The 72,089-nt window shown below is 42.2% G+C and overlaps 1 protein-coding gene and 1 pseudogene across 2 annotated transcripts; one reads left to right on the top strand and one right to left on the bottom strand.

Annotated features, from left to right (window-relative positions):
- Positions 1 to 14,706: 14,706 nt before the first annotated feature.
- Positions 14,707 to 14,823, top strand: LOC126475685 (5S ribosomal RNA; annotated as a pseudogene).
- Positions 14,824 to 26,587: 11,764 nt separating this feature from the next.
- Positions 26,588 to 37,344, bottom strand: LOC126474908 (uncharacterized). 2 transcript variants are annotated; one of them, XR_007586600.1, is made up of 3 exons: positions 35,514 to 37,089; positions 32,324 to 32,437; positions 26,588 to 26,875 (listed from the first exon to the last, which is right to left on the bottom strand). XR_007586600.1 is itself a non-coding variant. In XM_050102404.1 (3 exons), the coding sequence occupies exons 2-3, from the start codon at positions 32,435 to 32,437 to the stop codon at positions 26,681 to 26,683; spliced, it is 309 nt and encodes a 102-aa protein (XP_049958361.1). In that variant the 5' UTR covers positions 37,096 to 37,344; the 3' UTR covers positions 26,588 to 26,680. The 2 variants fall into 2 exon arrangements, 1 of the variants encoding a protein (XP_049958361.1); XM_050102404.1 differs by lacking the exon at positions 35,514 to 37,089 and adding an exon at positions 37,096 to 37,344.
- Positions 37,345 to 72,089: the final 34,745 nt, after the last annotated feature.

Below are 72,089 nucleotides of genomic sequence, written 5' to 3'. Positions count from 1 at the left end.
CAGCTTTTTATCAAAAATAAGGCCCAAGAAACGAGACTGTGCCACATCATCTAGGAACTGGTCGCCTAAATAAAGTTCTGGATCGGGCTGTACTATGGATCCACGACAGAAATGCATAACAAGTGTTTTGAAGGGAGAAAACTGGAAGCCATGGGAGATGGCCCATGCAGAGGCATGTCGGATGGCGCCTCGGAGCCACTGCTCAGCAGATGCTACCGAGTGGGAGATGCACCAGGTGCAAAAATAATCAACATACAAAGCCTGTGGTAGCCAGAGGCCTAACAGAGATTACAAGCCCATTGATAGCTATGAGGAAGAATGTGACACTTAACACAGAACCTTGTGGGATACCATTCTCCTGAATCCGAGGGGTGCTGAATGAAGAGCCAGCTCAAACTCGGAAGACCCAGTGAGATAAAAGCTCTCAGATGAAAATTGGAAGGTGGCTGCGAAAGCCCCAGTCATCAATGCTAACTAAAATGTGATGGTGCGAAGTCTTGTTGTATGCTTCATGTAGGTCAAAGAAGACTGCAACAAGGGGCTAGCAGTGAGTAAAAGTCTGTTGGATTGCAGTTTCCAATCTGAGTAAGTGGTCTGTTGGAGATCATCCTTCCTGGAAGCTATACTGAAGAAAGATTCGAGTACCCAACATAATGGGAATCTAATCATCCTCTCAAGCAGTTTACAAAGTATGTTCGTCAGGCTAATTGGGCAATAGCTGTCAAGAGATGTTGGGTTCCTCTCAGGCTTAAGGATGGGGATAATTATACTGTCTTGCCATTGCGAGAGGAAGGCACCCATGAGCCAAATGCAGTTGAAGACCCTGAGTAGATGTTGCCTCTGGGTAATGTCCAAATATTGGATCATCTAGCTGTGGATGGAATCTAGGCCTCGGGCTGCGTCATGTGAAGTAGTAAGAGCCTACAAGAATTCCCATTCAGTGAATGGTTCATCATAGGGTTCAGCTTGATGGGGCTGCAACGGGGGAGGGGGGGAGGTGTCTATTGAACTCGGTACTCCTGCCAGAGAAAGGTAGCAGGATAGGAAGAGGATGCTGATGCTGTTGAAAAGTGTGACACGAGGTGTTCGGCAAGGACCAATGGTTCAGTACATGAAGCACCTTGGAGGATAAGACCCTAAAAAGTTGAGCGTCGCTGGAGGCCCAGAAGGTTACAGAGCTTGGAAAATGGAAATTTGTGTTAAGTTCTTATGGGACCAAACTGCTGAGGTCATCGGTCCCTAAGCTTACACTATTTAATCTAACTTATGCTAAGGATGACACACACACACACACACACACACACACACACACACACACACACACACACGCCCAAGGAAGGACTCGCAGACCACGACAAGATGCCCCAGACTGCGCGGCACAGAGCTTGGAACAAACCTGTGATGAAGAGGCATACGTCCCCAGGGAGGAAACACAGCGCTCCTAAGATTCCTTTTTATCCTGCTTAATTAGATAGTGAGCCTTACCACGGAGGCACTTCAAAGCGAGAAGGTTGGCCTCTAAAGCGTGTCGTTTAGATAACTGCAACGTCCATCAGCAGTCCTGGATAGCAACTGCTATGTCCTTGGTCCACCACGATATGGGTCGACGATGACAGAAACCTGTGGATATGGGGATAGCAGTGCCAGTGGTGATAAGAAGAGCAGCAGAGACGTCTTGTGCAATTGCATCAATGCAATCTGAAAGAGAGGTGTCAAAGTGCACAGGAGACTGCCAACTGGCTCAGCAGAATGCCCAACAAGTGGGCCTGTCAGCCTAGCAGTAGCAGGGGAATGAGACAATCACCTGGAAGTGGTCATTGCCACGAAGATTATCATGGGGTGACCAATGTAGGGAAGCCACGAGAGTGGGTAAGGATATCGTGATATCAATTGCAGCGAAGGTGTTGTTAGTAGCACTGAAGTGGGTAGGGGAACCAACAATGAGGAGGCACAAATCGAAGTCTGTAATAAGTTGGTCAATTAGAAGGCCTCTACCTGTCAAAGTAGCCCACCCCCACAGATGGTGGCGTGCACTGAAGTCCTCAAGTAGGAGCTACAGTGGAGGGAGTTGCTTTAGTAAGGCAGCTAGGTCAACATAAAGAAGTGGCCTTCCAGGAGAGAGGTAGACATTGCAAAAGGTGATTGTTGGAGACATTTGCACTCTTAGCGCTATTGCTTCCAGGTGGGAAGGGGAATCCAGACACTACTGACATTGGTGCAAACCAAACTGTAGATCTCCCCCAGACACTATCCTGGGGCTGGCACAGTTCCGACAGAATGCTTGATAACCATGAAAAGTTGGAGAGTGGTCATCATGGGAGTGCATCAAGTGAAGAGCAAGACAGAATGGAGAATATGAGGAAATGAGTTGTTGATTTTCCTGTAGGTGTCAGTAATATCCGTTGCAATTCCAATGGATTACCATGTGGCTAGAGTCCAGGGTAGACATACAGAAGCTGAGGTGAGGTCATTCACCAGGTCAATGGATATTACCAATGAGGATGGGGTAACATTCACAAAAACCAGGTCCGATTCGGGATGTGGAGGAGGGGGCGAAGCCCCCTGGGAAGCTTCGTCCTTTGACTTGCACTGTTGATTCTTCTCCCTCGGAGAGAGGGAGGATATCTTGTTAGTAAGGGAATAGGTGGCAGCGATGTCAGGATTGGACAGGGAATGAGCGAATTTGGGGCCCTCGGAGAGCGAGTCCCTCATCCTATCCAAGGTTGCAGGCTGTCCTGAGAATGCTTGGGAGGAGTGTTTTGAGAGGGAACCCCATCCCAGCAGGAGCCAGAGAAGAGGATGTTTTCCCTGTCTGAGGAGGAGGAGGAGGAGGAGGAGGAGGAGGAGGAGGTGGGGCAGTTCCTTGAGAAGAAGGGATGGGAGCCACCGAGGGTGAGGAAATGGACGGGGGGCAAGATGAGGGTAAGGAGGAGAAGACATAATAGAGGCAAAGATAGAGGAGAGATTCACAGGGTGAAGTCTGTCAAACTTCTTCCGGGCCTCAAAGTAGCTGAGATTGTCAGAGATGTTTATTTCCTGAATTCTTTTTTCCTTCATATACATTGGACACACTGATGAGCAGGGAGAATGGAGACCAGAGCAGTTTACACAGTTAGGCAGTCAGGTGCAAGTGCTCCTGATATAAAGAGGGCGGCCACAGTCACCACACACGGGAGTGGCATTGCATCACGAGGACATATGGCTGAACTTGCAACAGAAGCAATGCACAAGAGGTGGAATGTATGGTATCACATCACTTCTGTAGACCATTTCCTTGACCTTCTTGGGCAGGGTAAATGCCAGGATGAAAGTGTCAGTGTCCACACGATGGCCCTTAGCATCACTCTGTCCTCACAGCTTCAATTCTGCCAGTACCATACTGATCCAGAATGCACTGATATGACTCTTCCTGGCAGATCAAAACTGTGTGCGGGACCAAGACTCAAACTCGGGACCTTTGCCTTTCGTGGGCAAGTGCTCCACCATCTGAGCTACCCAAGCACAACTCACGACCTGTCCTCACAGCTTCAATTCTCCCAGTACCTTGTCTCCTACCTTCCAAACTTCACAGAAGCTCTTCTGCGAACCTTGCAGAACTAGCACTCCTGGAAGGAAGGATATTGTGGAGACATGGCTTAGCCACAGCCTGGGGGATGTTTCCAGAATGATATTTTCACTCTGCAGTGGAGTATGAGTTGATATGAAACTTCCTGTCAGATTAAAACTGTGTGCCACACCGAGACTCGAACTCGAGCTCTCTTCCAGGAGTGCTACTTCTGCAAGGTATGCAGGAGACCTTCTGCGAAGTTTGGAAGGTAGGAGATGAGGTACTGGTGGAATTAAAGCTCAGTTGGCAGAGCACTTGCCCACAAAAGGCAAAGATCCTGAGTTGGGGTCTTGGTCTGGCACACAGTTTTAGTCTGCCAGGAAGTTTCATATCAGTGCACACTCCGCTGCAGAGTGAAAATTTCATTCTGGAAGTAATGTAATTAGTTTAGCACTTTTGAAGCTGTATTTAAATATCTTCTTGCCCATCCACAGCTCTGTATAGTACACCATGACAAAATGCCATTAAAAATAGTTTTCGAAACTATAGGCAGAGTGGTGGCCTTGCTATATTCCACCATGTCCAAGTTAAGAGTTGGCCTATCAGCATCTAGGAATTGTAATTGCTCCATCCATGTTAAAGATGCTGGATGCATGCGACATCATTCCAGATTAGCCCTAAGTTCATCATTGGACTGGAGGAGGAGGTCCCTAAGGAAATTTACACCCTGTGTCATACTGAGTGACTTGTGAGAAGCGATAGTCACAAGGCTATTTCCTAAACAATTGGAGGCACAGAGGGAGGCTGACTGACTGCCAGAAGTGGTCTTTATGAGGAGAGCCAGATCTCATCTTGCTTAATGACTCAACTTCAGCAAACTTATTCTCAATATATTCCACAAAGAAAAGGGGTTTGGTGGCAGCAAAAATCTCCCCGTCAGTCCTGGTAGAGAGCAGGAGCTGTGGAAAGGGTTTCACCCCAAACCGGTGGACCTGGCCCTCCTCCCAGGGGATGGCCGAGTAAGGCTGGCTAGGCAGAAACAGGAACTATTTCCAGGAAAAGATGTGGCCACAGAAGAGTGACCAGAGAGTTTAACACATTTCATGTCCCAAATGTCCTTCCCGGTACCACCCATTCCAAACAGTGGCTTGCCTCACGGGTGCCATCGAGCCACATCAACGGCTGCCTGGCAAGATGGTAATTGCTGGAAGCTCTGATGCCCTCAAACGATAAGCAACCACTCTTCGGTTTGCACAAAGCATTCACATTGCCGGTATCAGCAGGGTGATCCCTGTGGTGTCTGGGGACTCAGCCAGATGGGTACATAACAGCCCCACCACACAGACTGGCTACTGAGCTGGTGACCTAGGAGGAGGGGAAAGTGCTATGGCAGGGAGGGAGGGGAAGGGGGCAAAGACAGAGGGGAAGGGGGAGAAGGGAGAGGGAGAGGAGGGGGGGGGGGGGGGCAGGAATCCATGTCAAAGATGTTAGGGAGGGAGTTCTTCCCAATTTGGCTCACATTACATATTTCAAATTTAGAGATGGAGGTCAGACACCTGAGGGGGACCAAAGAAAGAAAAGTAAAAAAGGAGGAGGAAAAGCAAAGTCAGGAGGATAGCTGGTCCAACATAAGGAAGAACACCAAGAGGAGTAAAGTAAGGGCAAAGGAAAGGAGAAGGAAGGGGAAGGTAAAGCAGCCCGGAAAAGAATAAACGCTGCAGTAGCTCAGGGACCTGTGCACACCACACACTTACCCACCAAAGAGCTGTGGACCCTCTGAGGGGTCTCATGGAAAGATTTAAGTGTATCTTTTCCTGTATGCTGCTGAAGAGTGGAACAGAAGATAAATCATCTGAAGGTTCATTGAACAGATGAACCCTCTGACAGGCACTTAAGTGTGAACTGCAGAGTAGTCATGTAAATGTACATCTGAGCATAGCCTTAAGATCTCAGGATGATCATACATCTTTAATCTTTAGCATTATTCTGTAGCACAATTCTAAGCTTGTATTCTCTTCTTGTCTAGGCTGTTATTAGTTCACTTTTCACTTTTGTACAAGGTTACACCCATGAGAAATACCTTCAGAAAAGAATTCCTTAATAGGCGGTGCTAGGTGGGAATGTGGGTCACCCAAGAGGTGGGCCGAGATAGTCTGCGCAATTGCGATAAACACTGTGTACAAGTGGCACACTGGTAATAGCTGACATCAATAGTTCCTTTCCTTTCTCCCCACTCCACCTTCAAGTTACATAATATGTATCACATGCAGTGAAGGTTAACCGGTCACCAAGCAACTAAGCCCTTTTTTGTCTGTGTAAAGGACTATATCAAGTAACTTTAAACAGCAGAAATATCAGTTCTTTAACATGGATGGAGCAATTACAATTCCTAGATGCTGACAGGCCAACTCTTAACTTGGACATGGTGGAATATAGCAAGGCCACCACTCTGCCTATAGTTTCGAAAACTATTTTTAATGGCATTTTGTCATGGTGTACTATACAGAGCTGTGGATGGGCAAGAAGATATTTAAATACAGCTTCAAAAGTGCTAAACTAATTACATTACTTCCAGAATGAAATTTTCACTCTGCAGCGGAGTGTGCACTGATATGAAACTTCCTGGCAGACTAAAACTGTGTGCCAGACCAAGACCCCAACTCAGGACCTTTGCCTTTTGTGGGCAAGTGCTCTGCCAACTGAGCTTTAATTCCACCAGTACCTCATCTCCTACCTTCCAAACTTCGCAGAAGGTCTCCTGCATACCTTGCAGATGTAGCACTCCTGGAAGAGAGCTCGAGTTCGAGTCTCGGTGTGGCACACAGTTTTAATCTGACGGGAAGTTTCATATCAACTCATACTCCACTGCAGAGTGAAAATATCATTCTGGAAACATTCCCCAGGCTGTGGCTAAGCCATGTCTCCACAATATCCTTCCTTCCAGGAGTGCTAGTTCTGCAAGGTTCGCAGAAGAGCTTCTGTGAAGTTTGGAAGGTAGGAGACAAGGTACTGGGAGAATTGAAGCTGTGAGGACAGGTCGTGAGTTGTGTTTGGGTAGCTCAGATGGTGGAGCACTTGCCCACGAAAGGCAAAGGTCCCGAGTTTGAGTCTTGGTCCCACACACAGTTTTAATCTGCCAGGAAGTTTCATATCAGTGCACACTCTGCTGCAGAGTGAAAATCTCATTCTGGATCAGTATGAATTCCTCCGCACCCCAGTTATACAGGGTGATCAAGCCAATACATTGGAAGTTTGTTCCACCAAAGCTCCAGGCCAATTCATGCACCAGCTCTTAACAGCCCATCAGTCAGAGCCCGGTCAGAAGCCACTGCAGCTGGAAGCACGAATTTCCGGCGATATCCTGAGACGTACCTGTCGGCCAATACTCCAAACACTCAACTTCCGTCATCAGGGATTATCAGTGGCATAGTCTTCATGTCCCACTACATTTATTCACTGTGTGCCCCAGGCGTATGCCAGTTAGCATCTGAGAAGTTAATCATTTTTATTGAGAAGACTTTTTCCTTTGTTATTAAATCTCTCTACTGTGGTCATATTACACAAGTGTGTGTGGATTTTCGTCATGCCATACAAAGTTATTTCTACTATTGAACTTGTCCTCTCAATAAAAATGGCCCAATCAGTAAACAACATGAAAGCAGGAAAATTGGGGCCTTCTGTACATTGCTGTAGGAACAAAATTGCAACCACCATGTGAAATGGAAAGTCCGCTGGCTGCAAAGACTGCACCTTCTGCGGATGATATGGGTGCACTTGTTGTTCAAGTAAGACTCTCAAAACAGGTGACTGGCTTTTGTTCAGTGGTGATGCAATGCCCTAACTACTAGAGACAGGACTGCCATCAATCACATGTAATACATTCTTTTTCTTGTCAGGTGTTCTAGCACACCTCACACACTCAGTACCTTCTATCTCAACGTGGAAGAAACCAGTTTCTCATAGGCGACTATGTACAGATGCAAACGTACTGCGATGTGGTTGCTGTTGGTGTGGAAACAGCTCAGCATAGCACTGTCGTGCCATTGTTCCACTGCATTAACTGGACCCATTGACAAGGTTCATACCATCCAACTCTTCAAAGTGATTCAGAGTACTGCTGTGCATCACTGTTAACTCACAACTAGCAATGCCAGAAAACAAAATCCTAGACGGAATCGAGCAGCACTGAACACGTACTTGAGGGAGAGCCAAGGACGGCATTATTGTTGTCAACAGGAGATACCATGAGTGAACGAAAATAAGATGCAGCATAGCATATACTGTCAACATTTGCAATGTTGTACACTATTTTAAGTGCAATACAGATACAAAGCTAATGGGGCCAAGTAATCAGATGAAATACAATAACTCTACCGCAAGCCTCTGGTATTCCTGAATATCTGAAAGTTTGTCGGTTAAACTCTGGTTCACCCTGTGTGTCATTCCTGGTCTGATGTGAGAATACAGCCTGAAAACCCTGATCTGGGTAATTTAAATAGAAAAACCAGATACCAATGCATCATTGGACTTTAGCTGGAGAAATAACAATGAACTTTGCAACAGCAGTTACATTTACGGATAAAAACAAATACGGTGTTCTGCAGTCCAGTGATGGTGTTAAAGACAGTGTATATGGTCCAGACCTTGCAAACGACAATGCGCTGAAAACGAATAATCACTCTGAGAAAAATGAAGATAAACGGGGAACATCAGGTCAAAAGAACAGTGTGCTTCTTCTGACAGACAGCCATGGCAGGAATATATCTAGTATGTTTCGAGAAATAAATCAAGACATAGCAGTAACCAGTGTTGTCAAACCTGGAGCAGGAACTAAACACGTTTTAGGCACTTGCATTCAAACAAAATCCAAGCAAGAAAATGACTGTCATATGCATGATGGGATCAAATGATGTTGCGAAAAATGAAGCGGATGTTTGCGTAAAAGTGCTTCAAAACTTTCTAGAAAAAAATAAATCAAAGAATACAGTTGTTGCTACAGTGCTTCATAGGCAAGATCTAATCTACAGTTCTGCGTTAATAAAGAAATTCGAAGAACAAATATTAAAATAAAGAAACTGTGCTCTGAATACACAAATTGTGCTGTGGTCAATATAAATAAACTGCAGCGTAACCTTCACACCAGACATGGGCATCACCTAAACTATGAAGGGAAAAAGTTTGTGTGAGAACGTGTCAACCAAATAATTAAAGACAGACTCACATGGGATAAAACAATCTACAAAAGTAGTGGTTTGAGTAATACTTGGAATGTACATCATTTTTTAGTATAAAAGTCAGTGGATCGGCAGGTAATAAACCTCCTGTACTTGAACTAGGTGCTAAAAGCAACATTTGAATGAGAGAGTGTTCACAAACAATAAACAGAAATCTGTTACCGTGATGCAAACGAACATTCGCTGCATTAGGAACAAAGTATTACAATTAGAACATTTTTGCAGTATTGAAAACATTGATGTTGTTTGTGTCTCAGAACATTTGCTGACAGAAGTCCAAGCACAATATTTTGTTCCTCAAGGGTACGCTGTTGAAAACATTATGTGTAGAAGTGAAAGAAAGAATAGAGGTGTTCTAATATTTGTTAAAGATACTATAATGTTTACCAAAATAGAGGTTCACTCTTACTGTGCACAGCTAGATGGAGAATTTAGCTGTATAAGACTAAATGCATAGAATACTATAATTGTTAGCTTATATAGATCACCAGGTGGAGATGCAAATACATTTTTTGAAAGATTTGAGCTGCTTTTGAGGAAAGTACTAAAATCTAAAACAAAACTAATTATCCGTGGCGATTTCAACATTGAAATGGCCAACAGTGATGAATATGTTACTAGAACATTTTTTAATATCTTAAGATCACTAAATTTCCAATGTACAAATTACATACCAACACAGGATAATGTGTGCTTAGATAATATTATAGTAAATTTTTCTAGAGATATGAATGACGTCAGGATTGCCAGTGGAGCCATAGCTGATCATGAACTGTCGATTTTAACATTCTGCTGTGACCAGTTGCCTAAATCAGACACACCAGTTAGAATTAAGTCTAAAGGCACATGGATAAGAGGGCAGAAAGATGAATGTATTAATTTATTTATTGACAGATTATCTGATGTTAACTGGGACTTTGTATACAACGCACAACCTGGGAAGGGGCTGGTGAAATGGTGTTTAACAACTTCCTGAAAATACTCACACAGAGTTATGGTACTTCTGGTCAACATTAATCAAAAGTAGCCCTGAGCATAAACAGAAAAACAAACAGCTAAAATGGTATACAGATGAGCTAGCTCTCACTAGGGAGGAGATGCTCAGACTGTACAGAATATATAAAAATTCTTGTAAACAAGGACCTGAGCTAGATAATACTTCTTATAGAGCTTATTTAAAATAAGTTTATTTAAAATGCAAAAAAAACCTACAAAGACAAACTGTCCTTGGCCAAAAAACATGCGTGTGAACATTACATTGAAAGTGCTTCCAACAAACGTAAAGCAGCATGGGACATCATCAACCAATATAATTCACAAACCCACACACAAGATGCAATGATGGTCCCAGAAGAAGTAAATAATTACTTCCTAAACTCACTCCAGATGACATTGTAAAAGCTGTGGGAAGGTTCACCAACTTCAAAAGTATGGACTGTTATTGGTTCTCTTACTATGTAATGAAAAAATAATAATGCACTTTATCTGTCAACCTCTCTCTCTCATTTTAATGTGTGTTTAGAATCTGAAGTTTTCCCAGATGCATTCAAAACTGCTAAAGTGATACCAGCCATTAAAAAGGGAGACAAGCATCTGTCCCAGAACTATCGACCAGTTTCCATTGTCTCAATTTTCTCTAAAGTTTTAGAATATCTAATGTACAGCCAACTAAACAACTATTTTGAAAAGCATGATCTCCTCTCCAACAGACAGTTTGCATATCAACATGGTAAAAATACCACTACTACTGTCACTGAAGTTGTTAACCAGGTGTTAACTGCATTCGAAAATAAGGATCTAGTATCAGTTGTACTTTGTGATCTTAGCAAAGCCTTCGACTGCATACCATTTAACACACTACTTGCAAAACTGGAATTTTATGGCATACACAAACCATCTTTAGATGTAATCGAATCGTACTTAAGTAACAGGAGACAGTTTGTATCAATTAAAAATAAATGCTCTTCGCTGAAGGAAGTTCTGACTGGAGTGCCTCAGGACTCAGTCCTTTTCTGTTCATCATTGCAATTAATGACTTACCTTACTATGTAGGAGCAAATTCAATTGTGATTCATGCAGATGACACAACACTGCTCAATTAACACCATGACACAACAGAACTGCATCAGGCAACAGGAAAAACTAGAACTAGTAATGAATTGGTTTTCTTCTAATGAGCTCCTACGTAATCCTGATAAAACAGAAGAACTAATACTGGGTTTAACTACAACTGTTGAAAGCAAATTAGTAAAATTGTTAGGATTCCACAGTGATTCAAAACTAAACTGGGAGGAACATATTAGCCATATCTGCAAGAGAATAGCAAGAGTGTGTTATCTCATCTGGAGACTGACAGATGTAGTCACTGATGAGTATCTAAAGGTGGTATATTTTGGCCTGTTTCAATCGCACATTGCCTATGGCATATTGTTATGGGGACATTCTTGCTTTGTCAGTGAAATTCTGAAAATTCAAAAAAAAAAAAAAAAGTAATCAGAATAATGAAAAAAGTTAAGTCTAAGGAACACTGCCACCCCCTCTTTATCAAGCATGTAATATTAACTGTTGTGAATCTATACACCTACAGACCACTGCTTTATGTCAAAAGCAACTTAAATGACTTCGGGACCAGAGAGAATATACATCCCCACAACGCCAGAGGCAAACTGGACATACCACGACACAGACTCACAAAGACTGCAAACTCACACAAAATAATGAGTTTAAAACTCTTCAATAAACTTCCAGCATCTACTCGGTCACTGACCAGTAATATTTTCAAATGTAAGATTTATGACTGGTTACTCAAACACCCATTTTATAAGAAACAGAATATTTTGAAATAATCATTGACATTAGTATATAAGAACGTTGCTAAAAGAAGTGGAATTAAATTGTAAAAACTTTACTGTAAAGTTATTTTTAATTGTATATTTAATGTTCAGACCAATTCCGTTGTAAGTGGTCAATGGTGAATGAACTGAAACTGAATTGGGAGTGGGTAAATTCTCAACGAACTTAAAACAACCACTAGTAAAACCAGTACAACATTGATCAACTCTGTAATAGAGCTGAAGCAGCATAGACTGATGTACCAGTATATGTCACTGATTCTTCATTCACCCAATGCCCAGCCATTGTTGCTGTCAGATGTGGCAGCTTTGTGTACAAAATTTTGGACAGATCAAATCATCTAAAAACTGAATCATGTACACCGAGGTGACAAATGTCATGGGATACCTCCTAATATCATGGTGTACTTTCTTTCGCTGCTCGGTGCTGCAGCAACTCAAAGTGGCATGGACTCAACAAGTTGTTGGAAATTCCCTGCAGAAGTACTGAGCTGTGCTGCCTCTATAGCCATCCATAATTGCAAAAGTGCTGCCAGTGCAGAATTTTGTGCATGAACTGACCTCTCGATTACATCCCACAAACGTTCGATGGGGTTCATGTCAGGTGATCTGTGCAGCTAAATCATTTGCTCGAATTGTCCAGAATGTTCCTCAAACCATCCACGAACAATTTTGGCCCAGTGACATGGTGCCTTTTCATCCATAAAAGTGCCATTGTTGTTTGGAAACATGAATGGCTGCAAATGGTTTCTAAGTAGTCAAATATAACCATTTCTGGTCAATGGTCAGTTCAGTTGGGCCAGAGTACACAGTCCATTCCATGTAAACACAGCTTGCATTATTATGGAGCCACCACCAGCTTGCACAGTATCTTGTTGACAACTTGGGTCCATGGCTTTATGGTGTCTGTGTCACATTCTTACCCTGCCATCAGCTCTTACCAACTGAAATTGGGACTCATCTGACCAGGACACAGTTTTCCAGTCATCTAGGGTTCAAATGCTATGGCCACAAGCACACGAGCTACAGGTAATGTATTGTTAGCAAAGACACTCCCATTGGCAGCCTGCTGACATAGCCCATTAACACCAAATTTGGCCACACTGTCCTAACAGATACGTTCATTCTATGTAGCACATTGATTTCTGTGGTTATTTCACATAGTATTGCTTTTCTGTTAGCACTGGCACCTCTACACAAATGCTGCTGTTCTCTGTTATTAAGTAAAGGCTGTTGGCCACTGCATTCTCTGTGGTGAGAGGTAATGGCTGAAATTTTGTATTTTCGGCACTCTCTTGACCCTATGGCTCTCACAATATTCAATTCTCTAATTATTTCCAAAATGGGACGTCCAATGTGTGTAACTCCAACTAGCATTCTGCATTCAAAGTCCATTGATTCCCGTCATGCAGCCTTAATCACATCAGAAACCTTTCCACATGAATCATTTGAGTTAAATGAAAGCTCTGCCAAAGCACTGCCATTTTATACCGGTTGTTATGTGTGCATATTGCTATCCCATGGCTTTTGTCACCTTAGTTTATTGGCCCTACTCAGTGGTGGTTGCTGTGTAAGAGCAAGTGAACACCCTAACTTTCGACACCTTGAAGATTTATTCATTATTTTTCTTTGAATGCTGTTAAATGTAACAGCTGCTGCAATCTGAAAGATACAACACGTAGATTTACTGCGCTACTGCGCTTCTAAGCCTGTGTGAAATTTGGCATCAGGGTTGCGAGCACTTCCTCAGCTGTGCATGTTTTAAGAAGCTTTTGCGCAACTGGGTCACGTAACTGCCTTATGGGCCAAATACATACGGATTTGATAAACAAATTTCACAGTTCACGATGTGCACAGCTAGCCCTTACCACTCATATGCAAGTTTACATCAGTGCTACCAGGTGGTAGCACACTGCAGCAAACTTTTATCCCCATTCGCTTGGCATAAATCCCACCAGATGATAGCACACTCCTCAGATATGCCAATTCACTCACTATATAGTAAAATTAGATTGGATGTCAGTATATGTTAAAGTTGTACTGAGAGAAAAATCTATTTTGTGGGTTTCTGAATGATTTATATTATATTAAGTTTTGAATTTTATCATATAGTAATCCATTTGAGGTCCGCCCCTCGCGGTAGCGTTCTCGCTTCCCGAGCACGTGGTCCCAGGTTCAACTCCCGGCGGGGTCAGGGATTTTTCCTGCCTCGAGATGACTGGGTGTTGTTGTGTCGTCTTCATCATCATCATCATTCATCCCCATTACGGTCGGAGGAAGGCAACGGCAAACCACCTCCATTAGGACCTTGCCTAGCAAAGTGGTGCGGGTCTCCCGCATTGTTCCCCTACGCTCTGTAAAGAAGCATGGGACTTCATTTCCATTTTCCAATCCATTTGAGGCACTGACAATTGTAAGGGCCTAAAACACATCATTGTTGATTGTGAGATTGTAACATTTATTCGTGCTTCTGGAATCTGTTGATCATATTGTGGGTCAGGTTCATCTGTGCTGTAGGACATTATGGATCTCAGTGCCTCATTTGTATTCTAGTCAAGCGACCATGTTGGTAGACATTACTACTTGAACTGATCATTTCCACAGACAGCAGTTTGTGTCTGCAGTTGGTTGTTTACTGTGTGGGTATTGGCTTTTGGGTGCAGTGTAAATGTGAACTGTGTTGAATCTATTTTAAATGCTATCAGGAAAGTAAAGCTGTGAGTCATGCTTGGGCAGCTCAGTCAGTAGAGCACTTGCCCACGGAAGGCAAGGGTCCTGAGTTCAAGTCTAGATCTCGCACACAGTTTTAATCTGCCAGGAAGTTTCATATCAGTGCAGAGTGAAAATCTCATTCTGGAAACAGGAAAGTAAATTATCAACAAATGTTAGCCACAAAGGAACTATGGCCTCCGAGACCACATCCATTCATTGAGAGAGTGACAAAATCACGTAAGTGTGATTACAAGCAAACATTTAGCAAGAAAGTGTACAATTAGTGCAAGTTGTGTGGGTGCAACGTAAGAATGTCTGATTTTCAGCCTGGAAGTAAATTCGTGGACTAATACATATGTTAGACAACGGCCTTGCCGCAGTGGATACACCGGTTCCCATGAGATCACTGAAGTTAAGCGCTGTTGGGCGTGGCTGGCACTTGAATGGGTGACCATCCAGCCGCCATGTGCTGTTGCCATTTTTCGGGGTGCACTCAGCCTCATGATGCCAATTGAGGAGCTACTCGATCGAATAGTAGCGGCTTCGGTCAAAGAAAACCGTCATAACAACCGGGAGAGCGGTGTGCTGACCACATGCCCCTCCTATCCGCATCCTCAACTGAGGATGACACGGCGGTCGGATGGTCCCGATGGGCCACTTGTGGCCTGAAGATGTAGTGCTAATACATATGTTAGGGATCTTGTACATTTGTCTGCAAAATGGAAAAGCATGAAAACTCCCACTTACACAAAAATGCGATACAGAGAGTTGCAAAAACTTATACATTATTTCAATCTTGCCCTAGACTCTACTGAATTATGCACAAAAACAACAAAATTCCATATATTTTCTTTTGTGAGATAAGTTATCCATATTATTATTATTGGCTGTGACTGTAGTTGTATAAACTTGTTGACAAGCATTACTCTCATACATCAGATGCTATTAACCTCATACTCTCAAATTTATCTAAATGTATGAACATCCAGAATGTATACTCATGAACCGCCAGTGGTCCTGTGTACTGTATACACACAACAAAAATTTAATTATTTTTTGTGCTCTCTGGCATTGCAATTTTAATAGGAAGCAAAACATTAGAGGAAGGCAAGAGAAGATTGCAGTGGCATTATTAAGGTAACCACTGTTACTGTGATGATAAAAAATAATTAATGCATTAAACATTGTAACAAAACTGACAAATGTAAAGTAAATGACTATCATTTGTCTGTCTTTCGAAGGATTTCTTTGTTGTGGCACTGATTAGTTGACAACAATTATCTGTTAATGGGAAGATTAATTAACTACAATGCCAAGTGAATTGTTTAAATGAAATGTTTTGAAAGAGGGATTTATGGGGTTATTTTTTATTTGCAAAAACTAATAATTTATTGAGAAAGGTTTGAGGCCAATAGTAACAATGACATTGACATAAACAAAGAAGTTGAATTTTAACATCCTCACTGTATATCACAAGTCTTTTACTGTGACAATGAGTCAGTTGTTTTGACAGAATAATTATGAAACGTTTTATTGAGAAAAATTAGCGTTTCCAAAAAGTCCTCTATCTTCTATACGTAACAACACAATTGTATCTGTAAGAAAAGAATAAAGTATTATTTATAGTAAAGCTGGTATCTGTGTCTGACGGGAATTGCTTTTCACTAGTATATGTCTTTTTTTTCCTTTCCTTTTTTTCAGTCATATCTATGAAGTCCAATGTGTCAACAGACATCGAATCTTTGATACTGGATTACACATAATGTATGTGGATAAAAGAAGTCAATTTTTCATTACAAGCAAATGGAAAACAAAATCTAGAGGTGCTGTTGTATTGGTGGGTATTATTAACGTGCTATCTGGTAATAGTTGTGGACTTTAAATACTTTTTCCACTGTGAAAATATTGTTATCTACAAAAAAATGAAATTCACATTTTTGAGACACTGCTGTATTTGGATTTGATTTGAACAGCAGCAGTCCTAGCCCACTACTACCTGCACCAAAACAAGGTTTATTGTGTGGTTTAATTTCCTGTGGTTCTAGTAATGCTGACCAGTATCCTTGAACAGTAGTACAAGGCCCTTTACTAGTTGCTTATAGACACTCCTTCTGGACTTCATGACCTAAATGTTCTGTGTCGTTTGATCTCCAACACTTCACACTGAAAGGTGTGGTGTGGTTTCATCATCCTCACCACACAGCCTAGAAGTAGGGCTTCTTTCTTTATATCCATCATGTGTAGGTGTTTCCTAAAGTTTCCATGGCCTGTCATGAGTCATACACAAGTGTAGTCTGTCTCCTGTTCAAGCCCAGGATTGAAGAACTTTTACAAAATGCCTTTGGCATCATTAGCTTGCCATGTTTTTGTGTCTGGAGCATACTCTAATCTTATACATGCTGCCTTCTGATCTAGTTTCTGACTTTTTATTTAACCATTGCCTTCATGATGATTAGGACGGTTCTGGTCCAACAGAGTTGCCTCACCTGTCCTGGCTACCCTGTCAGCTTGTTCACTGCCACTGATTCCTGGGTGACCAGGAACCCACACCAGGTTTACCCTGCTTTTTTCCCCCGTAGTTTTAGAAGGACTTTATGGCATTCTGAAATAATCTTATATCTTGTTGCAGGCTTTGATAGAGACTTCAGAGCTGCTTGTAGATGCTACATCTATATACCACTTACACAACTCCTCCTCCACACATACTCTGATATCCACCTGGAATACTGTGGCCAGCTTCCCTAGAGAGATGGCACACTTTACTCTAGGTTGTACACAAGATATTCTGACCCCACTGTCTTCATATGTTTTTGACCTGTCAGTAAACCAGACTATTCTCATGCACAGTGTCATGGTTCAGTCTTCCACTGCTCCCTACTTCTGATTGTTACATGGAAAGGTTTACTGAAGCAGCTAAGAGTTTTTGTATGACAGCAGGTATTTCCCTGACCATTTCTATCTTCACCACATTCCCTTTATTGGTGTGAGATTCAGGATATTCTAAAGGTATCCAGTTTTTAGCCTGTATGCACCTGCCTCCATTTCAACCCACAGGTATGATGGGGGCATGTCCAGTGTGGTCTCCAGCCTGGCAATAAATGTGCTGCTACATCCACCAGTTATGGCTAATCAGGCCAGTCTCTGCACCTTGCAGAGCTCCTCGGCGGCCACCATCTGTTCTACTTCATTCCAGCATACTGTAGCACCATAAACTATCATAAGTCTTAGTACAGAGGTAAATATCCAGCACACACTCTTGGTGTTTAGACCCCATTTGCTACAGGCTTTTCTACTGCTCAAAGACTACCTTTCACTTTTGAACATATATTTTTCATGTGAGGGGTCCATGATATTTTTGCTTCCAGATACTTCACTACCACCTCTCAAGGTAGAGTTTCATTGAGAAATTCACAGTTTCAGTATGTGTGCTGGATATGTTTCCTTGTAAATGGTGCTACAACAGTTTTCTTGCAGCTGAACCTTAAATGCTGTTTTCTGCATCAGTTTTGCACCATATTCAACCCACATTGTGCCACAGTACTAACAGTACACTGGTGTCCAAAATCAAAGCAACAAAGTGCTATTTCCCAGTCCTGTGTCTAATTCACAATATAATCAAACAAACTGTCAACAGATGTCAGTACAATCGTGTTCTGCGTGGAATATGACATTCCGATCCAGGGTGGTCTCACATTCACTATCGCTGTGTACACAGTCACTGACGGCACGGTGAAGGCACTCATCAGACTATGCGGTGGAGGGTCATAAGAGGAATGGAAGCAGGACAGTCCCAAACTGATGTGGCCCAATGACTTAATATGAATAACTCTGTTGTTTCTCGGATATGGTAACAGTTCATAGAAACCAAAACTGTATCCCAAAGATCAGGGCAGCACCAACCAGTGTGACAACAGAAGGAGAGGACTGTTAATTGGCTGTAAGGGCATGATGGTATCACCTTAGTATTGCATGACAGCTGGCATCTGATCTCGCAGCATCCAATGGACAAGTTGTATCGAGGTAAAAGGTGTACAGAAGGCTTCGACTGATGAAACTGTGTTCATGAATTACTGCACTGATGGCAGTTGAAGGCTTTAGTCTGAAATGGAATATATCTTCTCCAAATTTCAGAGTCTTCTGTTTTCTTCTCCATACTGAATTACCCGGTCTGAATGTAAATATTCTCATTCCTCAGACGCTCTCGTCAAGAGCCACATAAGTTCAAATGGCTCCGAGAACTATGGGACTTAACATCTGAGGTCATCAGTCCCCTAGAACTTTGAACTACTTACACCTAACTAACCTTAGGACATCACACACATCCATGCCCAAGGCAGGATTCGAACCTGCGACTGCAGCAGTCGCGTGGTTCCGGACTGAAGCGCCTAGAACCGCTCGGTCACCGCGGCCGGCAGTCACATAGGGATAACTTCTAGTGGCATTATATTTGGTAAATGTTCAGCACACCGTGTTCTTTCACCCACAGCACTGCATGCTACTGACATTTTGAAAGCTGGCCAAGTTCTTGTTTGTGTACATGTTGATGAAGTCAATGCCGCAATACAATGAGAGACAACAAGAGCAATGCTCCGTGACAACACAACAAACAGTAACTTTGTTAAAATATCATAATATTGGATACATCCAATCTTATCATTTACTGGACAGATTTATACATGCTAGATATTGACCAACTGCTATTTTATGGCAGCAGTTAAACAACGCTGGATTTATGATCTATGATTACCTGGAAAATATTGCTCAAATTAAAATTTTTTGCTTTGCTATGAATTTCGTATCAGACAGAGATGGCCTTACAAACTACGCAGTTAATATTCTAAATACGATAAAATGCTCTGTCACAGACACACACTGATCATCATCCTCTTAGTTGTACTTAAATTGTATGGTAAGCCATATGAATCATGTCGCTGGTGGTCAAACTTAAAATAAGAGGATGTAAAATGATTGGATTTACCTGAGGGAACTACCCATTATGACAACCAAATTTTAATTACTATTGGAAATTAACAATTATTGATCTTGGCTATCATGGCACCCCTGGTAACATGCTGTTTAAGAAGACTGCTGCAACTGCACCTAATAAACCAAAATGGCTTTACTGTTACGTGTGCTGCTTTTGGCAGCTAATGACATTTGTCTGAATGCTATGCTGACTAGTGCAAGAGAATGCACAAAGTCGTGGTCCAATAGCCATTCTCAAGGAATTGCTCTGAGCTTTTGTGGCTGATTAACCCATACCATTTACTACATATGCATGGGATCTGCATCTCCACCTGCTATATGAGCAGAGACACAAAGTCACTAGTGGTCATATCCTCAGGAGACTCTGACACCCAGTTCCGTAACATACCTCATCAGCTAATCATCTTTCCATGCAAATATTTCTTATGATAATGTTTGGTCTTTAGGTGAATGGCCATTTGTACTAATATCTCCATATGGAACAATGGCTACTGTGATATTCTTAAGATTGCAAGAGAGTGGTGACAGCTAAGTAAGCATAGTAACTGCATCCACCTGACCTGGAATTGGTGGCAATTAGTTACACTTTTCTCCAGAGTTAATTCTATGCTTCAACAACATACTTTAACTACATTTAAAATCATGCTAATTGGAAGCTATTCTATTAATTGGGTTCATGAAAAAAACTAAAAAATGCTTTGTTCATTCTGACAACAAAACAAAGATTTTGACTGCCACTGTGGCATCTCTTGAATGGTCTTAGTTTGGGCTGAATTTATCTACACACCCACCACCACAATTTATTATTATTATGGCTCAGACTACACTCAGATGTTGATTGACTCGATCGGTGGAGTGCCTCGTGGGATGCTTGATGGAGCTTCTCAATGGCACCAGGGAAGCATTGGATAGGACATTCACTCACAATGTGGCTCATTGTTTGGGTGTCACCATATTCACACACACTGTCACTCGAAAAGCCCCACTTGTGCATGTTGTATTTGCACCTACCCTCTTCAGTCCGATATCTGTTTAACTGCACCCACACCTCCCCTGGTTGGTGGAAGCCTGGAACTGGAACTGTTGGGTTATCTACAACTTTGTGGTTTCGGGTTCTTGTAGCTTGCCACTCACGTTTCCACTCTGCGTCCTGGTTGAATCCTGTGGATAGCATTTGGACTCCCATTTCATATGCTGGTCTTCTAAATCTGAGGCGTTTCCTGGGCAGTGATAGAAAATCGTCATGAAGAGGGATCGAGTTGTTTTCAGAAACTTGCTGACAGAGACTGTAAAGAGCAGCCTTTCGACAGAGGTTTGGTGGACAGATGATTCAAAGCACTGGTAGCCAGAGGCGATTTAAAGATAATTCCAACAGCGATTACGAAATTAACAACAATATGAAAACCTATACAAATGGCACTGTTCAGAGCCAACCTGGAAACGTGCTCATAATATCTCAACTGAATGTTGAGGGACTGTCCAGAAATAAGGGCGAAATACTATCTAAAATTTTGAGAGAGAATAGGGCAGACGTCTTAGCGCTGCAAGAGACTCATACTGAAGATGACAACGCTCTGTGGAAGCGAGGGAGCATCCCAGGCTATAAATTAGTGTCCTGAATTAACCACCCTCAATATGGAGTTGCCAGCTTTGTCCGCAACAACTTAAAGGATGTCTCAGTTATTCTTGAGGAGAAATCAGACAAAGAAAACGTGATGGTAGCAGTGATTCAGATCGGAAATATAAAAATAGCAAATATCTACAAACCACTGAATAGCACTTGGCGCAAACAACTCCCAGTGCTAGAATGTCCTGCAATATATGTAGGTGATTTTAACAGCCATAGTTATGAGTGGGGCTATGCTGAAGAGGATGAAAATGGTAGATGTCTGGCAGAATGGATGGAAGCAAACAATTTAAAGCTCCATTATGATGCAAAGGGAAAAGCCACATTCAGGTCTGGAAGATGGGGTACAGAGAGCACACCTGACCTCTGCCTGTCAACTATGGACCCTTCGGAGAGTAGTAGCGGAACTATCATCAGAAAGGTCCTGCATGACTTTTCCAGAAGCCAACACCGCCCCATTCTCATTTCCTATGGGCTACACATTCCCGCAGTGCGATCTGCTCCTGTATCCCGCTGGAACTTTCAAAAAGCAGATTGGGATAAATTTTCTAAATTGCTGGACGAGTCAATAACACAGGTCCCTGCACTTCCAAAATCATACTCAAAGTTTTTAAAGATCATAATATCTACTGCCAAAAAGAGCATACCCACAGGATGCCGGAAAGAATATGTTCCTGGCTGGAATTAAGAGATACCAGCTGTTTAACCAATTCAAGGAAATTGGAGGCCAAGAAACAGCTACGAACCTTATGAATTCCTTAAATGAACAAAAGAGAGAAAAATGGCATAAAGAAACAAGGGACCTCGATTTCACACACTCCAGTAGAAAAGCATGGACGCTGATGCACAAACTTGGAGAAGACCCTACCCACAACAAAGAAAACTCAACCGTCTCATGCGACTCAATTGCCAGTCACTTAGTGAGAGTTTACAAGGTCCCAACAGATAAAGCAGATCTTCGGCAAGTAAAGAGAGAGCTTACGGAAGTCAAGAAATCTCTGCAACATAACCCGGAATTCTCTTCTTCATTTACAATCACTGAACTGGAGACAGCCCTTAAGCATGCGAAATGTAGATAAGCTGTAGGTGCAGATGGGCTTTACCTTGAATTTTTGGTGCACAGTGGACCGGTAACGGGAAATTGGCTAGTTAAGTCTTTTTAACAAAATTCTTCGTACAACGACATTACCCAAAAAATTATCGCTATAAAAAAGCCAGGGAAAGAGGGTGTAGTGTAACGACGTACTAATTTTGTATAAATGATTTTCTTTTGACATATGACCACGTGCAGACTTCGTCACCTACGTCAGTTACAACACACTTCAAAATCATTTAAATTCTTTTTAAAATTGTCTCTGAATGGTTCTTGAACGAAACTGTAATTAAAACATCATCATTTGAGTCGTATGCGCAGAATTACGTCACCCAGTCCAATTGGTTTGTGCAAATTTTTTTCAATTTAGATGTCGTTTGTTTCTTCTCAGAAATTATATTAATGCAAGTTATCTGCTTTAATAAATATTAGAACCACATTGAATAAACTTTCATGACTCAAACTCGCGATGAACGTTGTCAAAATTAATAATCTTGTCAAATAAATTAGTAATTCATTAACATAACTCTTCATAAATAAATTCTCGGAACACGTATTTAAACTTTAGTAGCATCCACTAGTTTATTATCTTCCTACATATAGACGTGAACCTGAGCCTTGACAAGATAGGACTGAACATTTACAACATGATTAAACTTTCTATGACGTCATTGTTGTAGAAACATTACAAATTCTTATTTTTTCAGTTTTTAGAAGCACAACGCAACAACTCGGTTTCAGGATCTTCTGTTGCTCTTTGGCTGTCGACCCGCGACGTATAGTGGCCAGCAATTTTCTCTCTGGTCTCGGCAGTGAAGATGCTGTCTCCGTTCGTTGCGCCGCCCTCTCCGTACATGAAACATAAAAATAAATACAAACTTTAGACAATTCACAACCATTACAAATATTACAAAATACATAAACAAAACACTAAATTAAACTTATATTCACCTGCAAACTGGGCTGACACTGGTGGATGGGTGACGCTTCAATTTCGCGTCCCACTACAAGGGAACAACTGCAGAACACTTCCACCCAATATCTCTACTTAGCTGTGCTTACAAGCTATTGCAAAGAATGATTCTAAACCGAATCCAAGATCAAATTAATGCTATGATACCACATGAACAAGTTGGATTCAGACCTTATAGAAGCTGCTGTGAACAAGTGCTCTCCTTGACTACTCACATAGAATCTGGATACCAAAAGAAACTTAAAACTGGAGTAGTGTTCGTTGACCTGTCAGCAGCTTATGACACAGTGTGGCGCGAGGGCATATTACTGAAATTTTTGAGAGCAATACCTTGCAAAACTCTAGGCAATAGGCAGTTTTAAGTACCACCACAATTGAAGTATCTTAAGAAATACACGAAAAAGTAAAAGCTTATTAGTCTTAGGAGAGGCATCCATTGCATATCCAACATGCTTGTTGCGAATTAATATATAAGAAAATAATGTGTAGTGAAACTGAATTTTGCGGTATGCTTCTCTTCCTGCTGGCCCAGCTGGTTTTGCTCGCGAAGGCCTGGTGCGTAAGAGCCTCACAAGAGGGCACATTTGATGGCATATGGACAGTACACGCATCACTCCAAGCTTCTCTACCTCAACGCTATTTGGCAGTGGACAGTCTTCTGTACGGAGAAATGCTGTCAACATCATCTTGAGGTCACCGCAGTGGCCATTGGAAATGGGTGACAGTCCTGCGTTGTGTCATTGGGGAATAGGCATTGGCATGACGGCTGTGGTTATATGTCGGTGGGCTGGCCTTGGATGTGCTGGTCAGCAGTAAGGAGCAGACACACAACACCAACTTGAGCCAGTGCCAGATGCCCAGTGAGGATTGACTTCATGGGGCTGTGTTGGGGTACTGTTTTGGTTTTGGCGTTGCTACTCCAAATAGTTGCTGCAGGCTGCAGTTCGTTGGTGCCCTGCAAGGAACATGGAAACAGGAAAAGTCTGGAAGTTGAGTGCTGTGGGGTCGGACAGGGTGTGAAGAGTTACAACGGTCAATGCAGGACATGGCCAAGCTGTATGTGGATGTTGCCCACTTGGAGAATGGACAGGATCTTTTTTCGGTGTCCAGAAGAAGATGGCAGCCACAGACAGACACAAGGAATAGTGGAGGCTAGCTACTGCGGTACTGTGCAAAGCACTAAGTGTTATTCATTAATGACCCATATCTACTGATGGGCAGCTGATGTGTTGTCAGAGGGAAATTACTGAGCAGCAGGTGCTGAGATCAGGGGAGATAGCCAGTGGCTGTTAACGTGTTTGCAAACAGAGATTAACCGTTACAAGTTGTAATACCTATCCTGAACGGCATGACCATGACAGCATGAGAGAGTGATTTCTATAGTGTGTATTGTATTCACACTGGGAGGAGGGGGGGGGGGGGGGGGGTGTTTTTATCATTGTACATAGTCACAAGTTTTCTGTGTTCTGCTGCTTTCTGTTGTCTGTATATTGGCTAGATCTGTGTAGTCTGTAGTGTTAATGAGTGGTTGGTGGACGTTCTTGGTAGTGGAGCGTAGCTCTTGTTATGGCTTTATTCATTTAACATGCTGTGTTATTATGGTTGATCATTTAGAAGTTACAGTTGTCTGATACTCTGATTTCTGTTCGTTTGTTCCGGATCGATGCCTGTTTTATGTCACCTGGGCTGAATAAGATTATTGCTTTCAAATATTGTATCTGCTTAGAGTAAGTTTATTAATTATCATTATTATCTGTACTGTGCCCATTTCAAGTAAGAAGTATTTCTCGGCAGAATACCATATACTTTTATATAAACCACCACGCATTGCTATTGATGTTATATGGGTTTTAAAAGAATATATGCCATTGTAAAATAAGTCCACTATTGCACTACCCCCAGCCCAAAACCCACTCCACTCAGATATTTAAGTCTGTCACCAAGTGTATGTATTTTACCATCCTGCATTTTATGAGCTAAAATTCATAAAAAAGTAGAACGGAAGGAGTTGTCAAGAAGATACATACAGTTTACCTTTCTAAATGTGAAATAGCTACCCATTAGGCATTTCATGTATTTTAGCAAGTTTTCAAAAGATTTATTGTAGCCAAACTTCATTTCATTCCACCCCCCCCCCCCCGGCAAAAAAAAAAAAAAAAAACCAAATTTTAGAAGGAATAATTACTGATGTTTTTATTTTTTTAGTCAATAAACCATACTCCCTAAACAATGAATCCTCCATAATGTACTTTTTTTTCTTTTGGTATTTTTCTGCAAAATAATCTTTCTATTTTACTTAACTCTCTTCAAATACAGGTTGTACATAAAGTCCAGGAACACTTTCAATTATTTATTGCACAAGAACTAAACAATGTACAAATGTCATACATATTGCATTTTGAAGAGACACACAGAATTTTTTTTTTTTACAAACATTCAAGATGCGAACCATGAGTGACTCAGCAGACATCAATACGGCAATCGAATTCTTGCCATACCTGTCCCGGCATGGCATTGTCGACTGTGGCAGTCGCTTCCCATATTCTCTCCCGGAGCTCTGCTACAAAACTTGGTAGAGGCGGTACATACACCAGATTCTCACAGGAAAAAGTCACACAGAGTGAGATCTGGTGATCAGGGAGGCCATTTCATGAAACAGCTCTCCCGGCACCTGAACTCACGATGTTTGCAACTGGCGCTGACTACCAGCAAATTGCCAAACTATGCTGTGGTGTTATACATGAAAAAAACTTTTATGATTTCTCTTCAAAATGATGTATGGATGACATCTTTACAATGTTTGGTTCTTGTGCAATAAATAATTGAAGTGTTCCTGGACTTTACACCCTGTACTTGTAACAGCATGTGTCTGTACAACTCATAGAATCCTATTACTTCAATTTTCCCTTTGCAGGGAGGGGGGGGGGGGGGGGTGGCATTAAATCCCTGATCATCAATCTTTGTGCCAATTTCTAACTTCTCCACACTGTCTCCAGAAGTGAGAGCATGCAACACTGTTGATGGTGATCCATCTGTCGGACAGAGACTTTAAACTCAGCAACCCTCTTGGTGCTGCATATCGTTTCGCCCTCTCCCTTCTATCATCAAAAAACACACACACACACACACACACACACACACACACACACACACACACACACACACACAGACACACTGATAAGGGCGGGGAGGGGGCAACAGGGAAGAGTGGGGGGGACAGGGAAGAGTGGAAGCGGGGGCGGGGGAGCCGAGGTAATGGGAGGGAGAGGGAGGGGGAGATGGAGGGAGGGAGGGAGGGAGGGAGGGGGGGGAGAGAGAGAGAGAGAGAGAGAGAGAGAGAGAGAGAGAGAGAGAGAGAGAGAGAGAGAGAGCTAAGGGGAGGAAGAGGGATATGTGCAGGGGGGAAGAGGGCTACGAGGAGGGGCTGAAGATGGCTACAGGGAGGGTTTGAAGAGGACTACACGGGTGTGGGGTATGAGCGATAGTTATTGACAGAGGCATCAAAAGTACATGTAAAATATAGTAGTGATAAGGAGAATTAAAAAATAAATAAAAACAACAGCTCACTCTAAAATAGAAATTTCTATTCATTAGCATGATCAACAACAGTCATAAAAACATTTATTCACCAGACACAAAAGATAACACAAAAAAGTTCAGAGCTTCATTGCACAAACTTTTTCTGTTGCTTCTGTAGTTTCCACTGGTGCCTTCTGTAGACTGACAGAAGGCAGAGGCCTTTTCTCCTCTGTCTTCTGAGCTGCAGTTTTTGAGGGCTGTGTCAGCTGTGTATGTAGTTCTACCAGCTGATTATCAATGTCTTTTATCATTTTGCGATTTATTTCACTTATCTGAAACAAAAAGTCAAGCATAAAACAACACTCAGAAACAATCGCTTGTAAATGAATACACACCGACGAGCCAAGATGTTACTGCCAGTTAATAGTGTGTTGGTCCACCTCTGGAATGGAATACAACAGGGATTATGCGTGACACGGATTTGACAAGACTTTGTTAGAATTCCAGGCGTACATGGCACCACATGTCTATGTACAGGCTACACTATTCCTGTACATTATGGGTGCAGAGCTGGCACGTGATAGTGTCCCACATATATTCCATCGGGTTCCGATCAGGCAAATTTTGTTGCCACCACAACATAACATCTGGATCATCAAATCAACCATGTTTGACACAATTGATGCGTGCATTACACGTTTCAGTAAATGGACTAGACTGGTCTACCTGCCCCCCACCCCCGACTTAAATCCCACTTGGATGCACTGGGCAGATATATTGCAGCATGTTCACATGTACCAACGAACCTCCAGCAGCTGTCAACTGCTTTGGTAGATGAATAGAATGCCCTCTTATAACAGCTCCTTACCAATGATATGACCTGCATGAGAGCACATTAGAGAGCGTGCAATGCTGTCCATGGTGGTCACAAACCCTACTCAGAATGACATTCCGCAGTCTGTGATGACCAAGGGACTCATGAATTTCTGTGAGTTCGGTGTATTTACTGCTTCAGACTAAAAGTGTAATTATCTTTGTGTATTTATTTCAGTTACCTCCTATACCATACTGTAGCAATTCTTCCTACATAAGTTTCATCGAGATATGTTTCTTGGCAGTGATATGTCACACGAAAGTTGCTTTCTCCTTAAATTCCCACTAGTGTATTTTGCTTAACAGTGTTAGTTTTATTTAGGGAAAAAATGGTGCACAGAGTTTCATCTATGAAAGTCAAATTCAAATTAAGTGAGATATATAGAAGTACTACTATTACCTCTTCTTCTTCTTGGGTAGCTCATACAACAGAAGTTTTGCCTGTCAAAGAAACAGAACAGGAATGAGTTCTCATCTGGCACTTAATTTTATTCTGCCATGAACAGGGTGCATACGTGGACAAGGAAAAAAAATTTCCAGATTTTTCCAGGATCTCCCGGTTAAAAATACACTTTCTCCCAGGTGAAAATACACTTTTTCCTCGTTAAGTGACAGTATACTTTCCCTCGGAACTGTAAAATTTGTCAATCATTTGAATGGTTATGGTTTTTTACAGCAGCTTATAATTTCCCGGCACTTTACAAAACGAAACACAGGGGAAAAAACATGTTTTGGAATGTTCTTTGATGTGCAGCAACATGTAAGCTGCATATTTTTGTTTTACGAAAGTATAAATTCACATTCCACCGAAGACCGCATGTTACTTTCCGAAGCACTGAAATCAAGATTGCGATGCGCTTTTGTAAGCCTGTCGTAGCTCATATCACGTGATCTCGACAGTGGATATTCAGAGCATAGGACACGTGATGTAGTCAGCCAATTGCAACATCACTGTTAAGTAGTGTAAACACACGAACAGGAAAAGTTAATGGTTTAAATTAATATACATAGTGTTGCTTCAAAAAGCAAAGCTTTCATATATAATATTTAAGATTAATAACCTACAAGAGAAGCTAAGCTTTCACATATAATGTTGATCTTTTTTTTCGCGTTTTACACTTTAAGATACATCATACAAGTGTGCCAGTAAAATGTTTAATACTGACATAACTCTCTAATCTTCTGGGCTCGAAATTCTTCTGAATGGCTTGCCATCAAAGAGTTGACTTTTAAATGAGAGTCAAATGCTCTGTGATTTAAGAAATTCATCGTACATTCTCGCACATAGTTCATCTTGCGTAAAAGGAAATTTACTTACAAACTAACGCTTTTCAAACCACTATTCGTAATATTTTCCCGCAATCTATTAGAAATAGATTTGTTCCAGCAGTTGTCAGAGCGTGAGATAAGAGGTGTCACTGCGATTGTGCAGCTACGATGACTTAGGATGCCTGTATGTTCCTATGTTTAAAACATTAAAAGATCTAAAATTATGTCATAAAAGAAACAAGACATCAGAGGATACTCCAAGAGCATTGCAATTTTTTGAACCATACTGAAATGAATAACTCGCCTTAAAGTGCACATTTGTATACCCAGATTCCCAACAATATAAGCCTCAACCTGATATTAAGCTTTTCAGTGTAGTTTTTGGGATGTAAATTATCTTGGAGTACCAGTACTACCGTATTATCTCATATTTGGTTCTTTATTATGGCATAATGCCATACATGCTAGAAGATGAAAATGTGCACCTGAAATGCAGTGAACAGTTGAAACTAGTCAGTAGTGTGAAATTAAACACTTCATTTCAAATAAATTGGCTGCCTCAATGGAAAAGATAAATAAAAGTCGGATTTCTTTAGCAATGCGACAAAAATAACTTCATTGTTCTGCAAGGCGATTAATGCTTGACTGTCAGAAAGGCAGAAATAAAATAAAATCTGAAACTAATAACATATTTTAGCCCTCTGTAATTATGTGAATGTATGTGTATTCACTTGATAGCTCCCAGCCACAGAGACCACTTTTTTTTTTTTTTTATTTGACGTGAGAGCTATAACCAAAGAGGAAACAGCAAAATCACTAACTGTAGACACAGACCACAAGGAAACCCCCCCCCTCCCCCAAAACTCAGACTGCTCTGCGCATCAGCCCCAGATCTACGATATTTCGAACCAGGGCAATACTATATGGTGATGTCCCCTCCGCCCGTCTCCCTAGAGTGTTTGAGATAGGACGTCAAAAAAATAAATAAATAAATAAATAAAAATAAATACTTTTCAAAAATATGTTCATTTTGTAGCGCACGTCTTTCTGAAGAGTCTGATCCATATAACATCTAACTTCGAGGAAATGTAAGAAGTGTTATTTGGTCTTAAGTGTGCCAAAGTGCAGTGCCACGCCTCTTCACACAGCATTCTTCTGCCGCACGTCACTGTATTTGGCACTGTGGAATTCAAATGGGTATATTTTGTAATGGATGCCATCAAACTATATTCAGGATAGTGGAAATTAAAACGTCCTGTAGTGCCTCTCCTACTCCCAGTCAGCCAATGAGACTGTTTTGGTAATGTGATTCTTCAGTTTCTCCCGGTGTATTTGTTGCTCGAACGGTCCATGGGAATACTGCCGGTTCATAGTGCCCGTTGGACACTATGAACCGGCTGTTTTGGTAATAATTGTCATTTTCATACTACGAGAGAATATAATTCGTGAAGTACCAATATGAAATGCCTATTTAGCCTACTACAAGCAAAATGGTTTATATTAGGAAATAGTTTCACATTTCATTCATATGCTCCAGTTTCTCACGCATGAGATCGAAAAGTAGTAGTACGAAATTTTCGTATAAATTTGGTATCGTCTTATTTGTCCATAATTTGTGTGATGTCACAATCTTCTCATCACTAATTCTGTAACTATTCCTACCACTGACAAAACTCATTCTCCAGTTAACTCTACTAACCCTGACAGAATCACCGATTTAGTTATCCAGCGATTATTCTCTGGTCGGGCATTATTACGTGTTCGTATAACGCGTTTTCCACGCTACTTCCAGAATAGAACATAAGCGGCTGCTAGCCGGGGACTGTAGAACTTGCCCTTTATAGGTAGCAATCTGGCCAAAAATTTTCTGTCAAAATTTTCTTGCATACACCGAGAAGATGACATGCAATATTTCTTAGCTACTTGTTATTCCTGTTAGTAGTTTATTTCCACTCTGGTAGTCTGAATCTACGGACTTCGCTAGTAATTATAACAACGCTGATCATTTGCATACCCAATCAATCACATAAGCAAACAGCAGTTGGCACTCACCTGTTCAGCTTTATTCCGTTCAGCTCGTATAGCCCCGTCCCCGTTTGTCTGCAGGAAAGTTTATTTCTAGATGGTTTCCCCTGGCAGGGACATCATGTACACTATGTATGCATTCAAATATTCATTCAGAAATCAACTTGGAATGTGTTCAAAAACCAATAAGGATGCATTTCGAAATCAACTAAATAATCGATAGACCAATGTGCACTAGATGCTTTGTGAAACAAGGTTTTTTTCTTCCTCAAGAATATGAAACTATGGGTTGACAGTTTGTCCTGCAGGAACAAATTCTTTATGCACAATACCCCTACAGTCAAAAAAGCAAATCAGCATTGTTTTCATCTTTAATTTGCTCATTTGAGCAGTTTTTGGTCGAGATGTCTCAGTGTGCCACTCCTCTATTTGCTGCTTTGTATCAGGATTGTACTCAAAAATTGAGGCTTCATCACCTGTGATCACATGGCTGAACCATTCATGGTCCTTGATAATCCTTCACTCTCGGTCCTTGGCAATCCTCTCAAGAGGATCAATGCTCATGTTTCCTCAAATGTCAGTCATATGCTTTTTGGGCACAATTTTGACACAAACCTCTTACATGTGCAAATCTTTGGTCAAAATTTGATGTACAATGGAAGTGTTAAAATTTAACAGGTCAACCATCATCCTTATTGTTAAATGTCAGTCTGATCTCACAACAACACCCACATGTTTGATGTTTTCATCAGTTTTTGAAGTTCAAGGTCTCTCTGGGTGAAGGTTCATCTTCAAAATTTTCTCAGTCTTCCAAAAATAATTTGTGCCAGAAAAAAATTAAGGTACTGATAAGAAATGTTCCCCGTAGGCCTCTTTCAATTTCTCAAAGGTTAAGTCCACAGATGCCCCAAGTTTAACACGAAAGATGATTGCATAAATTTGCTATAAATTTAACCGTTCCATTTTCTTACCACACAAGAAAAACACATCATCACTGATAGCGCTCTAAAAAAACCATGTGATAGTTGTACGTAGCTGGAACTCATACTGAGCATCTGGAAGGGATAAGGACACTGGTCTAAACAAGTGGAACAACATAGCATTGCCAGATAACTTGCAGTGTTGTCAGTCCCATCTCTGGCACACCTTGTATTAATTATTTTACAGCAATTTTTATGGACATTCCTCTACTAGACAATATGCAAAATAAGGTAAAGGCAACCACTCACCTATAGTGGATGGATGTATAGAGCATAGAAATACGTTACAGAAAAATGTATTCACAGAAGCTTTCAAGCTATCACTGTTTTTCTTGTAAAAGTACAGGCATTCTCTCTCTCTCTCTCTCTCTCTCTCTCTCTCTCTCTCTCACACACACACACACACACACACACACACACACACACACCATATGGACACCCAAATGTACATTGTGCGTGCGTGTGTGTGTGTGTGTGTGTGTGTGTGTGTGTGTGTGTGTGTGTGTGCGCGCGTCATGTTTCTATGCACCACACACCAATCTCCTATAGATAAATGGTCGCCTTTGCCTTTCTTTAATCATTTTTGAGCAACAGATGTATGTACTGTTTTATAATTCAATAAATTAAACCTACCTTTTTCAACTGAGTGTTCACTGGTTTAGCCTTATTTTTCACTTTTAAGCTCTTTGCACCAGCAACCTTAAAGACACTGTTTTTACTCTTTTTGTTATGTTTTTCCTTCCCCATCTAAAAAAAAACACACACACATGTAACATTAACTGTCTCATTTAAAGGTCAATAGCACAACATGATTTAAAATACGAACAACTTAAATAAAGCAATATGCCCAACATCAATTACAAAGTAGTTCACACACAAATACTGTTGTAAAACTGTGCAATAAAAAGCGTAAATCCAGTTAGAGTGAAGGGCACAGCTGTCAACTAAAAATTTTGTGGAACTATCAGAAAGAGTTGTAGATCTTTAGCTCCACACTTTTTGTATCAAAGCACTAAGCACGATGTCTGAACGTGAAGTTCTGAATCTAAAACCTGGAGAAGTAGTGGCACCAAGGATTTGGCAGAAAACTAACAATCAGACAACTGGCCTTCCTGTTATGACAAACTTTTTCGAAAATGAACAATTGCTGTGGAATTTTTGTGCAATACAACTAATGGAGTAAAAACACGCACATGTTTCTGTAATGTATGAAAGATGAGAGAGTGAGAGAGAGAGAGAGAGAGAGAGAGAGAGAGAGAGAGAGAGGGGGGGGGGGGTCTTCAGTGATGGCTCTGTTGCCCAGTATAATAATTTTAAGAACTTTTCAGATTTATGTAATCATTTTGCAAATTTTGGGATTTATTTGGGCTGCGTGTAATTATTTAGACTTGCCATGGGTGATCCTTTTGTGATGGTATTGGCACAGCAGCAAAGTGATCGCAGGTTTGTACTCTTCAGAAGATAATCAAATTCTTACACAATTTGACTTACAAAAACTTTGTGATGGTCATTTACAATATAATGTTTGTATTTATTGAACAATAAGAAATTTAACAAGCTTAAACAACTCTGCTTCCACCTTTGCTGACACAAGAGGAAACCATAGGTCCACTCCTCCTCATTTACAGAGGATACAGGTCAATAGCATTTCAGATGACTCAAGTCAACTTTCAGTAAAGCGCTACGATGTCAGTGCTGAACTAACATATGATGCAGCTGCGACAGCCAGAGCAGTGCGTTGCTTGCCTTACAATGACGAATAACAGGCTGGAAATGCTAGATTCCAGCTGAGCAGCATGATGCACTGATAAAGTTTGTGCATCCTTGTTGGCCCTCACACTCTTTCCACTGGCCATTGAGAAAAACAATGTAACAGTCAGTTCCTTTTTTGTGTTGCTGTCAAACAGGTTGTGGAACCAATAAGACTGCATTCCCAGTGGCACTGACAACAGTCACCAGCTGCTGTTGCCAGAGGTCACCTCATCACGTTGGTTGAAAGCTTGGTCACACTGTGTTCGATCGCCTTTGTCAGTTTTTGGCAGAGTGAAAGGGTTAGGTTAGAATCTATTCTATGCACAAACTAGGTTAGATTTAGAACCCTGAGAGTGGGATGGATACCACGGCAACTCTGTGCTTAGAGAAGAGTCCTGCAGTCCAGTCTTTGCAATTAAAAAGATGTCAAATGCACTTAAATGAGCTATATCTGTCCCAAATAGAACATGATAGTTACTGTACACTTTGTCTTCAATTATTAGAATAACAAACAAGTCTTACAAATATATGAGATGGAGAGAGAAACATTCAGTTTCACAATGCAAATTACAAGCATCAACTTACTATTATGATTCCACTCATCTGCTCTGACCCACAACGTACCTGTGTTGGTATATATCATTGAGGTGCGATGTGCTTGAAATATATTGTGTTTGCAGAGAGCATATTGGAGTAAGCAGTGGCGCACTGTAGTGTGGGATATTTGTTTCTAAATTGTTTGTGAGTGATGTTAGTGCAGTATGGGACTTAGTGCTGAGTGTTATTCTATATTTTGGAAGTTGGGTTTTTGTTGACTTGGCAGCAAGTTATTTTGATGTCATTAGTTATTGGTTGCTAACTTGTTTTCAGTTTTGAAACTGTTAGTCACGTTGTTAATGGCTTGAAAGTCTCTTTCTGGTGTTTTGTTTGGTACTGTGTATTTATCTCACAACAAACTTAACTAGTCATTGGTTGTTGGCTGCTATGGTTGACAATATGGTGTCTACAATGAAATTCCTCCAGTTATATGGCCTCTTGGTAGAGTGTGTGAAGTGTCAGCAGTGTGCAGAGTTTATGAAATTGATCAAAGTCCATGCTTCTCAAACCAAGGATGAATATGTGGTGGTATTTTCAGAGGGGTTTCAGCTATGGTTATTTTGATGTGTGTGTGTGTGTGTGTGTGTGTGTGTGTGTGTGTGTGAGAGAGAGAGAGAGAGAGAGAGAGAGAGAGAGAGAGAGAGAGAGAGACTGGGGTTTGTGGTGTCCGGTATCACTATATTCGTTTCAGCTTTCAGATTTGTTTGTTTTGGAATGGGGACCGTCTTGTTGTATATTCAGCTCTTCACCATCCTATTTTATTGCTGCGATGAAATATTTCACAGTGTTTATATCTTTGTTCACATATGTATTTAGTGATGTTATGGAAGTCATATTGTATATGCTGGAAATAGGGGTGTGTTCATCATCATGATGACTTGACGGATCAAAGCAGGTGGGTAGAATTGGAATTTTTGGTATTGCCAAATGCAAAAGAGAAAGTCTACCTAAAATGTGAACTTTCATGTAATATGTTGAAGATGTGTACATAGAAGATCAACAGTTCCTATCAATTTCTGTACTGTAGACCCTACAGTAGTCCCCTACAAATTAAATGGCATAGGCGAACAACACTGGCTGATGATACATTCGACATGACAACTTGCTGGAAGTCTATGGAAATAAAGAGCATGTTTATCAATAGTCATACATAATAAAATAAAACTTTGTACAGATAGGTGTGGAATATTATAAGCACAAAAAAGGATGTCAAAACTAAACTAAAAGCACCGCTCTCAGTTGCATACTATTAACTTACGTATGAAAACTGTTGCAATTCCAAAATTATAATGAAATCTGTAACTGAACATAATCAAACTAGGAAATGTACAAGGAGACAAAATTTAAACAAGTTTTTATATCTTTTATCCCACGAGTGCAAGCGAATGCACTTTCCCGTGTTCATGAAGAAAGTTACTGCTCTGACAACTAGTTCCCTAGCCAGATAATAAAATTAGTAATTTGAATGTCTCACCATCAGAGTCTGGTCGTCGTCGTTTCATGGATGGTTCTCCATCTTGACACAAGTCTCTAGACTGATTGTTAACTAGAATTTCTTTCGTAAGCTTAAATGTAACACGCATCATATCTTTGTTCACTGCAACATTTCTAATGTTGTAGACTTCTACAAGATTCTGTGAAATTTTATGGCCCAAGTTCTCTTCCACCAAACTGATAGCTGCATTATCTGAAGTGTCACCTTTGCAAAAGCAGTAAACATGAACAACTGGTTCAATGAACGTATCAGGTGGCACATTGTCACCCTGTTCAAATAGTCCACTGAACACCTTCAGAAACGTTACTGCCAATGCTGGCAAGTTCATTGTAATGTGCATTGTACTACCATCACATTTTCCATTCTTCCAGCGTTCAAGCATATCTTTCTTAACGTCATTTATTATGAAATCTGTTCCATCCTTATTGAATGTTGTCAAATATTCTGTCACCTTGTTTCGCTGCCCATTACGTACAAGCCACTTGTGCGCCTCAGGATTCAAATCATTTGCCAAAACAAAACATTTACGTTTGCACGCAGGTATTGCGAATGGACCGATCCCTGCGAACACATCATACAATACGTCACGTGGCTTTAGCTTAGTTATTATTCTCTCATGCTCTGTAGACAAGCGAGGATTCCAATAAACTGTGGCGAAGTCAAGCTCAAATGTACAGTGATTCTCTCTTACTTGAGTAATCAGATTGTTCTCCCCACACAGAATTTCCATTTTGAAGTTCCTGTAGGTGTTGTCAATGATGTCAGTCTTATTAACAACTGTTTTAGCGTTCTTAATTTTTTCCAACAATATTTCTCCAATGATAATCTTAAATGGGAAGAGATGTTCTCGTATATTCACATGGATAATGTGCCCAATAATCGAGTATGAAGTGAGTGGCTCCAAGTCTAAAGGCAACACAGACTTCAGCAACACCTCTGCTTTCCAATTGTCAAAATTCAACATTATATTCGTGAAACAAAGAGAATTTTCGGTAATGTTTTGTTTCAACAATTGTATTTTTTCTTCTTCTGAGAAGTCATTAAAAGAAGTTATAATTGTAGGATTTAACAGAAATCTCCGCATTACACTTTTCGCATCATCATTAGCAGCTTCTGCATTTCCGATAACTTGCAATGGTTTCAAGTTTTCCATTCTTAATAAATATTTATGCACGGTTTTCCTTAGTTCCTGTAATTTCACAGATGTGACATTAAACTCTATACAAGGGACCACAACATTTTTCGAAAAAGCTACTTTGTCTAATTTTGTTAGCCCACGAACAGTAGCTGGTGGGTGGAGAGCTGTCTCTCTGGCTTCACTGTCGTCAATCTGTAAACTATCACCCATTTTAAATTTGTTATGAGAAGTGTAAGACCTAGAGCCAAATTTCTTCAGCTGTTTGGGATGCACTATAGTGTCAAAACAGACACTCCGGAAGCATTTCTGGTACAAGTGAATACTTCTCATCGGGTAACTTAAACAAGAACAGAAGTTTAACGTAAAACGAACACAGCGAGAAACATATTCCCAACAAAACAAACACTTTTGAGAACAAAATACCTTATTCCGCAAAAGCACAATAATTATGTCTGCGCAGTTTCCAATACACACGCAATCAAGTTTCACATAACCTCAAGTCCCTACACACGCTACTATTCACATTTCACAACCACATGTATTTTTGTGTACAATATCAAAGATCTCGGCGTATTTTCGCGGTACTATCTGTTCGCGCAGCTAGATCACCACATGCCAATAAGGTGACGCCAAAGCTAGTCGCATACTGCAGTGGCGCCGGTGGGCTACTGTTCACAAAGGACTCTACATTTCGTATGTTATTAGCCAGTTTTGACTATGGTGTCAGCTGAAATCATATGGACGGTATTAACGTTGAAGTACAGGTTTTGACATTAGAGTTGCGCCAAAAGCTAAATAAAAGGAAAAGATAACGCAACACGGGATCTGAGAATGGTTTTTGCGCATAAGTAAAATAGGACCAACAAACACACTTATGAAAGAAATAACATTCTAAGACGAAAATTCATACATAAACTATTTCCGAAGTACTAAAACAAATCCTGATACTGTGTCGTAATAGAGCTCAATTCAAAAATCAGATGCAATCCCAGCTCTAGCAAAATTCTCCCCATGTTTCGGGAATTTGTCCGTCATTGCAAACTATAATTGTCTTGTAAATACCATCTGCGGACGCAACCTTCTTTCAAAGACTTAGAAATATATTGCATTGATTAATGTCTGCATTTTTAATCCTTCTAGTTTTTGATTTCGTACCTATCACAACCCACTAGAGGGTTGTCTCTCACATAAAATTCACAAGTTATAGTGATTTTTAGCATCTCAAGCCATGATGATTGTTACGACTCGTCATTTTGGTTCCATAAGCAAGGTAGCTCCTTGTGTCCTTCAAGTAATTATACCTCCAGGCCAGACGTTTGTTTTGGGTAGGAAAATGAAAGCACAATGACACCGAAATTATTTCACGAAAACTGGGACAGAATGCTAAGTTTTCAGAATGCTAATGTTCCGGAATACAATGACCAGGGATCAGTCGAATGATGCCATTTAATAGTGGGGGGAAACTATTTGGCTCAATAAGTAAAACGACTTTAATTTTTAGTGGCACAACAGAAAGTGGTATCAAAGCAGTGGCACCACTGAAACCTGGGTGCCATTGCAGTATGCCATGAGCTGGGGAGTCACTTTAATTGCGTGCTTGAATGCGTAGTGAACAATAGTGGCGCAATGAGTTATCATTTCCACAGGCTGTAGTGGCAAAATTTTCAGAAAGGTGTCAACTGGGACGACGTGATCGAGCATTATTACAATTATACTAAGGACTCAATAAATAGACAGAAATCACAAATATTGATTCACAATGCGAAAAATGCATGTGTGCTTCAAATACATAGAATAACACAAAAAATTAATTAGTTATCCCTTAACACAAATTAAGCTGTCATGCTTTATGCACGTTAAAATGGGATACATTTTAAGTTTGTCATTAAATTCCCAGTAACAGCAAGATCCTAATGAAAGCATTCTCTTGTAATATCAGTTTTCAGATTTATCAGTGCATTTGTAACAAGATTATGCTGTAATTACCATAGTCTGAAAGCACAGCCGTAATGAATGAGAGTGTTTAATCGTACAGACCTTTACTTTTGAGTTCGAATCTACTAAAAGTAGTAATTTCTGCTTGGATCTGCAATTGGAAGCCTGTATTTGTGAATGAGTGCTACCAGAAAAGGCATTTCCAACAGTACAGGACGAAGACATTCACTGGGACACTTTCAAATACTCTTAGAACAAAATGAGTCATTGTTATGACCACCTAACAGGAATAAGAAATCAGATGATAATTTTGCATCAATAACTGGCAGTAAGTACTGGGAGATGAAGAAGCTTGCACAGGATAGAGTAGCATGGAGAGCTGCATCAAACCAGTCTCAGGACTGAAGACTACAACAACAAACAACAAGCAGTACCCGGAGGGGCCAAAGTACAAACACATTGGGTGGTTATTGTCTCAGACTGTGCAGGGAATACCTGATTCAGCATCTAGCCAAAAGTGTAGAGCAGACACAACACTCTTCTGTAACAGGGTTACGCGACATAACTACACCTACAGACGATGCACAAACGCCTTTCAGGCTGCAAACTTTGCATAAAGAAACGCCCTGAAGTTCCTAAATTAAACATCAGGCTAGAAAATAGCGCTGACAGGCTTGGAAATTGGGAGGTCACCAGCACAGGGGCATAACATCATTGACTACTGTAAAACTCTCGCAGTTGGATGATTCTTGGGCATCCGTCTGTTGTGATTTATGCATCACTAGTCAATGTTAAGCTCTAGAGCATTTCAGCCCTGACTCATGCACATTTAAGAATCTATATTATTCACACATATTGTTATACATATTAAATAATCAACAGCTGAAAACTGAACTATTATTTGCTGAAACAGGGAAACTGAAATTGGTACCTAGTTATACTTGTATAAAGAAACCACGCAGTACAAATGAAATGTAGATAGCTTCATTATAATTAAAAAGGAATTAATATTTACTAATACTTATTATTAATATTTCCGGATGTGTAAAACTTGTGATGGTATATTTGAAGCTTTGGTGCACTTGAGAGGGATAAGTGTGTCACTTCCGACATTTTTATGGGTCAAGTTCCACGGTGTCAGATACCTTGAGTTGTAGCATTAGAGTGAATAAATCGAATGGACATAAAATTGTCCTGTTCTTTAAAGAGTCAGTCAGTCTCTTCCAGTTCACTGATGTCGATGTCTGTTTCCTCAACAATTTCCATAAAATCTACTTTTTCTTCACTTTTTTACATAACAATTCTGAAATATTTCCACAGTTGACTCCACTGTACTTCTGGCACGTGGAATAACATCTCAAACCTGGTTTTCTGCAGGAACACACTCCACCAAAGCCCAGCTTACATGAGCAGAAACAATATGAAAAACTGATTCAGGTTCTGTATCTTGGCTCATTAGAACAGTCTGTGGTTACTGTGAGACCAGCTCCATTTCTCAGCAGATTTTCAGTTTCCCAGACAACTTTGAACTTTCTGGTAACTCCTTAATGAATGCCATTTCAGAGCATCTTTGTGGGTGACAACCTTGCAAGATTCAATTTGCTTTATGTAGCAGACTTGGAGACTAGCTGGTAATGCAGATCATCTAGCATTTGGGGACTGCTGACATCTCCACAATACAATGTGGTAATGAATTGTCTACAGCTGTTAATACAATGCCTTAATGAACTGTTCTCCAGCTGTTATTGTTTCTTCACAGGAAGTGTTGCACATGCTAAGTGCTGAGCTTACACATTCATGTTGCTTAATAATGTTGCTAAACTTCATTTTCCTGGAACGTAAAAAAGGGAAATTGTATTATATCTACTAATGGTGTGAGTGAACAGAAAATGTTTGCTGTAGAATTTGTAGGGGCTGAAGTGCATAGCCACTTATCTCTGCTCTTCCTCGTCCTGGCTCAGAAAAAATAAGTTTTCGATGCCTTTTCCTAAATCAGTTATGTGTACAAGGAGATCAACATTTTCTCCTACTATGACCACAGTTCCAAAACAGTCAATTCATGAATTTGCAGATTTTTGCAAACATAAATTCAGCATATTCTTGTGCCTGGTCCATCTCAAAGCTACACTGTCAAAATTCCTTTGTAATGTGTATGATCAAGCGATTTTTGTTTCTTTTGTTGTACGAAGACTTATCCTGAGGGACTTAGGTTACTATCTCTGATTCAACTACAACTTCAACCAAAGAATGTTTTTTCTAGACCTATGAATTCTCTCAGCACCGTTTGTGCTACACTGCTATCCCTCAGATGGTTACCCATCAAATGCAGCAGCAAATTGAAATACAAAATGACATTGCTGGTAAGAAAAATAATTTTGGGCTGCTGATCTGAAGGAAACATTTCCGAGTCAAGTTACGTACTTTGTGTATAAGGTACTCGCATCAAAGACAAAAATTTATTCGTTTAAATTGAGTTCACTTTGTATGGGGTTCATTACTATTTGCTAGCGGACTTGAACAGATGTAATTTCAATGGGTTGCTCACGCACTGCCTGCGATATGGAATATATATGCTACAATAGAATCGCAAGTCAGACCAGTGTTGGCAGTAATTCGAGTTGAGTAACTCGCAGAGAGCAGTCGTGTTTTCTAGCTCGCACAGAGCACTTTGAGTTATGGAGTTCGGACAGGGCAGTGCAGCGGTTGACTTTTGTTGGGCTGGTCATGCAGAATAATGGCAGTGTCTGAGCGATGTGGTATAAGGTAAAAAAACAATATATTTTATTGTTCTTTGTTGCCGCATGCATATGTTAATTGTCACAACTGATTTAACCACAATTGTAAGGTTAAAGTCCCATGTAATTCCTTGAAGAAATGTTTCAATAATAACTTTTGTTCTGAAGTAAACTTTTGCCAATCATTTATATGAGTTTAAAGATTTTACGAATTTTTACTGTGCATACTCATGTTGATCCGGCAAAAGAAAATCAGTTGTTTTCCTACAAATGAAAATCTAGTGGCCAGCATTGCACTGGGCTATGCCAAAAATTTCTTATAGGTCCAGATATATAGATAGCGTTATCCGGCGACATCATTGTGAGGTAAGAATTTTTCAGTTTATTTAGGACGATTTCACAGGGCCATGATGCAGTGCTGCTGACGTCAAACCTTATTAATCTTGATATGGAGTCAGTCTTAAATGGAAGGTCACATTAAAACTTGAAATTTTTTTTGTGTTGGGAGGTTACACTGAATGTGAATGTTATAATTATGTTTTTCTGTTGGCAGGTTACAACATCCTTCACTGGAAAACTGCATTGAGAATGAAGATCCTGTTCCTTTTTGCAGGCCTTTTTCTAAGAATAGAGACAATGGATATGGAACAAGTTCATATTTCAGAAAGGTTTTTAATTATTCTTCACTTTGTTTCATGAGACAAAGGACCAGCAGGAGTAACTTCAGTGCTCTCACCTTTTATAATATAGGTCACAGAAAGGGGATTCAGAACCTTATCTTTTCTATGGGAATTTCCAATGGAGAAATTGACAACTATTACTTTCATACCTTTCTCCCTCTTTTCATGACACATATAATAATTAAATTCCCCACTTCAACAACATCACTGCTAGTAGACATTGTAAAATAAGATATTTTTTGAAGTGTCAAACATCTGTGATGTATATGTGCAGACTTAAATGACAGATGACAATTTGCACCAATGCTGTTCGTGTTTAGTGGCAATAACAAGTGGGCTGAGGTGTGAATGAGAATTTGGATTGAGGAGCGAGGTGTGCTAGAGTAGTGTGTGCAGTTGTGCAAAGCCACTGTGCCAAGGTGGTGTAGTGGTTAGCACATCTGCATGGTGAGCAGGAGTAAGCAGGAGACCTCGGTTCAAATCCTGTCCTTGGTACAAGTTTTCATTCATCGCTTCCGTCTGCATATAGTTATATATATTACAAAATCACTTTCACGAAAGAAAAGATGCAGTGAAAACCAATCATTGAGCTTTTGCAAGTCCATACCACGTTCATCGATGCAATGCCTTCTTGCATCTACATTCTATTCTCAGGTTACACTGCTCACTTCACATGTTTCAATTTCTTCTCAAGTGCTCTGTATTTGAATCATTCCCAAAGTACATCTTGTTAATGCACTATCTGTAGTTTCTTGACATAAAGTAAATCCTCTCATCAATGTTTGTTCTATAGTGATGTGAGAAGGAATCCCTGATCAAAACTTTTCTGATAGCTGTATAATAAAATGCCATTTGTCTGTGAACTTTTCATATTCTGATAGGTTCATTTTTTCTTGAGTCTCAGAATATCCTGTATGCAGAGATGTGCACATTTAATATACAATAAATGGCCGGTGGAATGGAGACTGGAAAGCATTCTCCAAACATTACTGAGATGAGTTTTTGTACGTCCATCCTTGTGATGGAGATTTGAGGGTCTTCAGTTGACCACTTAGGCAATGAAATGCAACATCTACAACTGTTCCTTGTAACTCCATCTACATACACAATTCATCAGTGGCCAACTACTAACTGAGTCAGTTGGCAATTGACAGTTGAAGAGCTGCGCGGGATTAGCTGAGCAGTCTAAGGTGCTGCAGTCATGGACTGTGCGGCTGGTCCTGGCGGAAGTTCGTGTCCTCCATCGGGCATGGGTGTGTGTGTTTGTCCTTAGGATACTTTAGGTTAAGTAGTGTGTAAGCCTAGGGACTGATGGCCTTAGCAGTTAAGTCCCATAAGATTTCACACACATTTGAACATTTTTTGGCAGTTGAAAACACAACATCGTTGTTACAGCTAGCCTGCAGAATCCAGTTAATAGATATTGACCACTGATGAATCGTGTATATGGATGGAGTTAACCCCCTCAGATAAGGCCTGAAGATGGTCCACTGAAGCACCAAAACTGGTAGCCATATAAAAAATGGCTGTAGGCGCTGCATTTCATTACACTATTGAGAAGACTTTTACAACTGCCTGTTCAATCTGCTTCAATAAAGTGTCTTATGAGAGTTAGCGTCTTAGTAGAGTGACCATCCTATCGTACTGAACCGATAATTTTGCTGTGGGGTCCCTTTCTTTCAGTCATATTCTAGGTATTTCCAAATATTTTTTTTTCTTGCTGAATGAAAATACTTGAGTCCCGGCCCACTGATAGTTCTGATTCATCACAAGAAGCAGCCATGTCATTCAACACAGCATGTTCATTTTCTGTTAGCTCAGTGTGATCCAACACTAGGTTGGTAAAAGCAAGGCGATGGAATAAATGCGTTGAATGCACTCGTGATGATAGTGACACTACATATATGTCGGCCATGCTGCCAAGTGACATGTTCAGTTTCACTGTATAACATAACACATAATAAGTTTTTACCATTGAAACTGAAACTGAAGTAAAAGTTGTTTGCTAATGATAGAAGCTTCACAAATGAACTAAAATTTGTGCCGTGGCCAGGACTTGAACGTGGGTCTTCTGCATGTTAGACAGATGTGCTAGATATTACACGACCATAGCACTGTGGCTACCTCAACTGCATAGACTACTTAAGTCCAGTGCCCACCCTAACACAAACTTGAATTCAGACTTTCAGCCCATTTTCCCCTTCTCACATCATCACTATTGGCACGGCTGTCCGACACTGGTATAGCGCCCCAGTTTTGTACATAATGGAGAAATCCTGCCTGTATCTCAGGCATAGGTGATCTATTGATCTTATGGAATTAAATTTACCTTATGACATTTGATTCTCAACTTTATCTTCGATCATAATAGAAGCTGAAGAAATAAAGCAGCTTCCATCTTTAACAAAGATAAAGTTGAGACTCATATGTCTTAAGATAAATTTAATTCCATCAGCTCAACAGATTGCATACACCTGAGGAACAGGCAGCATATCTCCATTACATACATAGCTGGGGTGCTACTCCAATGTCGGAGAGCCTCGGCAATAATGATGATGTGAGAAGGGAAAAATGGGCTGAATGTTTAAACTGAAGTTTGTGTTAGGGAGGTTACTGTATTTAGGCAGTCCATGCAGCCATAGTAACCACAATGCTATGGTGGTGTAATGGCTAGCACTTATGCCTAGTAAGCAGGAGCATAAGCAGGAGACCTGGGTTCAGATCCATTGTACTTAGGCAGTCCATACAGCCGTAATAGCCACAAACTTTAATTCACTTCAATTTCTGTCATTATCAAAGGTAAAGTTGAGACTCATGTGTCTCCAGGTAAAATCAAGTCCATCCAATAAAAATATGAAATAAAAGTACTCAAAACTTGGTATTTTGCCATTTTGGCCAAATTTTGAAAAATCATCACTTTTTGACGAACTGTAACGCCCTTGGTACTGGGTGCAGAAAATCTGTAGAGAATTCTGTGCTCTTTTGAGAAGGAAACAGACGCCAAAGCGCTAAGATGACAAGAAACTGACATTTTTCGAAAAAGTGAAAAAGGCCGAAGTGTTCAAAGTTGTGTTCCACTAGAAAGCTTAGCCAATATAAGTTTTGTTGGCAAAACTTGGTTTTCCAATCTTTCCAATCATACAAACGTGTTAAAAAATAAAATCTTCTACTCTCAGTTTTAAATTCAAGTGGGAACGTTTCCAGCCTTTCCGAATATGTTAGCCCACAAGTCATGAGCCATTATGCATAAGAAAATCCTCATCAGTAAGTTGAACAGCCGTTTGATCATGTCACGTTTGGTGTTTGATGTGCAGTACCTGCGCCAATTTAATTTTAGCCAGAGTGTTTAGCGTAAAATAAAAAGATACATTAAGCATGTGATGATGACAATAGAAAAGGAAGTGGAGAAAGAGTGATGGTGGTGGTTGATGAAGAGGAGGAAGAGGAAGAAGAAGAAGAAAAAGAAGAAATAGAGGAGGAAGAGACAGTTCCCTGTAGCTTATACTTCCCCAATGGCCTGCGCATTCTGAGGGTTGCCCTGTCACTTGGGCGCTCTGTAGAACAATGTAATGATACCAATGTAGAGCTTGAAAAGCTTCTTCGTATCGCGAATGATTGTCGCCGCCAAAGCTGTAAAAACAGATAATGGCACGCAAGTATGTATACTTTCCTTCCAGAGTATCAATGGGCGAGATTAAACTTTACTAAACCCTCCTTTTAGAGAACTGTTTCCCGCAGCTCTCCATATTTCTCTTTATGTAATATCCCAGTCGTTTGTGATGGTTAGTTCTTCTGTCAGACGTTACTTTGAATTCAAACAGAACATCAAATTCCATTGTCACAGCTGTTATTTCCATAGTCTGTTTACATTTGTTCTTCATGGCGACCGACTATTGTTATCCTGAATCTCTGGAAACCAGTAGCGATAGTTATCTAAATTAAACTGTGGTAACAATTTACTCAGTTTTGTGTTGAAGTTCTTAATTTACTCTATACAATTTTATGTTACTGACAGAAACATAAAGCATTCTACAATTGTGATAATTATAACATTTAACGTCTGGGCAACAATCTCTGACTATAGTAAAATTTTCTAAAGAATATCATTGTTTTACTTCAGCTAAGTGAGCCATGCCCAAACCTTTTGGCGTACCAGCCGGCTGCTGGTGGCCGAGCGGTTCTAGGCGCTTCAGTCTGGAACCGCGCGACCGCTACGGTCACAGGTTCGAATCCTGCCTTGGGCATGGATGTGTGTGATGTCCTTAGGTTAGTTAGGTTTAAGTAGTTCTAAGTTCTAGGGGACTGATGACCTGAGGTGTTAAGTCCTATAATGCTCAGAGCCATTTGAACCATTTTTTTTGGCGTGCCAAATTCTGATGGATTTGTTAAACAAGTAGGGGCTATAACTTTTTTTGTTTAAATATATTCTCTGTTATCCTTTCTCATAATCCACACTTTTTGCAGACTGTCATGCGCCTTGCTAACCTCGAACCTTTCCTTTGGTATTAGGGACCATGAAATAACCGCCAGCCACGTGCAAGGGACGATAGAGCAGCACTTACACCTTACGTGTTTGTACAATGTGCACAGTTTTCGCTAGTTTGTCAGCTGATACGTTGACGTATGTCGAGAGTGGACGACTTTACTGTGACTTCTGGTACGTCTCTATGCAAAAGACAGTGTTTCAATGTATGTAGAGTATTAAAACTCCGTCAGTAGTCACGATGTTCATACGTTGAGTGGTCAGATATATGGTGTTCATGATGAATGAAGCCGGCCGAAGTGGCCGCGCGGTTCTGGCGCTGCAGTCTGGAACCGTGAGACCGCTACGGTCGCAGGTTCGAATCCTGCCTCGGGCATGGATGTGTGTGATGTCCTTAGGTTAGTTAGGTTTAACTAGTTCTAAGTTCTAGGGGACTAATGACCTCAGCAGTTGAGTCCCATAGTGCTCAGAGCCATTTGAACCATTTTTTTTAATGAATGAACCGACCATCTTCATCCCAATACGAATCTTTTTCAGCTTGTCCCCTCTTCATTGTGGAAAAAGAAAAAGGCTATAGTGGTATAATCATTTCTCGTTAGCATTCACTAAACAGCATGTGGCGCATTGAACTTTCCGAACATGAATCGACACCTCATCTACATCTTTATCTATGCTTCACAACTAGGGTTGGCGCATCTAGCTGCGACCTCGTCGGAACACTTTGAGGTGTGGGTATAGATATGTAAAAAAAAAAATTAATATAATTACTTTTTATTTAGAACAAAATTACATGGAATTTCTTACGGCAAGAGCACTTGGTGCACCATATTTTTCGGAAGATTATTTAGAACAAAATTACATGGAATTTCTTACGGCAAGAGCACTTGGTGCACCATATTTTTCGGAAGATTTCAGCTTTTTCAGCAAGTCTGTATCTTTTTTATAGATTTACAAAACTCCATGCAAGTCAGCTTGTAGTTAAACTGGCACTGTAGTCCCTGGCAGCAGTCGATTTCTTTCATCAGATCACTGGGCCAACATCAGCTAAAGCATTCTTTCCACAGTGGCGTTGTGTGCGAGAATTGAAAACAATTACTCGCATAATTTTAGCAGTTTGGCATTTGCGTTCAGGATTTTCGGTTTCCTTAAGAAAGTCAATCCACCTTTCTTCCACGGAGTGTTTCTACTTCCATTCTTCCGATACAAGCTTGGTTTCTAAAATGCTCTTCAGACACATATATTCCTGGAAACGATTGTCGCCTGAAATCTTCACACCATTTTGTCAGGTGTATAATAGTGTTCTTATCCATCGCTCAGTCTGGGTTTTCAGATAGCGTTATCCAATCAAATACTTGATAGTTATTAAAAGAAATAGCCCGTTTCTCTAAGTAATATGGCATAGAAATCCATTGTCTCTGCCTCAAATTTCCAAATCAAATTGATTATTCCTTGGTTAGGTCTCTCATTCTTTAATTTGTTCCTCTTCAACTTGGTATGCAGACCAATAAAACTGGCAGTCTTCCTTTCATTCAAACATCATTGAGTGTCGAATACTATATTTCTTATTTCAGTTATCGAGACTTTATCCTTTCCATGCTTTTTACATTTTTTTTTTGAAACAGAGCTAAGTTTGACTGCAGAAAAATGAAGTAAATTTCACTGATCGGGCTGCAGAAAAAATCTCAAATTATTTTAGGTGGCCTGTCTTCGGCGTCAAAAACTTGTTTTAACGGGATCCAGAGCTTAAGAATTCTCTCAACTGCGGGCATTGACGACAGCCATCTTGTTTTTGAGTGAGATTGAAGATTCTGATGATTGACATTAACGTATAAGCAGAAATCTTTCAGCTTCTCTATCCTTACTGTGTATACTGAAACATACACTGATATGATGATAATGAGGTCCCATACTCCGAGGAGTGCAGGGATCGATGCGGGAGACCCGCACCGCCGACTAGGCAAGGTCGTAGCGGGTTTGCTCTGCCTTCCTCCGACAGTAATGGGGATGAATGATGATGATGAAGACAACACAACACCCAGTCATTTCGAGGCAGGAATCCCTGACCCCGCCGGGAATCGAGCCTGGGACCCCGTGCGCAGGAAGCGAGAACGCTACCGCAAGACCACCAGCTGCGGACTACACTGTTATAGGCATGCGTAATCAAATACAGGGATATGTAAACAAGCAGAATATGGCGCTGCGACCGGCAGCGCCTACATCAGACAACAAGTGTCTGGCGCAGTTGTTAGATCGGTTACTGCTGCTACAGTGGCAGGTTATCATGATTTAAGTGAGTTTGTACAAGGTGTTATAGTCGGCTCACAAGCAATGGAATACAATATCTCCGAGGCAGCGATGAAGTAGGGTTTTTCCCTTACGACCATTTCTAAAACATGTTCAAATGTGTGTGAATTCCTAAGGGATCAAACTGCTGAGGTCATCGGTCCCTAGACTTACACACTACTTAAACTAACTTATGCTAAGAACAACACACACTCATGTCCGAGGGAGGATTCGAGCCTCCGGTGGGAGGGGCCGCCAATTCGTGACATGGTGCCTCGAACCACGCGGCCACTCCGTGCGGTGACCATTTCACGAGTGTACCGTACATATCAGGAATCCGGTAAAACATCAAATCTCCGACATCGCTGCGGCCGGAAAAAAAATCCTACAAGAATGGGACCAACGACCACTGAAGAGAATCTTTCAACGTGACAGAAGTGCAGCCCTTCTGCAGATTGCTCCAGATTTCAATGCAGGGCCATCAACAAGTGTCAGCTTGCGAACCATTCAGCGAAAGATCAACGATCTGGACCTTTGGAGCCGGAGGCCCGTTCGTTTACCCTTGACGACTGCACGACACGATGCATTACGCCTCGCCTGGGCCCATCAACACCCACATTGGGCTGTTGATGACTGGAAACATGTTGCCTGGTCGGACAAGTCTCATTTCAAATTGTATCGAGCGGATGGACGTGTACGTGTATGAAGACAGGCTAATGAATCCATGGGCCCTGCATGTCAGCAGGGGACTGTTCAAGCTGGTGGAGGCTCTGTAATGGTGAGGGGCGTCTGTAGTTGGAGTGGTACGGGACCCCTGACACGTCTAGATACGACTGTGACAGGTGACACGTCCGGAAGCATCCTGTCTGATCACCTGCATCCATTCATGTCTGTTGTGCATTCCAACGGACTTGGGCAATTTCAGCAGGACAATGCGACACTCCACACGTCCAGAATTGCTACAGAGTGGCTCCAGGAGTACTCTTCTGAGTTTGAACACTTCCGCTGGCCACCAGACTCCCCAGACATGAACATTATTGACCATGCTGTTCAGACGAGATCTCTACCTCTCGTACTCTTACGGATTTATGGCCAGCCCTGCAGGATTCATGGTGTCAGTTCCCTCCAGCACTATTTTAGACACTAGTTGAGTCCATGCCACGTCACGTTGCGCACTTCTGCGTGCTCGCGGGGCCCCTTCACGATACTAGGGAGGTGTACCAGTTTTTTGGCTCATCAGTGTAGTTCAATCTTCTAGGAACGTACGCTCTCGGAAATTTAAAAGTGAACCACACTGCGAAGCAAATCACGTTTCTTGGATTGTCTGTCACTCGAGTTGCCTGAGCATCTCCGTGACCCTTTCTCGCTTGCTAACTGAACCTGTAACGAAACGTTCTGCTGTCCTTCGGATCTTCTCTATTTCCTCTATCAATTGTATCTGGTGCGAATCCCAGACTGACGAACAATATTCAAGTACTGGTCGAACGAGTGTTTCGTAAGCTACTTCCTTTGCGGATGGACTACATTTCTTGATAGTCTTTCCACTGAATCTCAGTCTGGCATCCTCCTTATTTGCGATTAGTTTTATGTGGTCGTTCTGCTTCGCTCCGTACGCATACTCGTAGATGATTTATGGATATGACTGCTTCAAGTGATTGCTTTGCAATCGTGTAATCATACAATTGTGAATCTTTCGCCTATTTTTGCGTAACACATTATTGTTGTTTATGCTGAGGTTAATTGCCAATACCGAGCGCAAGGGTCGACGCTCTCCAGGACTACCTGCATTTCGCTACAATTTTCTAGTGCTTCGACTTCTCTGTATAAAATATCTTCATCATCATCATTATAATCATCCGCAAAAAGCATCATGTAACTTCCGACGTTAAGCACTATGTCATTTACATGTATTGTGGAAAGAAAATGTCCAGCAACAGTCCTTTCAGGTACGCGGAATTTACTTCTACATCTCAAGATTTCTCTTCGTTGAGAGTGGGCACGTTGTGTCCTTCCGGAAGTCAAGAAACACGGTATCAACCGGGGCGTCGGTATCTACTGCTTTCTGGTTCTCGTGGGCGAACAGGTAGGTTTCTCACGATAATTGTTTTCGGAACCAATGTGGATACCTGCGGAGATTTTCGGTCTCCAGAAATGTCATAATACGCGAGTATAAAACCTAATCCAAAATTCTTCAACAGATCGACATCTCGCGCTTGTCATAAATAATCGCGGCGAAAATTGCCTACCTTCTTCGGACCTTCTCTGTCTCCTCTATTAATTCTACCTGACTTCCGCTACTTTGTTATAGTTTCTTTCAGTCACCGCTGTTTAGGCTAGTGGATAACGTGTTTCTCAAATCATAATCTAGATAAATGTTGTGATCTGGACGTGTCAATTCGACAGTTTACGCCTTTTTTTTTTTTAATTACATCGTAGTATCGTATGGAAGTGTCTCTAGCTCATTATTCGTACTGGCTGTTTTGCAAACGTCCACTTTGTTCCGACGAAACGCTAAGGTCCTCCGCACACTGAGCGACTCAAAAGCAACTCGTTGCCGACGTGAGTTGGTAACCTGGTCGGCAGCGATCCGCTTCCTTTATAGTTAAATAGGCCTCCGCAGGCGACACGATGGACGAGTGAGTCATCAATCATTTGCAATGCGTTGACAACCAGCTGCCAGCGACTTGGCCCCCTCGTTGCCCAGCGATCTGAGTTGGTTATTGTCCCCGAACACAGCCATGTGCTAGTTTCGTTTGAAGATGAACGGTCAGGTTGTCAACAGTAGCTTTGCACGCGAAATCGAATGACATCCCATTTTATACATATGTACTGCACGTGAGATTTGACAGAAAAAGTGGGGTTTGAACAGGGAAAAGAACTTCTAATGGCAAGTGTAGTGTACTGCACAGCCATTGCTTAAAATAAAATTAACGGTACGTCACTGGAAGCAAACGTACAAAAAATGGTATATAATTTTGTGTGACAAGCACTCATTATCGTTGTGTAAAATTACATTGTCAAGTCGAAACGAACAGTGAATAGCCAAATTATACAATACATAGTGGTGTTTACATACGAGGGTTGGAACTTAAACAGCAGCAACTATTTATTCACAACCGATACAAAAGAGTTCCATGTTTGCACCCGTTACTGTCCTTCAAAGTAGTCACCAGCGTTGTGTAGAACCCGTTGCCAGCGATTTGGAAGGCGTAGTATACCGTTAGCAGAGCCTGTTCTGTTGGTGGTGCGAATGGAGAGGTCTACTGCCTATCGAATTTGGGTTGCGCAGAAAGTGCCGCTGCTTCTTTCTCAAAGCATTATGGGTCGCCGCGAAAGTCGAAAGTGCTTCAGAGCCTCATTATGGTAGAAGTTATGGTAATTCTCGTGTATGACTGTGATCGTGTTACCCTAACGCATTACGTTCCTCCACGGCAGACCGTCAATGCACAGTATTACTGTTCGTTTTTGGAGCATCAACTGCGATCAGCTTTGCGAAAGAAGCGGCGACACTTTCTGCGCAACCCACCCATCATTTTGCATGACAATGCGCGGGCGCGAACAGAGCAAATTGTGGCTGCTTGCTCGGTCGATGGGACTGGGAAGTACTGTACGATCCACCATACTCCCCAGACTCAAGTCCTCGTGACTTTGATTTGATTGCGAAGATGAAGAAACCACTTCGTGGCATTCGCATCAGAACTGTTGCAGAGATGCGACAGGCAGTAGACCTCTCCATTCGCACCATCAACAGAACAGGCTATGCTAACGGTGTACTACACCTTCCACATCGCTGGCAACGGGTTCTATACAACGCTGGTGACTACTTTGAAGGACAGTAACGGGTGCAAACATGTAACTCTTTTGTATCGGTTGTGAATAAATAGTTGCCACTATTTAAGTTCCAACCCTCTTACAAATGATTTTACGAGCACAAACCATAATCATTACATTTCCGTGTGTATAAATCTCAAGATATTTGGGTTTGCAAACTACAAGTAACGATGTGTTATCGCGGAAAAAATCAACTGCACCAAATCACTGTATCTCTGTTTAATGGTTCTATAAAAAGCTATGAACTTCGAATCTGACTGTCGCAGCTCCTGCGCTGCGCTACTACATACAGCCTGTAGGTTATATTTATTTCCATGTATGGATGATTCCAGGATTTTTTCCTTTTTCTTATTGAACACAGTGCGTCCGCAAAGTCTTTCCGCAGCTGTGAGCTCCGCGTGTCTCACCTAGCTGGCATCACATTCATGTCGCTGTATAAGCTAGGGGCGGGATTAACTGCTACTGGCTGCAGTTATGTTGGGAGATGGGTTTCAAGATTATTACAATTAAAACAATGTAATTAATTAATTATATGTATTACAATTAAATACACTATACTCACCAACGTCATGGAAATGTTTTTCTCTGTCTTAAGAGCATAATTCAACAAGTTTACATTTATTTGCGAACAGGTTTACCAATGTTTCAGACGTAACAGAAAGCACATAAGAAATTACTGCTACCTTCCGTTCATCTATTGTCTTTGGATTATTTTGATGTTTTAGCCGCACTCCGAAGGAAATAGTCGGGCAGAAATAAATTCGGTGATCATGGGGTCCAGAGACCTTCTGTAATAACTCTGCCTCCTAAGAGGTCATCTAAAAGTCGTAGGGACAGGTGTGCAGTATGAGCAGTATCGTTGTCTTGTTGGAAAAATGAGTGATTGATCTCATTTTCATTCAGCGTGGCAATAAATGCATAAATTATGTGGAAGAACAGACATCGGAAGTGACGGTAAAAGCTTCCTACTCTCTTTTGTAATCAAGACTTTAATAAAATGGAAATGGTAATGTTAATGAGAACACAGGGAGGAGCTGGGATCTAAATAACAATAGATTTATTCATTCTTAACATCACAAGACAAAGAAAAATGTCTAAAGAAGCGTCACTCAAACATTTTTATTTGATAAACGCTTTCACTAATTGGGATCTATGGTGGACAAAGTGATCAGCTGGGGACCGACACACGACACTAACCAGAAGACTAATCACCTTATCTGACTTCATGCCCTGTCCCAAAAGCTACGGTACTATCACGGTACTATCAAAGATCGATACTCTACTATTCCATACCGAAAAATATGGTTACAAAGAACGGAGTGCTGAGAAGCATATAGCCCTACACCATATCACCGAATACTTTACTCTTCTGTTGGTCAGGGCGGTCCACCACGATACGTTCGGCGACTGGAGGCATGGACTGCAGCAATCTGTGATTAATGGCGCGTGCTAGAAAAGTGCATGTACGCGGTCTCATGTTAGGCTAATTCAGAATGCAGGTACTTCTCCATGAGCCTCTGAAATCCTGGTGGATTCCAGTGTGCAGGTGGACCCATTTGCTGGTCTGCCAAACTAGTTTGACTCTGTGCCACAACTATGCATGATGGAATGTGCCAAATGTTTAGACGGCCAACTCAAAACAATTAAGTACACCCATGCATCACTCGTTGTGTGTGTGATGCTAGAATCAGTAGCTCTGACGGTTCAGATGGTGACTGGCACAGGCTCTAAGTGGCACACTAGCATAGGACACAAGTCTCACCATTTAGCTAAAGACCTGCAGTTCTATAATAGCAAAGTGCCAGTACAAGAGTGTCCACCTCTCTTTCTCTCCGCTTTCCTCACCAGCTCGATAGCAAAGCACATTTACATCTTAGACTATTCCCACTTTAGCACAAGCCAATCACGAGCTGGAGCGCCGCATTCGAAGATGGGAGACTGCCCCTTGCTCTGCATACACAGATTTGACCAATCAGAGACTTTAAAGTTAATTGGGAGGAAAGGAAAAAGAGATTCAGCTTCGTGGCCTCTTTCCCATGCGTTTACGGCATGTCTTTTGATATCAACTTGACCTGGATGGCACCACAGCCCTCCTTAAAAAGATTGTTATCTCCCCTGTCGTGTCCATTGCGAACTTTCCAAAGAACAGCCCTAAACTCGCTAAAAGCCTCGTGCCTTCACAAATATGTTTTGTAACAGAGTCTGGACGTCTGGGTGCCAGTGACTTGTCGCACGGAAATTCGCAGAAAGCACACAGTTGTCTCATCGGCTTTCTGCCTAACAAGAGCCCATCTCTGCTTTATTGTCGGTCTTTAATGCTCTGCCCATTGCAGTGGCGACGCCTCGGCACTGGTCAGCCTACGTGGATGTGGCCGCCGACTGACCGGTGCCATCCAATGTGTCCATCACTAGAGCACACAAGCAAGAGCGTTAACTACTGCCCGGCATTTTATCATGATGTATGAAGACAGATCGTATCCAGGTATAGTAACCAAGTAATAAAGATCAACTTCCCTAAGAACATTACGCAGCATAACACAATATTAGAAGTGAGAGTGCCCTGCAGTCTCTCAATGGTAGTATCGAAGAACATCGGCCTTATAATTTGCTCTTGCTTTATGGCAGCCCACTCTCGTGCAATGGTGTTTTTCAGGCATGTGGATTTTCAGATGGCCAAATTCTTGAACTTTGGGAACAAATGTAGCCAGATAGATGAAACGAAGCCTTATCAATGAAAAAGGTTCGATCTAAAACACCAACTCTATGTCGATTAACAACAACAATTCACAATACGCTAAGCATTTCACATGATCCATACAATGTAATTGTTCAAAAATGGCTCTGAGCACTATGGGACTTAACATCTATGGTCATCAGTCCCCTAGAACTTAGAACTACTTAAACCTAACTAACCTAAGGACATAACACAACACCCAGCCATCACGAGGCAAAGAAAATCCCTGACCCCGCCGGGAATCGAACCCGGGAACCCGGGCGTGGGAAGCGAGAACGCTACCGCACGACAATGTAATTGTTGCACAGCTATAGTTTTATATGGATACATTCTCAGGTCTTTGGTTATGGCCTAATGTACTGTCATATGACAGACTTGTCATAATCTCCTCACTGACTTTGATGGACTCCACAAAATGATGGCTGAAATGTCGTCGAGCATCATTTCTGTTAAAATTGTGGGCCAGTTCGTGGCGCATCATGAACTGAACCTGTTGCGTAAAATTTGCGAATTAGATTAAGTAAAGTGTTACCATGTAGACACCTCATAGCAGGACAATGCAGTTTCAGTTGCTGCCTCATATGCTCTGTAAAACTTCCCCCTGCACGGAAAACCTTTTCCACTAAAAACACTATCTCTCTGCAATAGTAAGCAATCTCGCTACGGTCAGCTTACACGAGAACTAGACACTAACACAACTAACAGCTGCAAGGCACACACAACACAGCTTCTCCCACCTTACCACTGCAGGTCCATGGAACACATGCGAGCGAAACTGCAGACACACGGTAGTAAAGAACCAAGTCTTCCTCTGAGCTTGAATCTGTGCTCGACATGCCGAGTGTAACCAGGAGATGCTCTGGTGCGACAAGCAATACTCTCTCTCCTCCACGCTCGCATGTGACAACTGCAGATTGTCGTTTCTGAGTTGCTCTGTGTGCGGAACTGCGTTGCCAGCTAGTCAGCAACCAGTTGCTGTTCTAGATCGCCTGGCCATTGTGTTCCTTTTCAGCCGCTCTGTGTGCAGATGGCCTTACACTTTAATGATCCAAGATTTTCGCTACGACTTCCTAGTATGCCGTCAGATTATTTTTATGACAAATTATTTTCGGTAATGTATACAAACTCATTAAGATATACACTATGATCAGCTGCTTAGTCAGGGATTTTCTTTGCCTCGTGATGGCTGGGTGTTGTGTGATGTCCTTAGGTTAGTTAGGTTTAAGTAGTTCTAAGTTCTAGGGGACTGATGACCATAGATGTTAAGCAGCTACATTTGGAAGGCAATCCAGCAACGGTTCTGTGTAGAATGGAATCGATAAGCCCTTGGTAGGTTTTTGGAGGTATGTGGTACCAGATGTGTACGGACAGTTCGTGCAAATACTGTAAATTACGGGTCAATGGTTTGAGGGAGCGGAGTGCCACCTGATAGTGTCCCAGGCTTCTGCTATTAGCGTCAGAGAAGGGGAAATTGGTGGCTGAGGCATTAGTTCTCCAAATCATCATAGCACGACTCTGGCCTTGTAACAAGGACAGTATTCCTGCTGGAAGAGGGCATCACACTAAACAAAAACGTCACATATGAGGGAAACATGTTGCTTGAAATAATGTCCTCATAGTCGAGTCTCGTATTCGTATCACAGTTCTCATAGAAGCTCAGGTTAACGTTTCCCATAGCACAATACTGCTGCCACTGGCCTGCGTTCGTGATGCGATGCATGTCACGAGCCGCTGGTCGCCTTTGCAGAGACATACCCAGACATGACCATCCAACAAGGTGGTACATGAAATTGACTCATCCGAACAGGCGACACGTTTCCATTTATCCATGGTCGAATCCCGATAATCCCGTGCCCACTGCAATCCTAACTGCCGATGTCACTGAGTCAACATGAGAACATGTAGTCGTCGTCTGCTGTGGAATTTTGTGGTAAGTTCCTATGGGACCAAACTGCTGATGTCATTGCTCCCTAAGCTGACACACTACTTAATCTGACTTAAACTAACTTACGCTAAGGACAACACACACACACACCCATTCTCGAGGGAGGACTCGAACCTCCCACGGGGATGGAGCAAGAGCACTTGGCTACTCCGCGCGGCTCTACTGTGGAACATCATGTTCAGCTGTGTGCTCTAAACAGTGTTTTCCGAAACTCTTGTGCCTGGACCAGCATTATACTCTGGCGACAGACTTGCCACAGATCATCGCCTGTCGTGGTTTGCACAAACCTCCGACCTAAACGTTCTGTGAGGAGCTGTGGACAACTAACCAACTAACAAACTGTCGCCCACTCGTGGCTTCATCGTCCATCAACCACTTCCCATACATGCTCTCTTCAGTAGCAGGCGACCAGCAGATGAGTTTCGCCGTTTTCGAGACGCCTGTTCCCAGACGCCATGCCGTAACAACCTGCAATTTACAAAAATCGATAATTTTAGTGGATTTCCGCATTTCCGAGTCGTATCGTCACTCAGAATGGTTTAAATGGCTTTAAGCACTATGAGACTTTACATCTGAGATCATCAGTCCCCTAGACTTAGAACTAATTATACCTAACTAACCTAAGGACATCACACATATCCATGCCCGAGGCAGGATTCGAACCTGCGACCGCAGCAGTCGCGTGGTTCCGGACTGAAGCGCCTAGAACCGCTCGGTTACAACGACCGGCCATTCGTCTCTGGCCATTGTATGTATATATATGTATCTACTTTCCTTACATGCCTGCAACTTCACCATGGCGTTCATTCTAGCGGTGGGTAGTGGTCATAGCGCTGTGACTAATCAGTGTAAGTAGGATTTTATGTTACATCCACATGACTCATTGTTCAGAGAAATTAAATGCTTGTCCATGATTGTCCGTGCGTGAAGTCGATATGGTAGTCTTCTAGTTCAAAATGGTTCAAATGGCTCTGAGCACTATGGGACTTAACATCTATGGTCATCAGTCCCCTAGAACTTAGGACTACTGAAACCTAACTAACCTAAGGACATCACACAACACCCATTCATCACGAGGCAGAGAAAATCCCTGACCCCGCCGGGAATCGAACTCGGGAACCCGGGCGCGGGAAGCGAGAACGCTACCGCACGACCTTTTCCCTGAGCATCAAAGTTTTTTGATATCAGTGCTGTTGCGAGACATGTAGAGTGCCTTCAAACTCAAGATACCAGATAACAATTTCCCATTTTCAGCCTAAAAGGTGAACTCTCGAATCACGAGACAAGGCGTAGTATCAGTCTTCTACATTAGACACTGTTTTACTTATAGAAAATCTAAGCGTGAATATCACGCCACGAGAGCTCCTTCTCGGAATGATGTTTCTTCATAACGAGCTATCCATCATAACTAGCGCCAGCAGTATGTACCAAGCCGTTTACAGTGAGACCTCTAAGTAATAAATTGACAACTCTGATATTGTACGTGTATCTGCTTTGAAACTTGTGTATTCAAACATTCTCGTAAAGGGGTCCGTATCGACCTCTAACTAAGTAGACGGGGAAATAAACAAGGCCTGTATGAAACCAGCAGTGATCTGTCGTTAATCTCCTCCCTCCCCTCCCCCCCCCCCCCCCCATTTTCCTTCATCATTTGCTGTAGCAGGCACAGAGTGTGTAAGAAGTTAGGATATGTAACCTAGAAAACAAGGGTTTACGCAGTTAATAGAAAAACAGCGTTTAGGGCACTCCTCTCTAACTTCGGCAAGGTGAGATGACGACAGGGAACTACAGAAACAAAACTACAAACCACGATAGAGGTCTGCCGATATCTGTTAAAGTATCACTGCGCTTCACAAAGTCGCTTCAACGCTGATAACAGACACAGTGAAGAAGCGTGTGGTCTCGTTCCTTTATCTGTCGATACTCGTACACACTCCTTTTCTTTCTTCTCTCCGTAAGAAATTGAGCTACTTCTGCAAATAGTAAAGGAACGCCACTTCACTCCGTTCATTAACACATTGGTGTGATATGAGTCATGGAATAGCGATATGCACATAAACAGATGGTGGTAGTATCACGTACACAAAGTATAAAAGGGCGGTGTACTAGCGGAGCTATCATTTCTACTTGGGTGATTCGTATGAAAAGTTTCACTAACGCCCTGGAGTGACATGAGTCATGGGTTAGCGATATAGACATTAACAGATGGCGGTAGTACCGCGTACACAAAGTATAAAAGGGTGGAGCTGTCATTTGTACTCAGGTGATTCGCATGAAAAGGCTTCCGGAGTGATTATGGGCGCACGATGGGAATCAACAGACTTTGAACGCAGAATGGCAGTTGGAGCTGGCCCACGGCCTTGACTTAACGATCGAGAGCAGCGTCGTTTGTGTAGAGTTGTCAGAGCTAACAGACAAGCAACATTGCATGAAGCAGCCGCAGACATCAATGTGGAACGTACAACGCACCTATCCGTTAGGACAATGCGGCGAAATTAATGGCGTTAGTGAGCTATGGTAGTAGACGATCAACGCGAGTGCCTTTGTTAACACCACGACATCGCATGGAGCGCGTCTCCTGGGCTCGCGATCGCATCGGCTGGACCCTAGACTACTGGAAAACCGTGTTCTGGTCATACGAGCCTCGACTGCAGCTGGTAGGGCTCGAGAGTATTGCAGACCCCACGAAGCCATGTATCCAAATTGTCAACAACGCACTGTGAAAGCTGGTGGTGGCTCCATAATGGTGTGGGCTGTGTTTACCTGGAATGGACTGGGTCCTCTGGTCCAACTGAACCGATCATTGACGGGAAATGGTCATATTTGGTTACTTGGAGAGCGTTTGCAGCCACTCACTTCAAGTTTCCAACCAACGAGCTCCACATCATCGGTCACAATAGTTCGCGACTCGTTTAAAGAACAATCCGGATAATTCGAGCATATAATTTGGCCACCCAGATTGCTTGACATGAATCCCATCGAACATTTTGGGACATAATCGGGAGGTCAACCAGTGCAAAAAATCATGCATCATACACCGGCACTTTCGCAGTTATGGACAGCTATAGAGGTAGCATGATTTAATATTTACGCCGAGGACTTCCAGCGATTTGTTGAGTCCATGTCACGTCGAGTTGCACTAGGCCGGGCAAACGGAGGTCCGACACGATGTCAGGAGTATCCCATGACTTTTGACACCTCCGTGTATACATCTTATGCATACACAACTTTTTAACTTCTAATTGGGGCAACATCGTTAACGAAGGACGATGTCGCAGAAGCTTCTAATCCATCAGTGCTGATCAAGGTTTTCGGGAGGTTTCTCTTAGTTGTAAGGCGAATGCCGAAACTGGTAAACCTCTCCCATTAATTCTCAATTGAGACTCCCCATTTGCCCCAGTATCAGCTCGTCTGTTAATTGACCGAAAAGAACAGAGACCCTTTAATGGGCTGGAGCCCTAAAAATCCGCTGTAATCCTTAGAGAATGAAAAGATTTAAAAAAAGCATGAAACCTATAACGAACACAAATATTTTCTCTGTGTGTATTTGCCTTCTCTACAAAATAGTTGTTATTTTATTTTTAAATTGGATTTACTGTAGAGTGCATGCTAAATGGCTTGAACCGTAACTGTGCAGATGGCGCGATGGTTGTGGGATGGGTGGTGATGGGTCTCCATTGTGGACAACTGCTCTGTAGGGGAGCTGCAGTTCGACAGCTGAAGTCTTGGCAAAAACAAGTACGGTAGCTCACGTTACATGTAAGCTACAGCTAACGAGTCTGAATACGATCATATTACCAGGTAACGTCAGTAGGACCAGTAATTCGACAAATATTGATGTTAAGTGTCAATAGTTCCTTTTTTACGGACATGTCTGGAAGAACAGACACCATTCTTAATCTTGCTGTTGTGCATATACAAGATTAAATGAAATAAATTCTGAAATCGGCCAAACTGGGCACTGAAACGAATTCAATGGCGAGAAGTGAAAATTTATGCCAGACCAGTACTCAAAGCCGGATTTCACACTTTACTGTAGCGGTCGGCTTAACCATTACGGCTATCCGTGCACGTATTGCATCCGACCCAAATTTCCATCTTTTCACACACACTACTGTCGTAGCACGCCCTGTCCACCACACTCAATCCTCGCCGAATCACGTTGGATTGCCGCAAGAGTTCAGGAGAGAGACTGCATCCGCACTGAAATGGTCTGGTGGCCATCATGCCGTATACATATACAGACATCAAAAAAAGTTTTGCCTCACCTCGGTTCCAGGAGTTCCGGAACCTGTGCAGAAAATTGGAATAGAGATCAACATAAACATCATTTCCGCCTTTTTTATTGCTCATGAAAACCACACATTTTGTGTTGTACCACACCATACAGCGAGACCTTGGTGGTCCAGATTGCTATACACACAGCAACTTTAATACCTCTTGCACTGACGCATGCCTGTATTCGTCGTGGCATACTATCCACAAGTTCATCAAGGCACTGTCGGTCCAGATTGGCCCACTCCTTAACAGCGGGTTGACCTAGAACCCTCAGAGTTCAGTCTCTCCCAAGCATGTTCGATAGGATTCATGTCTGGAGGACATGCTGGCCACTCTAGTCGACCGATGTCGTTATCCTGAAGGAAGTGACTCACAAGATGTGCACGATGGGGGCGCGAATTGTCGTCCATGAAGACGAATGCCTCGCCAATATGCTGCCGATATGGTTGCACTATCGGTCGGAGGATGGCATTCACGTATCATACAGCCGTTACGGTGCCTCCCATGACCACCACCAGCGGCGTACGTCGGCCCCACTTAATGTCACCCCAAAACAGCAGGGAGCATCCACATTACTGCACTCGCTGGACAGTGTGTGTAAGGCGTTCTACCCGGCCTTGTTGCCTCCAAACACGTCTCCGACGATTGTCTGGATGAAGACATATGCGACACTCATCGGTGAAGAGAACGTGATGCCAATCCTGAGCGGTCCATTCGGCATGTTGCTGGGCCCAACTGTACCGCGCTGCATGGTGTCGTGGTTGCAAAGATGGACTTCGCCATGGACGTCGGGAGTGAAGTTGCGCATCATGCAGCATATTGCGCACAGTTTGAGTCGTAACACGACGTCCTGTGGCTGCACGAAAAGCATTATTCAACATGGTGGCGTTGCTGTCAGGGTTCCTCCGAGCCATAATCCGTAGGTAGCAGTCATCCACTGCAGTAGTAGCCTGAGCGAGGAATGTCATCGACAGTTCCTGTCTCTCTGTATCTCCTCCATGTCCGAACAACATCGCTTTGGTTCACTTCCCTTGCTGAGAGCCCTTCCTGGCACAAAGTAACAATGCGGTGTTGACCATCTAGGCATGGTTGAACTATAGACAACACGAGCCGTGTACCTCCTTCATGGTGGAGTGCTGGAACTGATCGGCTGTCGGACCCCCACCGTCTAATAGGCGCTGCTCATGCATGCTTGTTTACATCTTTGGGTGGGTTTAGTGACATCTCTGAACAGTAGAAGGGACTGAGTCTGTGTTACAATATCCACAGTCAACGTCTATCTTCAGGAGTTCTGGGAACTGAGGTAATGCAAAACTTTTTTTGATGTGTGTATTTACATTCTTCTGTTACTGCTTCTCTGTTGAAACACAGTACTCCCTGCCTCCTTTTACACTTGCGGGTCAGCGCCTCGTGATATTTAATAGTCAATTACAGAGAGGTTTTTAGTCAGAGAGTGTATGTGTTTGGACTGATCAAATAAAGAATGCTTGCTCACACCGAAAGACAAGTGGGTGCGGGAAACTTCAGCTGTGGGTCACTCCAGCACTTATACTCTCCATCACCACATTTTCAGCTAGGTACCTCGTCTTCTTATGTCTAGACAGTACGACGGGAGCCTGAAAACCGGCCTTCGTTTTCTTGTTGTATGGAAGACAGCGCAGGGAGTCGAAAAGTCGCTACACTGACATGCAGCAGGGTGTTGTGCTTAGAGATGCTACCACGAGAAAGCCGTATTGCCCATGTCCGCCAACACTTAACTGTTCAAGGTGAACCTTGGAATTGAAAATCCAATCAAAATGAGAAATTATTTATTTAATACGATATTCGACGCTGATGGCATTTATCACGAAATTTGCAATGTATACTGACCAAATGAGATAAGTAAGTGTTATTCGTCAATGGTGTTTGTTTCAGAGTGGAAGGACGAATGCTCATGTTAGTGATAGAAGTCGTCACCATTCTGTACTCAGCAAGGACCTGGCACAGTAAATTGATGAAAAAGATCTGAAAATTGACGTTTCAAGATATCTCAGCTGTTCAATAGCTTTCCACCGATTTCTCGGAGTGTTCTGAATGAGTTCGTAACCGACCAGTTACGGTTGTGCTAGTACCACGCTTGTTAGGCTCCAGCACTACAATACTTAACACATGAAATCTTCTCAGTAGTTTCGTTTTCGTTGCGATGGAGGAGGAGTAAGCCCGATGAACAGAGTCGGGAACGGTGACGAGTCAGGCGTTCCCTATGCTAACGTGTAGACAAAACAGCAGTCGATGCTATGATGCCGTACCACACTGCCTAATAAACCAAAAAAAGTACGCCAAACTCTGCCAGCCAGAAAGGTTGTGATTGCATTTTTTTTAGGACGTTAAAGAAATCTCCGGATTTTATGGAAGGCCTGCTGGAGACATAAAGAAAACTGAGAAGCGCCATTCGAGGCAGGCTATCTGCTCGACTACCCTCTTCCCAGCAAGAAAAGAATTGTTTCGTCAGGTCAAAGGGACGTTTTTGAACTCAACGTTTTCCAAGTGAGTTGAATTTCTTCATGTACAGCAATAACTTGCTTGGCTCTCAACGCTTTGACCCCAGGGAAGAAAATGCTATCACAAAATGGCTCTGAGCACTATGGGACTCAACTGCTGTGGTCATAAGTCCCCGAGAACTTAGAACTACTTAAACCTAACTAACCTAAGGACAGCACACAACACCCAGCCATCACGAGGCAGAGAAAATCCCTGACCCCGCCAGGAATCGAACCCGGGAACCCGGGCGTGGGAAGCGAGAACGCTACCGCACGACCACGAGATGCGAAATGCTATCACAGATTGGGTACAATTTCAGTTGACAAAAAGTGTTTGTAATCTGGTTAAGAAATATGGGATAATGGTTAAATTTAAATAGCGATTCTCTAGGGACGTAATATAAAGATTTAGTTTCAGTATTTCGCACATCTTTGTTTTCTTCTAGACGTTAACTCTTTACGAGGCTTTTGCAACACAAAGTTCAGCAGAAGTTCCGTAGTGATTATAATTTGTGTCCTTTTACACACGGGGCTGATAATACCAACACAGCCATATTTGTAAATAAAAATTTATCGTCGTCTGACGTTCACTATAAAATACAGCATTAATACTGGAACGTAACCCTTGATACGTATGTAATACAAAGAAAATATCATAGTGAGTATTTATATATGTATAGCTGTAGTAACAGTGGCAAAAACCGCAAACTCTGAAAGTTTTTGTGGGCGCTGAAGACAAGATAACCTCATTGCTCAATGGTACACATAGTTAGGGCGTGAGAGTGACCTAGAGGTGTAATTGCGAACTTGTTCTCGTAATTGATACATTCACCACCAGAAAGAGCAGCTTTGTTCATGAAATATTGAAGCGGCCAAAATTACTAGCAGGGGCCCACGATACCATCCCTACTCCTACTTTCAAACAAAGAAAAAATTAAGCACGTAACTTTATACACTCTTAAGACAAAAAAGAAAGACGTAGCATGAAGGAATTATGTGAATGCGACTAAAATCGGCAGATGTGATATACATGTAAGGACGAACAAATGATTGTAATCTGATAAAAACGGATTATTTATTCAAGAGAACGAGCTTCACAAACCGAGCAAGTCAATAACGCGTTGGTCCACCTATGGCCCTTATGCAAACAAATATTCGGCTTTGCATTGATTGATAGATGTCCTCCTGAGGGATATCGTGCCAAATTCTGTCCAACTGGCGCGGTAGATTGTCAATGCTCCAAACGTTCTCAACTGGGGAGAGAGCTGCTAACCTTGTTGGTCAAGGATTTGGTAAGCGCTAAGACAAGCAGAATAAATTGTCACCGTTTGAGGGCGGGCATTGTCTTGTTGAAATGTAAGCTCATGATGGATTGCCATGAAGGGCAATGAAAAGGGACGTAGAATATCGTCACGGATCGCTGATGACAACGGAAGGGGTCCTGCCATGAAAAGAAAAGGCACGCCAGACCACCACTCCTGGCTGTTATGCCATATGGCGGGCGACAGTCAGGTTGGTATCTCATCACTGACCGGGGCGTCTCCGGACACATCTTTGGTGGTCATTGGGGCTCATTTCGAAGCGGGACTCATCACTGAAGACAATGCTGCTCCAGTCGACGAGATTCCGGGATAAAGACGTGTTTGGTGACACCCCGGACAGCGGTGGGGTACCAGTCTGACTGTCGCCCGCTTTCGACCCGACTTCCAGGAGTGTAGGTCTGAGGTGCCATTTCATTTCACAGCAGAACCTCTCTGGTTGTCACCTGCGGCAGCCTCACAGCACAGCGATTCGTGACGATACTCTACACCCCATTTCGTTGCCTTTCATGGCAAGCCATCCTGGGCTTATATTTCAGCAAGATAATGCCCGTTCGCTCACGGCGCGAGTTTCTGCTGCTTGTCTTCGTGCTTGCCAAACCCAGCAAGGTCGCCGGATCTTTGTCCATTTGAGAACGTTTGCAGCATTATGGGCAGGGCCCTTCAACCAGATCAGGATTCTGACGTTCTAAAGCGTCAATTGGACAGAGTCTGGCACGATATCCCTCAGAAGGACATCCAACAACACTAGTGCGCGCCGGCCGCTGTGGCCGAGCGGTTCTAGGCACTTCAGCCCGGAACCGCGCTGCTGCTACGGTCGCAGGTTCGAATACTGTCTCGGACATGGATGTGTGTGATGTCCTTAGGTTAGTTGTGTTTAAGTAGTTCTAAGTCCAGGGGACTGATGACCTTAGATGTTAAGTCCCATAGAGCTTAGAGGCATTTGAACCATTTTTTCAACTCTATTGTTTTTTATTTAGAATTTATTTTGAGTGATAATCAACACTTTTTGACTACCTTCGTAAATGCTTCCTAGGCAGCTGTGAAGAAACTGTGTGATTCGTATTCCTCCATCAGCGGCAATACTCAAGGTTTCACGCGTATCGGCATTTGCCCGAGGTTGTGCAGGAACGGAGTTCTGGGTGGGATTATCGGGTAACGAAGCGTGAAGCGATGAAGGCATTAGACCGCGCGCTCATGTCCGGCGGCTATGTTTGTGCACGCGGAGCCCCTGACCAGCCGGGGTTTATTTGCCGTGACGGTCAAGTGTGGCCGCGACGTGCTCACGCTCGCTTATGGCCATTTTATTCGCGCGCCGCCACCGCCAGTGCAAGAAGCCTCTATGTAACACAGAGACGGAAGCCAGCCGACGTTCTCACCTTCACTGCCTTGGCCGTACAATGTTGCGGGCCGCACGCTCTACAATGACCGTCCACTACATCCAGAAGGCCCTAGAAGTGATGCCGATTTTCTTCACTACAGCAACGCCCGCGAGATACAGTTCTAGACTGTTGTTGAACAAAAAAAAATAAATCTTTATTGTACATATGACCTGATCTGATACCGCTGCGATGATAACATGTCTGTGCTGTTTAGACTTGAGGTTCTGTCTGACGCAAAGCCAACGAAAAGTACTTATGGATCGACGTGCATAATATTTAGAAGCTCTATGACCGAGTACCTCGATGTGTGTCTTCGTGAAATTCTTGCTCATTCTTGTCAAGGAATTTCTTTCGTTCAGAAAGTCATGCCGCTTTATTTTTTTTATTTTTTCCAAACACCGGTTCCCAGCCTGCGATATACGACCAAACTAATTTCCAGTCCTGTACAGACAATCGATAGATAAATACAGGAGCCTCTTGTGACTGTACCTAAGAGTTACTGCTGCTGGGCAGCTGTTATAATCAGCATTTCATAAGAGCAAACCGGTTGCATCTTTGCCTGCGGTTACCCGTACGTCAGGTACTTGGTCTGTATACGGATCTGTTTAAAAAGAATAGCTCGATATAGTCATAGGGTCGAGCAGAACACGTCTGCTTTCATGCCCTGCAGCTAATTGGCTGCAAATTACCTGTAACAGTGATCCTTCAGTCAAACAGTCTATGCATTGGCTAGAATTGCGAGTTAATAAAATACAAAGAAATACAAAATAAAAGTTAAATGTTTTTTAACAACAAGGGATCTATTCTAACGTCTGTAATTGATCTAGATGAAAACACAGAAAAAGCATCGGATTGAATACAATAGGCACCATGCCGGCTTCTCTTCCAGGCGAGTAACGCTTTAAAGGGTTTGGCTAGGAACCTTTCCCGGGAGTCCAGTAGTAGTTTCCCATGCACCACTGCAGGTTTACTGTTACCCTTGGACTTTCACATTGACGATGAAACTGAGAAATTGCATCGGGATCGAATACAACAGGCACCACGCCGCCTTCTGTCCATTGGAGTAACGTCCGCAGCTCGTGGTCGTGCGGTAGCTTCCCGCGCCCGGGTTCCCGGGTTCGATTCCCGGCGGGGTCAGGGATTTTCTCTGCCTCGTGATGACTGGGTGTTGTGTGATGTCCTTAGGTTAGTTAGGTTTAAGTAGTTCTAAGTTCTAGGGGACTGATGACCATAGATGTTAAGTCCCATAGTGCTCAGAGCCATTTGAACCATTTTGGAGTAACGCTTCAAAAGGTCTGTGCTTTGAAACTTTCCTTGGAGTCCAGTAGTAGTTTCGGATGCACCACTGCAAGTTTACTGTAACGCTTGGACCTTCATATTGACGATGAACCACAGAAATTGCATCGGGATTGAATGCAACGGGCAGCATGCTGACTTATGAAAAGGGGAGTGCAGCTTCAAACGGTCTGTGCTTGGAATCTTTCCTGAGAGACCAGTAGCAGTTTCCGATTCACCACTGCAGGTTCACTGTAACCCTTGCACCTTCACATTGACGATGAAACACAGAAATTGCATTGGGATTGAATACAACACGCACCATGCCGACTTCTGACTAGGGGAGTACAGCTTCAAACAGTCTGTGTTTGGAACCTTTCCTTTGAGTCCAGTAGTAGTTTCCGAAGCACCACTGCAGGTGTACTGTAACCCTTGGACCTTCACATTGACTTTAAAACACAGAAATCGCATCGGGACTGAATACCATGCTCATTTCTCTTCCAACCGAGTAACGCTTCAAACGGTCTGTGCTTGGAACCCTTCCTGGGAGTCCAGTAGTAGATTTCGATGCACCACTGCAGGTTTACTGTAACCCTTGAACCTTCACATTGACGATGAAACACAGAAATTGCATCCGGCACCATGCCGACTTCTGTCCAGGCGAGTAACGCTACAAACGGTCTGTGCTTGAAATTTTTCTGGGAGTTATGTTGAATAATGTTTATTCAAGGAAGGAGATCTTAAATAAACAGGATGTGGTCCTACAATATGCAATTAAAATACAGACAGAAAATAATGTTAATAAATGCAGTAAAGTTATGTTAAGAGCCTTACTATAATGGTAGCAAAATCGGCTGAAGGCTGTCCCCACCAAAAATACATCGTTTTTAAGCTCTACAGAAATGATTTGGCTCAACATGAACACTTCCTGGACTGAACTAATACATTACAACAATATTTAAATAAAGAAATGTCGTAACAATAGGTTACACTCAGATCATTTACAATAAATACCAGTAATAGTTGGCTGATAAATAAATAAGCCAGCTGTCTTGCGCAAGTGCGCTCATGATAAATGATAACAGACCGTCATGAAATATTGGTTACACGATTAGTTGTGCCTTCTTGACACAAGCGTTTTTTGCTTCTATTTTTCAATTGCGGTACCCACTAACATGTACGATTGATCAGGTTTAAATTAGCAAAGTTTTTTAATAGCACTTGCCATCAACGCTCAAATAAAGTTACTGGCAAAACAGTAAACTATTCATTAAATAAAAACACAAGTATGACAAAATATGAGGTACTGATGCTATGTTCATTTGCTGTGTAAATGCAGAGAATATGATTTTCTGACAAACGTCTGCGTAATAAAAAAGACTTGGAATACATAATAAATCAAGAAATAAAATAGATACAGATACGTAGCTTTCAGAGATGATAGCTATAGTCCGACGCTATCATCTGAGATATCGTATCTTGAAATCGCATGAAGAGTTTAACAGTTGTTAATTCAGAGGTTCATTGTGAAAATGCTTATTCGCTGTGAAATACACTGAAGCACCAAAGAAACTGTTATTGACATGCGTATTCAAATACAAAGGTACGTAAAAAGGCAGAATACGGCGCTGCGGTCGGCAACGCTAACGCCTGTGTAAGACAAGTGTCTGGCGCAGTTGTTAAATCGGTTACTGCCGCTACAATGGCAGGTATCAAGATTTAAGTGAGTTTGAACATGGTGTTATAGTTGGCGCACGAGCGATGGGTCACAGCATCTCCGAAGTAGCGATGAAGTGGAGATTTTCCCGTACGACAATTTCACGAGTGTACCGTGAAAATCAGGAATCCGGTAAAACATCTCATCTTCGACATAGCTGCGGCCGGAAAAAGATCCTGCCAGAACGTGACCAACGAGGACTGAAGACAACCGTTCAACGTGACAGAAGTGCAACCCTTCCGCAAATTGCTGCAGATTTCAGTGCTGGGCCATCAAAAAGTGTCAGTGTGCGAATCATTCAACGAAACATCATCGATATGGGCTTTCGGAACTGAAAGCCCACTCGTCTACGCTTAATGACTGCACCACACAAAACTTTACGCCTCGCCCTGGCCCGTTGACACCGACATTGGACTGTTGATGACTGGAAACATGTTTCCTGGTCGGACAAGTCTCGTTTAAAACTGTATCGAGTGGATGGACGTGTACGGGTATGGAGACAACCTCATGAATCCATTGACCCTGCATTTTAGCAGGGGACTGTTCAAGTTGGTAGAGGCTCTGTAATGGTGTGGGGCGTGTGCAGTTCGAGTGATATGGGACCCGTGAAACGTTTAAATACGAATGTGACTGGTGACACATACGTAAGCATCCTTACTAATCACTTGCATCCATTAATGTCCATTGTGGATTCCGACGGACTTGGGCAATTCCAGCTGCACAATGCGACACCACATATGTCTAGAACTGGCTCCAGGAACACTTCTGAGTTTAAACACTTACGATGGCCACCAAACTACCAAGAGTTGAACATTATTGAGCATAAGTGGGATGTCTTGCAACGTGCTCTCCAGAAGAGGTCTCCACCCCCTCGTACTCTTATGGATTTATGGACAGCCGCGCAGGGTTCATGGTGTCAGATTCAGACGTTAGTCGAGCTCATGCCACGTCGTGTTGCGGCACTTCTGCGTGCTCGCGGGGGCCCTACACGATATTAGGCAGGTGTACCAGTTTCTTTGCCTCTTCAGTATATTAACTTCTGTAGTTTTAAAGACATTGAAATATTGTTGTGTCATTGGATGCACATAATTTTTTTCAGGATCACAGATGTATTCAGAATTGCATTAATATTTGACTGTAATTATTCCAGATTCTCAAAGAGCTGCAAGAAGCCATGGGACCAATGACACGTTTAAATACGAATGTGACTGGTGACACATACGTGAGCATCCTTACTAATCACGCATCCATTAATGTCCATTGTGGATTCCGACAGACTTCTCAGTTCGAATATAATTAATTTCCTTGAGACAGAGAAGTTGCTGTCCATGCATCAGCACGGCTTTAGAAAGCATCACTCCTGCGAAACGCAACTCGCCCTTTTTTTACATGATATCCTGCGAACCACGGATGAAGGGTATCAGACGGATGCCATATTCCTTGACTTCCGGGAAGCGTTTGACTCGGTGCCCCACTGCAGACTCCTAACTAAGGTACGAGCATATGGGATTGGTTCCCAAGTATGTGAGTGCCTCGAAGACTTCTTAAGTAATAGAACCCAACACGTTGTCCTCGATGGTGAGTGTTCATCGGAGGTGAGGGTATCATCTGGAGTGCCCCAGGGAAGTGTGGTAGGGCCGCTGTTGTTTTCTATCTACATAAATGATATTTTGGATAGGGTGGATAGCAATGTGCGACTGTTTGCTGATGATGCTGTGGTGTATGGGAAGGTGTCGTCATTGAGTGACTCGGAGGATACAAGAAGACTTGGACAGGATTTGTGATTGGTGTAAAGAATGGCAGCTAACTCTAAATATAGATAAATGTAAATTAATGCAGATGAATAGGAAAAAGAATCCCATAATGTTTGAATACTCCATTAGTAGTGTAGCGCTTGACACAGTCACGTCGATTAAATGTTTCGGCGTAACATTGCAGAGCGATATGAAGTGGGACAAGCATGTAATGGCAGTTGTGGGGAAGGCGGATAGTCGTCTTCGGTTCATTGGTAGAATTTTGGGAAGATGTGGTTCATCTGTAAAGGAGACCGCTTATAAAACACTAATACGACCTATTCTTGAGTACTGCTCGAGCGTTTGGGATCCCTATCAGGGAGGACATAGAAGCAATTCAGAGGCGGGCTGCTAGATTTGTTACTGGTAGGTTTGATCATCACGCGAGTGTTACGGAAATGCTTCAGGAACTCGGGTGGGAGCCTCTAGAGGAAAGGAGGCGTTCTTTTCGTGAATCGCTACTGAGGAAATTTAGAGAAACAGCATTTGAGGCTGACTGCAGTACAAT

Source organism: Schistocerca serialis, chromosome 4 (assembly GCF_023864345.2).
Source record: "Schistocerca serialis cubense isolate TAMUIC-IGC-003099 chromosome 4, iqSchSeri2.2, whole genome shotgun sequence".
Classification (NCBI taxonomy): Eukaryota; Metazoa; Arthropoda; class Insecta; order Orthoptera; family Acrididae; genus Schistocerca; species Schistocerca serialis.
Note: the sequence above shows the minus strand (reverse complement) of the source record. Positions and strands in the feature narration are given on the sequence as shown.

Bases quoted from the DNA above. Each gene is read 5' to 3' on its own strand.
- LOC126474908 (XM_050102404.1), bottom strand. From the start codon at position 32,437: ATGGGGAAGGAAAAACATAACAAAAAGAGTAAAAACAGTGTCTTTAAG. The intron at 26,876-32,323 runs GTAGGTTTAATT...TTTTTGTTTCAG, and splicing joins TGAACACTCAGTTGAAAAAG to ATAAGTGAAATAAATCGCAA.